The sequence below is a fragment of the Adiantum capillus-veneris genome, chromosome 7, assembly GCF_014529385.1.
Source record: "Adiantum capillus-veneris isolate H3 chromosome 7, ASM1452938v2, whole genome shotgun sequence".
In the NCBI taxonomy this organism is placed as follows: Eukaryota; Viridiplantae; Streptophyta; class Polypodiopsida; order Polypodiales; family Pteridaceae; genus Adiantum; species Adiantum capillus-veneris.
In genome coordinates, this window is record NC_140937.1 from 96,371,496 (window position 1) to 96,443,584 (window position 72,089).

A 72,089-nucleotide genomic window follows, 5' to 3' on the forward strand; every position below is an offset into this window, starting at 1 on the left:
TTAAATTCATGAGACATATACTCCCCCCCTCGATCGGAACGAAGGGTGCCCATAGTACATTTGGAGACATTTTCAGTCATAGCCATAAATTGTTTGAAGCACATAAAAACTTCGGACTTCGCTTTAAGCGGAAATACCCATGCATGCCTTGAGTAATCATCAATGAAAGTCACGAAGTACAGGTAATTGCCCAAGGACGTAGTTTGCATGGGCCCACAAACATCACTATGCACAAGCTGCAACCTGCATGTGGCCCGAACTGATCCATCCTTTGGAAACTTAGAACGTTGCATCTTACCCAAAATATAGCCTTCACAAACATGTTTGACAGGTGCTGCAAGAGGTGGCAAAGAAGCAACCATATCAGATTTCTGCAAACGCAGCAAACTCGCAAAATTCAGATGACCAAAACGTGCATGCCAAAGTTTTGTATCTGAGATAGCCCTTGAATTTGCAACAGCATTTGCAAAATTTTGTCCACACTTGTTATACAAAGTGAGCTTATACAAACCAAGGCACAAAAGGCCAGATGCAACAATTTCATCACCAACACTGAGATCATGAACTGTACATCTGTCATCCACAAATTTGACTACAAGTCCAAGTCTAGCAAGTGGGGATACAGACAAGAGATTCTTCTTGATCCCAGGTACATAAAGTGCATCAACAAGTGTGAAGGAACTGCCATTTGCAGCAGTAAGCACAATCTTTCCAACTCCCTGAACTGGATAAGAGGCATTGTTGGCACAAGTGACTGAATTCCCATGAGGGACAGACTCGAGAGAGGTAAACAATTCACGATGTGAGGTAATGTGCTTTGTAGCACCACTGTCGAAATACCAACATGTGAATCTGCAACAACTGACAAGCATGCATCATTGACAACAGGATTGTAAGTGCACTCTGCGCTAAAAGCCCATTCTGCATCAACATCAGCATTACAGTCTCCTTTCACAGAAGAATCAACAATGGTTGCATTTGTAGTGGAACCAGCATTTGCAGTGGAACCACCCTCTTTCTTCTTAGCCTCTTTGGCCTTCAACTTAGGACACGACTTGATCAAGTGATATTAGCTTTACAATAATGGCAACGCATCTTCTTTTTGCCCTTGTCACCATAATTTCCCGACGAAGTACTGCCAGTAGAAGCATTAGGAATAGAAGTTTTGTCACTCGCAGTAGAACCATAAGAAGTGGTTGCATTGCTGTTACCACCCTTTCTTTGAGAAGCAATAAAAGCCTGTTCAACTGCACGCTGCCTAGTCCTGTTTTTTATGGAAAGTGACTCTTGCAACAGCAATGTGCATAATGCATCAAACTTGACAACTTCTGGATTTCCTTGGGTCATAAGTCTCCAAGTACTACCAAATGTTTGGTAAGAATTTGGTAAAGCATCAAGAACAATCTGCACAAGGGAACTGTCTGAAATGACTTCTCCTGCAGAAATAAGTTGCTCATTGATATCCTTGACACTAGCAAGGAAAGTGTCCATATCATCTTCCTCATGCATAATCTTCGACTCCAGCTCTTTACGCAGCAAAGCAATTTTAGCCTCATTGCAACTTGCATAAAGACCTGCTATAATATCCCAAGCCTGTTTTGCAGATTTTGCTGAATGGATGTGAGGAATAATGGTGCGCTCACAGACAACGCAATCAATGCATGAGCCTGCGCATCCTTAACATCCCAACGAGCTTGTTCTGCCGTAGGCAAAACAACTCTAACAGCAGCAATCCTTGCAGCAAGACCTGCAACATCCTCAACATCGCCTACATCCTTAGAACCAGGACGTACATCAATGCCCTGCACAATGTTCCACACGTCCTTTGACACAAGAACATGTTGCATCATATAAGCCCACATAGGGTAATTGTCCCCATCCAACCTGTCCTCAGTAGAAAACATCTTGAACACATCTATGTTGTTGTTGTCATCCATGGTCAATGTTGCACCTGATGTGAAAATTGCCCGAAAATAGGAGAAATGGAGCGGAAACAACACGTGCTATATAGCACAAACCGTAGAAGACTATAAGGCACCTGTTACGCAAAAAACGGCATTGACAGAAATTCTGCACAAAATGACGAAATAGCCTGTGCAGTATTGCCTGTAGTGGAAACGGAGGCCGAAATGAGTCCGAATCGAAAATCTGAGCGGACTGAGCTCTATGAGCATATCCGAAATATTTGTCGACCTGCGAACGCTCGCCAAAGCTCACTGAAATCAGAGCAAGTGAGCAGGCGTGTACTGGAGCAGCTTTCGACTAAGCCCAGGAGGACGCAAGCTGCTCTGATACCAATTGTTGGAATTAGGGTTGCAAAGAAACGCACACAGCTTGGAGAAGACGAAGGAAGCTCAAGGCACACAATAGAGAGTGTATTACTTAGTGTGCAATGGAAAGATAGATAGCCCTAGAGTGATGGGCGTATATACAATGCACGGGGGGAAAAACCTCCTAAAGAGGGAAAAAATGCCTCGACGGTCCTAGTGTGTTTACACACAGCACTACCACATGTATATGGTAACAATTCTAGTATCCTGAAAGCATATCAAACTTCTAGAAGTATTCTTTAACAAAAGTTATGCTCTTCTTGTCTTTGTTAGAGGACTTGTTAACAAAGATCTCTTTCAATTTCGTAAGTATTTGGATATGTGGATTGCACTTACCTTGTTGATTTTCTCTTTTCAGGATATTATTATGAGCAGTGGGAAGCTCCCTGTAAGTACTTTACTTGATTCAACATATATTGTGTGAAGATATGCCTTGTCTCCACACAAATTTTGAAGATTCCTAGTTGTTTTTCCTATTTTTCGCAATTGAGGGCAGTTGCTTCCCTATCGAGGAGGATTGTTATTACTATTACTACTTTTGGAAATTTTATCAGTTTTACTTATGTTTATTCTCGAAAACCATTCAAAGAAAGCAATGTAAATAGAACTCACCTTTACGTACTATTCTTAGAGTTTCAGTGGAAAGCAACCTCGTCTATGTTTGGGTGCATGCATGAAGAGAGAAAGAGAATCCCAAAATTGTGTCGTCGTACGCGCCACACTTTTTTAGCAGGAATCAACTTCTCGACCCTTCATGAGGAAGATGAGCACTTTGAGAGCATCTTGTCCAGGAAACCTAATGGTTTACCACCCTTTGAAAGCCAAGTGAGCCATCAGAATATCCATCAAAGTAAAACTGCAAAAGGTACATTTTTGCCCTCTTTTATCCAAATTTCTCTCTTAATCATGGCTCTCTCTTATCTTTCATATATTTATAATATTGTAATTCATGCTCCATGAGATGAATAAAGAGGCAGAAGGCAAATACTCAATCATCTCGATTGAGGGGGGTGGTTGATACCCAGTATGGTGTCTTGTGTTTTGATTCTTGTTTATGTTGTTCTCTTTGTGTGTTGAGATTATTCAATCAATTGTTTTGTTGAATTTATTGTTATTTAATCAATCAAAGTTGTGCCGAAAGTGTTGGAAAAATTTCAAGAAGCCAACATAAGCAGAGAGCAAATGCAATGCTACCTACGAACCCCACAAAATTGCCAGCGAAATCAAATAACTGCGAAGTGTATACTTGTAAAAGCTTGTAGAACCTGTAACATGTAACATGTAACATGTATCCACAATGAGTATAAACAAACGTCACTCCTACAAGGGTGGATACACAAATACTAATGCGTGTCTAAAAGTGAAAAAAAACCCTGTCCACATATAAGAGTCAAACTAAATCACTATCAAAGTGGGAGTAAATTGACCATTATGATATCAAAGAGTAAACCACAAATAGATAGAAACTATCGCAAGAACCTATAAAAAAACCGACAAAATTTTTCCTGTAATTTGAGCAAAATCTCAAAAATCTCAGCCATAAAACCAACAACAAAAAGACGCATAAAAGCGACAATGAAGCCAACTCGGGTATGTGCATGAGACTCTATCTCTCATCCACAAGTTATCATATACCTGGACAAACCTAATCATATGGCTCTCCAAAATGCATGAAGAGAAGTAAGACAATTTGCTCAGTGAAACCAAAGCACATAATTTTTTCGAGACAAACCATTTCATGCACAAATCCACACAGGACATACATATGCTCACTCCCACACAAGTAGCTCTCCAAACTACTACACTCGTCCGAAAGATGTGTATTTGTGAATCTACAACCTATGAGTTGTGACTAGCTCACCTATATCCACAAATGTCAAGCATGACAAAACTTGCACGAATCCTATGCATACACCTCTGTGAAATGATCCAATCAATCATATATGAGCACAAATCATATGTTGTATAATCCACATCGAAAAGTGTGAGATGTGTATGAGTAACCATGGTAGCATTTGGACAAGTATCCTCCTTTCCCCTTTGAGAGAGAGGGCTTGAAAAATGCTTAAACAATTAATAAATAAATGAAATTCTCATTGGACCCCTTTAGAGGTCAACCAATAGGCTTTAGGCACTACATGAGGGCAACATGTGTAGGTGTTTGACATGTGTCTTTGTTGCCTCTTAGGTCTTGGGCTTGCCTTGAGTGAGTGAGTGTGTGTTCTCTCTATGATGGAGTGAATCTCTCTCACTTCTATCTAATGCAGATGTCGCAAGCGTAGTACAATCTAATGACAATGAGCTAACTCTAGCTCAGCATGTCAATCCACACACTTGCAAGAAGCTTTAAGGAAAACAAAGGCTAAGAAGAAGCTTCTTGGGAAGCTCTCACACTCCTAGACTGTGTGTCTCTCTCTTTCACATTCTCTTACTCTCCTATTGAGAGCCGATCTCTCTCTCTCTCTCTCTCTCTCTCTCTCTCTCTCTCGCATGTGTGTATGAGAGAGAGAGATACACACACACCTTCTGAGAGCTACACTCTCACGAGGCTTCCTTTTGTGCTACTCTAATGCATGCTTTGGTGCTTTTGGCTCTTCTTGTAAGGCTTCAAAAGTCCTTTGATTAAAAGCTACTACGTTGGAGTTTCTTGCGCTACACCAAGGTTTTGCCTTGCATTATTTTCCAAGGATTATGCAAAGTTGCGATTTCTATTTCCAACGCTGGCTCAACTTCACAAAAAAAAATGTTAATTTTTTGCATTTTGGTACTTTGTGATAGCAAGGCTTTGTTTTCTTCGCTACCATGTTCAAAACGTCAGACTTGAAGGTTGATCTCCCTTCAATTCAATTCACTGAGCTTCTCAATTTAAGTTCCTTACATTTTTAATTTGTCTCACTCTAAAACCCTAGGCTCCTCCTAAGCGAGCATTTCCATTGCCCGAGTGAAAAAAAGTGAGCAAAGTCGAATTTCAAGCAAAGATGACCAAAACTTTAATATTCGAAACAACCACACAAAGTATGGCTAAAACATCCGGAGGAAAGAGAGACTGTGTTATCGCTATAAAAATGTTAACAAGTAGTTTCATCACAAGATTGCTAGTGACCACAAGATTCCTACAATGAGCCCACACAAAAGATGCAAGATGAATTACTTTTAGAAGCTATATATTCTTGGTTTCTATAAACAATAGGATATTACAAGCATCAGTAGACAACATTGTCTTGATAGTGTTACATGAAATCATTAAAAGAACATGTATAGAAAACATAAGTCTGAGCTCAAAACCAAAGAATTTTTACTTAAAATGAAGGATCCATGTGCCTCATATATCACCCAAGTAAGATATGTTTGACTTAAAAATGATATAATCCCCTCTTATATACACAAAGTAATTCATTGATATTATACATAACAATATGAACGATATAAAATATAATCATTTTGACTATATCATTTTATTTAAAATGTCCCAAAATCTTAAAAGTAAATATCCATACATCTCATTATGAGTTTAGAGACGAAATTTTGACCTCAAAATGAAGTAAAAAGCTTAAAAAGGCTTTAAATTAATCTAAAATTTTATATTTGTTACAATTTGATAATTTTGAGCACACTGCTGCGTCTGGAACGTCCAAAACCTTAGAAATGATTGCCAATATTCCTCGTTTTGACACCCGGATACGAGGTTTTGGACCAAAAAAGGTCATGAAACTGCCCTGAAGGGTCTTGCAACGACCAAAGGGTCCCGTGCTGACGCGGGACCCATTTGGGCAGTTCTTTAATAAAATTTCACAATTTTGACCACATGGTTGCGTCCGAAATCTCCAAAAACCCTAGAAACGACTATCCATGTCATGGATAGTTGTTTTTATGGTTTTTTGGCGATTTCGGACGCAACCATGTGGCCAAAATTGTAAAATTCCATCAAGAAACTTCCCAAAATGGTCTCACGTCGATGCAAGACCCTTTATGGCAATTTCAAGTCCTTTTTTGGCTTGAAACCCCATCTTCGAGTGTCAGAATGAAGGATATGGGCAATCGTTTCTAGGGTTTTGGGACATTTTGGATGCAATGGTGTGCTCAAAATTGTCAAATTTTAACAACTATAAAAATTTAGATTAGCCCAAAGCTTTTTTGAATATATTTTTTGAATAATATAATGTATGGATATTTACTTTCAAGGTTTTCGGGACATCTCAATGCCATGATCTTTTCTAGGATTATGGACATTTTCAAACACAATGACATATCAAAATTATCAATATTTATCTCTCTCACATAGTATTATAATAATAAAACCTCTATGTTTTGACACAAAAGACCTTGCAAAGTTTTAGGCCACATCCACATTTTCTGTTAAGTGTTAGAACAAAGTGTATCCACATAATATAAAAGTGAGATCAAAATTGTACTTTTCTATTGTTAGTTTATATTTCACTAAAAATTGAAGTAAAATATTTTTAAAATTCACTTTATTGCAAATTGGATTCTATGTTGTAGTCTTTACGGTCTCTAAAGAGATGGCTTATAAGTCATTATGTAAGGAAATGTCTTCAATGTCAGCATGCACATTAGTTAGTACGAGTAGTCTCAACTCTCTCCAAAGCAAGCTTGATGATTGGGTTTCATGTCACGATCTCGCAACATCTCTTCAATGGCAATATGAGCATAAATTAAAATTGTGTTATATACACTATCTTCTTTTTGTAAGCAAGTAGATAAATCACGTTTCTTTAGTCAATATTTTCCTTGATTAGATGTATGGCTCGCTCGGTGTTTTGTTTGCTAAAAAAAGTTCCCTCAATGTTTAGTAAAACTCCTCCTAAGCCCGATGCATACGCTAGGGAAATCGGATGCCGTCACCTGTGTCAGCGAGCTCGAAGATCTTGCCACTCTCTTTGAAGTCTAATCCAAATCTCTCGCTCTCATATCTACTATTGTTGAGGCTCTGATACCAATAAAAGGGCAGCGACACAGGACAGTAGTGTCCGATACGTGTGTATGTGTTTCGTGAAGAAAAAAAGTCGTGTGGGTGGAGTAGAGGATAAGAGCACCTCACTCCTTATTCTTTAAATGTATTAAAGAATAAGGACAATTAGTGGGCGGTCGGACATTTGACGTCCAGCCTGAGGCAAGGCAGATGCCACCTTTACCCCAATAGATGGTGATGATCCTTACTTTGTCTTTGTCCTCAAAAGTAGAAATATATGCCTCAAGAAGGATGCAAAGTCTTTTCTTCTTGTTTGCCCATTTAAAGGCTGCAATTTTATGTTCATCTAACTCATTATGCTCAGTCAAATCTGAAAGCTAGGCCGTAGGAGACCCTACATTTTCCTTTGTTCAAAATAGACACACCACTAGCATTTTATTCTCACTCTTCCCTTGACTATCATGGGATAAGCCCATGGATGTTGTAACTTCCATGCTCACCTCCATCTTCTTAGCTTCTTGCTTTCGAAGTAGGTTCATAGCTTGCTATGTCTTGCTCTTTGTGATCTTCGTCACTATTATATTGTCCTTGTTCAGGGCCATCTCCAAATAGTTCTTCTACCAATTGAGTTTGTCACTCCTTTGACTCGTCCCCTTTCCTTTTAACTCTATCATTCATAACTTGAAAAAAACTTGAAAGATCGACTTGTTTCTTCTTTTTGTCTACATTTTGGCTTCCCATACCTATGGTATCTACATCACATGCCTAGAAATCTCATGGAATTACATTCAAGACACAAAAAACATATTCTTAGAGGTAGAAGAACAAACTTCTGAACAATATAGCATGTCAAAATGTCAATAAGTCTCCCTCTCTCTCTCTCTCTCTCTCTCTCCCCCCCCCCCCCCCCCCCCCCCCTCCATGCATGTACCGCATCATGTATCTACGTGTTGTGTATGTAGTACAATAAATATGTTGGAACCTGGCCTAGACCATGGACTCTAAAGTCTTAAGGCCGGAAGCCTGGAACTGCAAACCTAGAATACAAATCTTTGCAAACATGGGCCTTGGAGAAGGAGGTCATGCAATGAGAGGCAGGGCCGCAATGGTGGACAATTCATACTTAGTACTTAGGACCTCAACTTGCAGTCCAAAATCCATACATAAAAAAGAGCTAGAGGCTTGCAGGAGCTTTGCAATCAATAGACTCTAGAATCACAAGCCGCCTAGGGGAGGGGAGCTTGTAGCTCGTGGGAAAGCACTATGCGAGTTTGGAGGTGGTCAACGAGAGAGAAAATTGAGCTTCTTCTAGTGCCCACAACTCGTGAGCGTGCAAGTCTTGGAACCTCAGCCCTCGCCTATTAAAACTTCAAAGCTTAGAAGTTAGAAGTTAGACTCGACTCTCCGATTGTTGAAACTTCAAACTGGAAATGTTAGCGATTCAAGTTCGTAGGCCTACCCATTCGCCTATTAAAAATTTCTCTATATTGAACTATATGGCAAGTTGCAACTTACAAAGAGCATACCTTAACTTTTAAGGTGCATGCTTGAATAAAAAATTGAGCCTTCACAATTAGACTCTAGAATCCACATTCCAACTTCCAGGTTCCACAAAATTCCAAAAGTCCACAGTCCAAGCATTGTCATGATTAATCTCTTTAAGGCACTTTGAGAGGTTGTCCTTCCCTAGTGTGGCTTTGCCAAAATAAGCCCTTCCTTGGGGCATGGCCAATCGAGCAACCTGCTCATCCTTAAGAGGGCTCTATAAATTTTCCTAGTGTGTGCAAGGCTAGAAACAAAGGAAGGGTGGAAATTTTCGGTGTTGAGAGTCGTAGGGCTCGATCTAGACTATTGGCTTAAAACATGGAAAAACTTGGAAACCCCTTTTCAAATTGAAGCCTTGTGTGGAAACAACCAATGAGAATCAAGTAGTGTGAACATGTAGATCTCTAAGGATGGTGTGTCCTTCATGAATAGTAGCCACTGAGAATCAATCGTCTTTTGGTGATCGTCATGATTAAAAATATGACATTTATAGTTTGAGTAGGAGAGGGTGTAGACATATCTTCGAAATAAATACTTGTTTGGACCTTGACAATCCAAAGCACACCTCAAGTTTCAACCATCCCTTATAAAGTGCCCTTTCTTCTACTTTGGTCTTTTGGGATACGTCCAAAGGCCTCTAAGATGCATGGCAAACCACCCCTTCAAAATGCTTTGGCCTACATTTGCACATATCAAACCAACTCAAGGTCCTAACATTTGATTTTTGGCTTACACTGGGCCTTAGTACACTCTTCCAACTCTTGGGAGCACTTGTGGACCATTGGATTGAGTTTGTGAACAATTGAGGACCATTGGAGTAATGTTGACAAACAAGGCCACATCATACTTTTTAGTGGAGTGTTTAAGAGAGGCATTAGGAGACATTATCTCTCTTCATATTATTCAGTATTTAAGAGGGGCCTTGTCTAGGCAACTTTGACCATTCACTTTGCTTGGCAAATGGATAGTGTCCTTCGTAAATTCAAAATAACGAGACAAGGACTCTCTTATGCCATGCCCTCAAGTCTCTATTCCTCTCTCTCTCTCTCTCTCTAACACACACACACACACACACACCACACACGTGGATGTAATTTACCTCTTGGAGGAGATTAGATGTTAATCGACCTTTGGCGGGCCATTGTAAGCTCTCATCATGTTTGATTGAGATGTATCAAATGGACAAAAAAGTTCAATCCACATAATGCATCAAGTATGGAAAAAGCTTAAATCTAGATCCTAATTCAATGAAAAACCTACAACTACCAGCTCAATAGGTAAGAAAGCTTATGCTACCTCCATGAAAGACCAAAATTAGTAGACTTGTTGGTTTAAAAGCTTTTTCTTTTGCTTTAACCCTTAGTGGATTCAAGAGTTGAAGAACCGAATACATGTGTAATGCAACTAATTTGTAGGAATGTCTCAACAAGACGACAAAGAGGTAAGCTATGTAATTGTTGGTAGAACTTTCATTAGGGAGGATTTCTATTTTCTTTGGTTTGTTGAAACTTAGTGGATGCAAGAATTGAAGAACCTAACTCATTTGGGAAGGAGCAAATTTGGGATATGATGGTCATCGACAATGTGACGTAACCTAAAAACACTTGGAAGAGGTAAGCTATGGAGTCATGGACTGTGAACATTACAGAGTGGAAGAACGATTCATGATTCATGAAGTCTTTACTCCTCCAAGCTGAGTTATGTGACATGGCCTATGAAGAATGACATTGAACATTACAAAAAGTGGAAGAATGATTCATGAATCACGACCCCTCCAAGTTTGGAAAAGGTAGTGGTTTTTAGAAGACTCCAAACGAGCAGATGACTTCAGCAATTATATGTGTACACGGTACGGGAATGTTAGGTCCATAGAAAAGGATAGGGAACGCAAGCTTAATGACATGATCATGCACAGTGGTCCCTTTTGTAGGCCGCAATGCGCATGTGCAAAGTGCCGGGGAAGGCTGCAAGGCGAGAGTTCCATTTGAACAGCTAGTGAGCCCACCGTGCCCATGGTGTACGTGCCCCACTGGAGAGCAGGCGACCGACTCCCGCCCACCGCAGGATCTGGATTCCTTTGCCCTCCCCTATACATTCTCCCTTCGTCCCCTTCCCAGCTCGCTCTTCCTCCTTGCCGTCCTCCTACCCGGCGTGTTTTGCGTGGTTGCCTCTCCCTCTTCCTCCTCCTCCTCCTCTCCTAGTACGTCCCCGTTCAATCTTCCCGTAAGAGGAGGGAGAGAGAGAGAGAGAGTGAGAGAAGAGAGGGTGTGAGGCACACATAGCTCTACCACTTCGGCAGCAACGAGAACCAGGGCCAGTAAATCAGCGTTCGTCCCTCGTCTTTTTCTGCACAATCTCTCTTCCTGTTTGCAATTGGGCGATCCACCAGGTTAAGTGCAGCTGTGCGTGTACATTCTTCTCTCTTGGGCGCTATTGTACTACAGGCAAGCTTCTGATTCTTCAACGAATCTGGCACATTTTCCTGATCAGTGATCGATCTCACGGAAACTGCAGCACAGATTGGACAAGACTCCCTTTGCCCTTCTTTACCGAGTTACAGAGTTCCGTTTGCCTCTATTACGACTTGCAAGTAGCAAGGAAAGCATTGATATTTTGGAGTCCGTTTACTAGTTTCCAAACCCCTGCTTATCAGGGCTTGTAAAGAAACTACATTTTGACATTGCGACCTAGCGCAGTCAATTATCTGCATTGTTCATTGTGCCGTTCACTAGATCGTCCCTTGGTTGCAGGCCATCTAAATTCTAAATTCTTCTTGTCATCCTGAATGCATATAACAAGCAGCCTGCAATGCACCAGAAGTATTGTGCTCCCAGCAAGTATCCTGTCCTTTCATTTCATTCAGATCCTGCCATTCTTTCCGGGTTATCCGCCCTTAAGACTTTCTTCTTTTCATACGAGGCCTGGAAGTATCCTTGTAATTGATATAAAATGAGTAAGACCATGGAAAGATCAGAAAATCTTCGGACAAGGGTCGGCAAATATGAACTTGGCCGTGTGCTCGGTGAAGGAACCTTTGCAAAGGTTAAGTTCGGGAGGAACATTGAAACTGGGCAAAGTGTGGCCATCAAGATCCTCGACAAAGAGAAGATTTTCAAGGACAAGCTAGTGGATCAGGTGAGAGGTCCTTGGTGTTTGTTATGTAATCGCTGTTTTGGAAATGTTGCTTTTGGCAAGTTCTTTGCATGACCAAACCTTATTCCTCACATAGAATTAGAAATCTCATGGCGGTTTGATCTGATGACATGCCAAGTCAAGCTCCTTTCTGGCTACGTGGGCCACTACTGAGATTTCATTGCTTGTATTATCACTGTGCCGCCTTTCATTTGACTACTACGTTAGCACCTTTGCCTGCAGATATTGTTGTGTTACTTGACTTGTTTGGTTTGTGCATGCTGCTGCATGTAATGAATATCACATGTTGAGCAAAGCAAGGTGATTATTTGATCTCGAATTCAAGATTTTTAGCTGACATTTTAATTTCTGTCTACTTGAAGATTAAGCGTGAAATTTCGACGATGAAACTAGTGAAGCATCCAAATGTTGTACAGTTATACGAGGTACTTCGTTTATTTTGAGTTCATCAGTATTTTCTGGCATTTAATTTTGCCTTAGCTTATAAATCCATTGCCGATAGGCGAACTGCTTAAGTTGGAGTCGCAGGAACACACATTCATTTCCCTTTTTCCCCATTCCGTTTGTTTTAACTGCATGAGGTGGTAAGATGTTTGGCTGATTGCTTTCTTGATTGTTATCTGTGCAGATAATGGCAAGCAAGTCAAAAATTTATTTTGTTCTTGAGTATGTTTCCGGAGGGGAGTTGTTCAACAGAATTGTAAGTTTTGTGTAGTAGCGTTTCTGTTGTAGCTATTGTTCGGCTATCGATGTTTTTTGAGTTCATTATCGATGCTTCCACAGGCAGAAAAAAGAAGGTTAAAAGAGGATGAAGCTCGGAAATATTTTCAACAGTTGATAAATGCTGTAGATTTCTGCCACAGCCATGGCGTGTACCATAGGGATTTGAAGGTGGGGTGTTGCCAGTTTCTTTTCTTTGAAATCTCATTTCAACTAATTTTTTGTTGTCCTTATGACAGCCAGAAAACCTTCTGCTTGATGCTCAACTCAATCTTAAAGTTTCAGATTTTGGGCTAAGTGCGCTTCCTCAACAGTTGAGGGTGAGTAAAACAGTCCTCTACCATCAGGCTGTGCGTACAAAGTGTGCTATGTTTTTGGGAGTTATCAAGATGTTGGGTACTTTTGAGTGAGAGACCACCTCATTGAGTATGGTTAGTGTTGGAAGAGTTTACTACTCGAGGGTAACTTTTAACTTTACCTTACAGGAAGATGGACTTTTACATACTACTTGTGGAACTCCAAACTACGTTGCCCCAGAGGTGCAAAATTTTGTACCTGAAATATGCACTAGTTCTAGATTGTGAGCAATTTGACATTTAATGTCTGTTATGGTGCACTTTTTCATTGCATCGTGCAGGTCATTGTTCACAAGGGCTATGATGGTGCCAAAGCAGATCTATGGTCATGTGGAGTCATTTTGTTTGTTCTGATGGCAGGGTACCTGCCCTTCGACGATTCTAATCTTATGAACTTGTACAGGAAGGTTGGCCATATTGACTCATTGTTGGCTCAACTTGTGTTTTTGCTGCGTCTTCACTGCAAAGATTTGCAGTGACTTGGATTTCATGTGTATGATGTTTGTGTGACTATTGGTCACACAAACTCCATAGAATTGCAGAACCCAATTATACACTTGTGCACGTGTATGCACAAACATATAGATGCACACCTCATGCACGCGCGCGCGCACACACACACACACACACACACACCCCCCCCCCCCCCCCCCCCCCCCCCCCCCCCCCCACCCCTAGAGTCTCATGATTCAATTTTGATTATATCTTACTTCCTTGGACTGCAGATACACAGGGCAGATTTGAGGTTTCCTCCATGGTTTTCTTCTGGTGCACGCAAGCTAATAACTCGCATTTTGAATCCAAACCCTAAACTTGTGAGTCGTTTTTTCTCTTTTGATTCATTTAATCAAGCACAGTTGTTTTTATTATCATAGTGATATTTATGATCATGTTCTTTCTCTTACGACTATGAATTTAGCCACTTTTGGGTGTGTATTTTGAAGCATATTTTATTCTCAATGTTAGCCCTTTTTTGTTGTGATTGGCATTAATTACGTGCTCCTGTTTATCATTACCACCTCGAGGATGTTGGCGTGGTGCGTGCATGGAGAAGAGAGGGAGAGAAAGGAGAGCAAATAAGTGTGGGTGCTTGCAATCACCGCAGTAGGGTGTAGAGCTCACTTATTTTCTTGTTGAGATAATGAAAGCATAATTAGAACTTATTGTGTAGAGATTTGTTCCGGCCTTTGGCCATAGTGGCGGGCCAAAGGCACAAGTGGCCTTCAATGCCAACAACCTCCGACTCTAAGGCCGATGTACCTTCAAGCAAGTGTATAGAGGTTTGTTCGGGCCTCCGGCCATAGTGGTTGGCCAAAGGCATAGGTGGCCTTTAATTTCAACAACCTCCGACGTTAAGGTCAATGTGCCTTTAAGCAAGGTATGGACATACAATAAGGTATGTAGAGTTGAATCTCTACCCAATGCCCATAAGCACTCATTAGCATGCTAACTTCTTGTAGGGTACACCTTTGGTGAGTAAATGGGTTCTTGTGTGTGCGAATCTCGACAAGCTAGCTATACTTGTCCTCAAGCACCTCGCAAATGAAGTGATACCTCACAGCAATGTGCTTCCATCTTGGCATGGAACACTCGATTTTGTGCTAGCCTGATGTTCCCCCAAGGCACTATTTTGCAAGCTCTTTGTGACAAAGTTGGACACTCCAAGCGAGAAATCAATAGCAACACACGATCAAAAACTTCAAAATCACTGAACTTTGTGTGTGAGAGAGAGAGAGAGAGAGAGAGAGAGAGAGAGAGAGAGAGAGAGAGAGAGAGAGAGAGAGAGAGAGAGAGAGAGAGAGAGAGAGAGAGAGAGAGAGAGAGAGAGAGAGAAATGAAATGAAATGAAATGTTATATTAACGTCTTCAAAAGGCCATAGTGACCTATGAGACCAGAAAGTGACAATGTGGTGGATCTGATACAAAGTCAGAGTAACAAAATAACCTAACAACAGTACAAAACAAAGATATATACTATGGGATCCTAGATTGGTCGATGTGAGCTAAGCAAAAAACTAAGCAAAAATGGGCGGCTTGTTGGGATAGCTGAATCACAAAAGATCTAGCATCGGTCGTTGGCGAATCTCATCAATTTCCTCCATGGTTAGTAGTCTGACCTGGCGTCGTGCATGCCTGGCCAGCGTGCTCCGAATCTTTTGATGTAGCCTCCGTCGATGCTGTGTAGTCCTTCGCAGTCGTGGGCGCCAGGATTTCCCTAGTTCAATCGCTCGGTCGATCAGTGTGCCTCTGGTGTGAGACGAGGGGGAGCTCTGCTGTGGGAGTGGCTCTTGCGGTGCTGTGGGAGTGGCTCTTGCGGCTGTCCTGTGTCTGCTCTGAAGGAGTCTGTGATCCGTCTTTGAGACTGGCTAGCCTCGCCATTCATCAGGCTCTCTCTGTGTCTGCGCAGCTCGATTAAGAACAAACCAAGGCATCTCTGATCTTCGTATCCCATTACTCTTGAGAGTGGTCCAAAACCCTCTCTGAACAGGCAATGGAAGAGAGAGAGAGAGAGAGAGAGAGAGAGAGAGAGAGAGAGAGAGAGCACGAGAGAGTTCCGCGCCCAGTTGCATTGGCCCCAAAGATTGGTGCCCCTTTCGGTATTTCTTTATTTATTGATCTCAACAAGGTACGGCTCCTTAGGGACCTCTCCTCTCAGACTCTGTCCATATGCTTCGCAGAGTGAGGCCCCAAGGGCTCTTATAAACAGTAAAAGGGTGCCCAAAAGTAGAGCCCCAAAAGCAGTACTTGAAAAACTTCAAGTTCTAAAAGCATCCTAGGCCCAAAAGCTAGCGCTCAAGGCAACCATCGCAAATCATGCAAATCCGTACAGTGACACGTCAGTAGTGAGCGGAAAACGCGGGTTGTCCGTACAGTGTTGCCACGTCAACATCTTTGCACAATTTTCTTGTCCTTTTGTCCCTTGGGCCCCTTCGGATGGGGTACAAGCTTCAAACTCTTAAATTTTAGGCCCCTCAAAAGGTTATGCAAATTGATAAAACTTTATTTACATCCTTCTCTAGGGGCTGGACCTCCTATTGTCCGGAGTCCGTCTAGATGGTCATGCCACGTCATCACTTTGTGACACTCTTAGCCTTGCTTTTTAACAAACAAAAGCTCATAGCTATTAGGATTATTAAAAGCCCCAAAGAGTCATATGCTTAAAACCGCCTAATGTCACGTCATTAGCTTGCAAATCATGGCACGTTTATCGAGCAAGTGCGACCAAAGTTTGATTTGCTTTTTTGGTGGTAGACTCGGTTGGCCCTGTCTCTGTCTCTCTCTCTCTCTCCTTTCTTTCCTAGTCTAGAGTCATGCCACATCATCCAAGTTGTGACATATTTGTTAAAGTTTTGGCATCTCAAGTGAACTGCCCAATGTGATCCCATTATTTAGGTTGGCTTTTAGGTATTTATTTTACTTATTTGTCAACGTCTTGGGCAAGGTTGATTGGTTCAGAAGACTCTCTCTCTCTCTCTCTCTCGTGCTCACTACCCTTGGTCTTTACGCTTCCGCATCGTCGACTTTGACATTGTATCAGAGCAAGTATAACCGGCCTGTACACAATAAAGGGCGGTACGAAATCTACAACCTGTTAATTACACACAGAGTACTGATGGAAAAGAGAGAGAGACTCAACACTTGTGTCCAGCAACTAGAATGTCACTGAGCACACGAAACCGACACCATGTAGGCCCCAAAGACTGGTGCCCCTTTCGGTATTTCTTTATTCAATTTAAGGTAGACGATTTGAGCGCTTAGTACAAGCTTTCACAAAGCTGTCCAAACCTGGCAAGGGCTGAAAACGCAGGTTTCCTACCTGATTTTGGAAGCCTAATGGCGCAAAAACCCCTGTACCTGTCCAGGGTGGATTCCCTCCCTATCTGGAAGCTTTTTGGTGTGCTGTCACAGAAATTAACCGTGCTATAATTCTTTGTTTTTCATTGCCGGGTGCCCAAAAGCTTGTACACGCATCCCAAGGCTCTCACGAGGCTCCCCTGGTGTTCCCTTGCAGTTTAGGTGCGAAACCCTAAACCTGCAGAAAAACACAGCAGGCTGTAACTCCCAAAAGTCCTCGTGCCCTAAATACCCCTGACAATGGCAACATCCCGTCCAGGTGCTGCTAGAACTGCCTCCGCTTGTGGCCTCATTCTGTCGGGAGTAATTTGGGTGAAATGAAGTTGGCCTTGGCTCCCCCGTCAAAGAAGATGAGGGCTTCCTGATCTCGTACTTTGCCCCATGCGCGGCAAAGTTCTGTGCTTTTGTCCATTTTTGATTCGGGTCGGTCCCCATACAGTTTGGTACCAATCTTGCTTTCATCTTTCTTTTTATGCCACGTTCTTCAGTTGCTCTGGAACTCTTTGGCCTATCTTCTGATTGTCCTCGCTGTGCCTTTTTGGGGCACCTTGCATAATATATCCTTGTTCTCCGCAGTCAAAGTACTTTCCCTCCTTGAGATAGTATGTTTTGTGTTCCTCGGTCAATCGGGGTCGTGCATCCTTCTTTTTTGAAACTTCCTCTTTTTTCTATTATTTGAATTCTGTCTGGTCCTTGGTGTCGAAACTTGATCTGTGTGGTAAATCAGGTTACCCGAATGCATAGGAAATCCCCGCTTAGCATGCCCCATCAATTGTTGTATGGACTCGGACTTGTGCTCAAGGCAGTAATCTCGGAACTCTTTGGGAAGTCCACAACAAAACCGCTCATTTGCTGCTTATAAGTGACCTTCTTGAAAGAAGTGGCCGGTAGAAAAGCATCCCAAAATCTCTCACAATAAGCATCCAAAGTGTCAGCCTTGGTTATCCGAAGATGGTTCCAACCGGTCATCACATCTCGTTCGTACTCCTGAGTCAGCCAAGAATAAATAAAGAGCCGTTTGAATTTTAACCACTTGGTAGGGGCTTCTTTCCATAAAAGAAGAGTGGACCACCATGTTCGTGCATTTCCTTTTAAGAATGATGCTGTCCTCCTGATTTTGAAGTGCTTTGAGTAGCGCCCTCCAGAGAATGCTATGTCAAGCTGCTGAATAAAGGCGAAAGCCTTGGGAGCGTCTCGGAATCTTGAAAAGGATTCAAACTTAATCAACTGTCCACCTTCCTTAAGTTCCTTGGTCTTTTTGCCCCTTGTCCTCGAGAAAATCATATTGATTGGCTTTGTAAAAGTGTTTCTTCTTTGAATAAAACATGTGGTCATTGCAGTCCGAACTCTTAGAGGAGGATGAATCCTCAATAGAGCTATCAGAAAGAGGTCGGGATCTGCTCTTCGTTGCCCTCTTCTTGTTCTTTCCAAAACTTTGATTCTTTCTTCGTTTCTTTCCCTTTCTGTCCTCTTCGCTCGAATAGGAAGAGGAAGAGCTGTTTGAACTGTCAGAAGAGGATGAATTGGACAGTCCTTCGAAGCGTACATGCTTCTTCTCTTTTCTTGTACTTGCAAAAGAAGATTGACGGCCCAAATAACCGGGGTAGTTAGTCCCTTGTTGCGTTTCTTTGATGGTTTCTTCGCCCCCAAAAGTTGGTTGACTCGTCTTTCGACAACGTCGCCCAGTTCTTCTTCAGTAAACATCCTTGGGGTAGGAGGTTTCTTGAGGACTCGTTTTATTGGTGAGTCGATGGCTTTCTGCCAATGCGCATTGCGTGTGCACTTCGTCAATCGCATGCCGGGTCAAAAATTTCACATACTGTGGATCTTTTGCAAACTGGAGCATCTGCTTTGCGCACTCATCAACCTGTTGTTGATGTTGCATCTCCATTAGCTGATACTCCGTAGGCCAAGGTAGCCCGTATTCGTGATCTGCTAATCCATTCGGATTTTCCGTGCTGCCTCCCGTTCCCGAGGTGGCAGGAGGAGTCGTCTGATTCTTGCTAGAATCCACGTGTGTCGTGAGGAAAGGGATCGGATTTCCCCATAGAAGAGAAATCGACTGAGCTCTGATACCACTGTAACAAACTTGGACACCCCAAGTGGCACGTGACACATCCAACCCTATGTGTCTGTGGACAAGCTACAGCATGATCAGGGTTCAGTCCGTTTAGTCAGTCTAGATTAGCAGTGATCTGGCACTTTTGTGAGTCTATTCGTAGACTGTGCATGCCTAGTCACTTAGCATAGATGCATATCCTCCGGTTGCACCCAACATGATCATCAGTATTCCCTTCAGAGTCCATCAGATTCAGTCAGGGGAATTTTCCAGTGCATTTAGCCTATTTTCCTATTTTTGTTTATTTTCACTTATTATTTTTAAGTGACTTTAAGTAGGTAGTGCAATTTTGCTAAGTTAATATATAAGCAAACCCAAGTTAGCACTTTCTGGCAGAAGAGGTAGCAGGAGCTTCCTGCTCAACAGGCAACTTCTCAGCAGTTCCCCCTCAGCACCCTAGCATTTTTTGGATCGCCACCCTCTAGCCATCCTTGGCGTTTTCCCCCACAGATCATCGCCATCAAGCACCCCTTTCCTGACGTTTTTCCCTAGGACCAGCAACCCGACACCCCTCACAAGCCCTAGCGTTTTTCAGCCAAAAACGCTGCAGCTCATTGGCGTTTTTCAGCACATAGCAACAAAAACGCAGATTTTCAGCAGGAACAGAAACGCAGATTTCAGCAGATAGAAACGCAACAGATTCAGCCTAAGTGGTTGCAGCAGTTCCCCCATTTTCAGCCCATGAAAACGCAGCCAAAACAGTCATTTTCAGCCACCGAAACAGTCCCGAAATTCAGCAGTTAGAAGATCTCAGATTTCAGCCATCAAGTCGTCGTCGTCATCACTGTCGTCGTCATCGGCATAGTCCCAAGTTGCATTAGTCCCTTGCATACGCATTGTACCACTTTGTGCAATCAATAAGTAGACCACTCTCGCCGACGAGAGTGGGGCCTTCGGAGGAGGGTTTTACAACCTCTCGGGTGTCGTATCTCTTTTCTCTCCTTCTCTTAGTCTCATTCACTTGCACGCACAATATCCACCCACTTTGTTCGTGATCATAGCACTCTCCATAAAGACAGAAGGCTCTCTCCTTCCCTAAGAACTAAAAGGAACTTTGAGCAAATAAAGATCACTAATCTTGAGAAAATACAACATTCATTCCGCTGCACCTTACATTGGTATTAGAGCTTTGGCAGTGTTCTGTATCACTGAAGGAAAGAACCACAAGAACCACAAGAAATTTTTTTGGCTTGTTGAGATCGCACGAACCCAAGTTTAATTTTTTTGCTTGTTGAGATCGCACGAACCCAAGTTTACTTGGGCGTGTCGATTTTTAATCGTGTTTTGTTGAAGAGTGACAGGAATCCTAAGAAAGAAGGGCTTGTCCAACCTCCCCTCGTGTCTCTTTTCACTCATTGAGAGCAGACCGTGCACTTAGCGGCCGGCCAATCGACGCGAGGTGGGAAAAAGCAACCTTGGTGTGAGCGCAAGGCCGGAAAGGGGTGCGCGCGCAGAAAGGAGTAGAACTCGGGTGAAGAGAAGATCCTTCTCAAACGCGGTTTGCAAGCGAAAGAAAACCTCAAGAACCTCAAGAACCAAGACCCTCAAGAACCCAAGTTTCTCGTGAACTTAAGAACCCAAGACCACAAGAACCCACAAGAACTCACGACTTCAGAATGGTCATCACTCAAAGCGGAATGGATACTTTGCTTGGAGGTGATGAGCATGAGAGAGGCGAAGAAGAATTTTCCCCACCAGGAGGTTTTTCTAACCCTTCCCCATCTACGACAAGGATTGCACTAACTCCTATGGAGACTTTCGACAAGAGGATGATGGACAGGAAGTTAGAAAGCGAAGAAAGAATCGCAGCCATCGAGCGGAAGTACCAAGAAAGAATGGCAACCATAGCGCGTGAGAGCGAGCAAGCACGGTTGGAAACCAAAGCAAGAGAAGCAGAATTTGATCGCGAGAAACACAACAAAGAGTTTTGGCGACTCTATTCTCAAGTTCAGGCACAGATGCAAGAGATTTGGGGAAAGGAGACTCTCTCAGTCTCTTCTTCTCCAAAGCATGACACACAGGATTTGCATGATTGTGTGAAGCATGATGATGATTTGATTGACAATGATTTGCATGATGATTTGAATGACAATGATAAGTATGATGATTTGGATGCCAATGATTTGCATAATGATTTGGATGACAATGACAAGCATGATGATTTGCATGATCAAGATGTGATTTCTCACAAGCATGAGGAGTGGCATGAAGATGACGTGATTGTTCACAAGGATGATGTATTAGTGGATGCTTTTTCTAGCGAAGCTAACCTTGTTGTAGATTCGATCAATTACAAAGAACCGATCTTGGCTTTCGAGTCGAGGTCCAAAGAACCCCCACAGGACGATTCGATCATTCAAGAAGAACCGATCTTGGCTCTCGAGCCTAGGTCCACAGAACCCTCACAGGAAGTATTATCTGTTCGCATGATTGATACGCACGCATTGTTTGAATGTTTCATTCGTGACGGTTTCCTGTATTTTAGTCAACATCGTTATGTGATCCCTTTTCCTAGGCATGATATATTGTATGTTGAGCACGTTTCTCTCATGGATGAGCACGAATGTATGCAGATTTTTCATGAAAAGCTGAAAGGTATGTATTCAAGGAAGTCACATTCCCTGTCTCTTCCTTGGCATGACACAGTGGTAGAAAGAGCACATGATAGTATGAGCACCAAGCATGGGTATTTCCATTGTGAATTGCCACAGTTGATTGCTCTAGATCAAAAGAGGAAGATTCGATCTCATTGTTTGCGTATATGTGGTGAACGGGTTGTCACTCCGTCTCTATGTTCACCTACATTGCATACACAATCTTTAGAGAAGACAAGATTTTTTCCCTTCACTTCACATGGAATGGGTATGTTCATGGTTTTGTGTTGGAAATGGTTTCTGGAATTTTCAGCCATGGAGATTCTTGAAGACAAAAGAAGCAGGTCTCTAGACGAAGTTGAAGCATCGAAGGAGCCATAGAAGACTTTGTGTCGCTTTCGGCGCGGCCCAAAGAAGCAAGCGTTGCAGACCTTTATGAAGTTCAAGTACCGCAGGACCCACACATCGGAGTGGGCCGGCGAAGAGTCCCTTCCAGGATTCCGGATATTGTTGGCGATCTCCCTCGACGCCATACAATTTGGTACCAGTACCTCACTTTGAAAAGGAGGGGATGTCATGTGACACATCCAACCCTATGTGTCCGTGGACAAGCTACAGCATGATCAGGGTTCAGTCCGTTCAATCAGTCTAGATTAGCAGCGATCTGGCACTTTTGTGAGTCTATTCGTAGACCGTGCATGCCTAGTCACTTAGCATAGATGCATATCCTCCGGTTGCACCCAACATGATCATCAGTATTCCCTTCAGAGTCCATCAGATTCAGTCAGGGAAATTTTCTAGTGCATTTAGCCTATTTTCCTATTTTTGTTTATTTTCACTTATTATTTTTAAGTGACTTTCCAACAAAAGTAGGTAGGGCAATTTTGCTAAGTTAATATATAAGCAAACCCAAGTTAGCACTTTTTGGCAGAAGAGGCAGCAGGAGGTTCCCGCTCAACAGGCAACTTCTCAGCAGTACCCCCTCAGCACCCTAGCTTTTTCTGGATCGCCACCCTCTAGCCATCCTTGGCGTTTTCCCCCACAGACCATCGCCATCAAGCACCCCTTTCTTGGCGTTTTTCCCTAGGACCGGCAACCCGACACCCCTCACAAGTCATCAGCTACGCAAGTGAGGGTCCAGCTATATTTTTAATTCCTTTATGTCTTTTGGGCCCCATCAGACGGGGTCCTATAAGTTGGTAGGATTTCTTCTTCTGTTGTTGCTTGTTCTTCTTAGGGTTTAGGCCCCTCAGTCGTGATATGAAGGTTGGTTCTGCTCTTCACTGACTTGACCCGTCAGCAGTTTGTGACATCCGTGCCCAGAGAGATTGGCCCCAGAGACTGGCGCCCCTTTTGGTATTTCTTTTTGTATTAATGCTTGAGCAAAGTACATTTGCCCTTGGATCTCCTCTGCTCACCGCCTCGTCAGCACAGATTGAGCCAGAGAGAGCCCTAGGAACTTACTTAAAGGCCCTTGGCCTTGGGGAAAAGCAGTACATGAAAATCCTTCAACTCAAAAGCACTTGGCTCCCAAAAGCAGTCAGCGCAAAAAACGGGATTCCGTAGAGCGTACCACAGCACACCCAACGCAATATGCGGAAATCTGTACGGCCAGCCACGTCAGCACCTCACCGTGAATTGCGGAAATTCTGTACAGTCAGCCGCGTGTATCTTTTTATGCCCTAGTGTCCGTAGGGCCTGTCGGCATATGCCCTATAAGTTGGGGACACTTATGGACATGCCACATCATCAGTTTTGTGACACAATGCTCCACCACATGTGGGCAAACGCTAAGCATTAGGAAGAGTCATGAGGGAGAGAGAGCTCCTCTTTAAGAACTCATGCGTCACTTTTTGGTGGTTGATAACAAAAAAAGTCAAATGATTAGCCTCGCCAATTTGATCGTAATCAATGTCCAAAACTTTTAAGAAAGATAGGTGGAATGAAATTCTTAGTTGCTCTTTGGTTGAAGAAAAGTGCTTTGGTGCCTTGAATTTTTCCATAAGCTCGGGATAATTCTTTGGATGCATCTAGTATGGTGAGTGCACAAATGTCTGGAACCACTCCCACCATTGTTTTTGCCTTTTTGGCGGGAGCTTTCTCCGAAACTTTTTTATCTGCTTTGTGTCCTACCGGAAAACATTCAAAAGTCTTGCCTTCTTGCTAAAGAGAGTCTCGTTGTCTCCTAGTGAGTCATGGTTGTAGAGGTTGTCTTTTGAGGTTTATCTAGAAGTGGGTCGATGTCGAGTATTATTTTTATCCACAGGATTGTGGAGTTTGTCAGGTGCAAAGACAAGACTCCCCTTCATTAGTTTATATACAATAGTTGCATGGTACAAAAGCTCTTGCATACACAGAATAAAAACGTGTTTTATATGTTAGGATACAATAAGGCCGTGCTCCTGCCTGTATATGCTTATACATAGAGACGAAGGGCCCTTACACCCAGCAGTTTTAGGCTCTCTTAATTCTCGAGTTCAGACAAATTACTTGACATTAGGAAGGTGTATCTTGATATGTATACCGATCGGTTGGTTTTCCCCTCAGTTTTGTGCTTCCTAGAGATCTTGAGGGGTTTTTCCACCATTAGTTGTATCTTGTCATGTGGCTCATGATATATTTTTTAATTGGCAAAGTCTGCCCCTTTGTTATATTAGTAATATCGAAGCCCTATATATATATATATATAGATAGATAGATAGATAGATAGATAGATAGATAGATAGATAGATAGAGAGAGAGAGAGAGAGAGAGAGAGAGAGAGAGAGAGAGAGAGAGAGAGAGAGAGAGAGAGAGAGAGAGAGAGAGATTTTTTAATCTAGAGAATGACGATTCCTCAAATAAAGCAAGACCCTTGGTTCAAGAAAGGCTACACATTACCTAAGTTTGTCGAGGAGAAAAGCAATAGCTTGGAGGACGTCAATGCAGTCTTTGATGAAACAAGCGTATGTCTTAGCCAGGAACAATATTTCCAGTGCATGACTGCAGAATGTCAGCATTAACAATGATTGTGATTTTGATGTCGAAATTGTAGGAGGAGCATCTTGTAGCAAAGATACAGGAGCAGAAGGCATCCAAACCAGCTTTTTTTAATGCATTCGAGCTGATTTCTTTATCAAAGGGCCTCAATCTCTCTGGTTTGTTTGAGAAGAACCAGGTACTTTAACCTGTGATGGGAAATGATTTATGCCGCTTAACTTAAGTCATGCTTATGCCTTGTTAATTTGGAATTCTCTGCAGGAAGTGAAGCAGGAATTGCACTTCACATCAAAGCATCCAGCTCCTGAGATCATCTCGAAAATGGAGGAGACAGCAAAGCCTCTTGGTTTCAATGTACAGAGACAAGACTACAAGGTGGCATTCACTTTGCAATACTGATTTGATTTGGCAAAACCAGCAGTCAAATAATGTTGGCCTTTATTGAAATTGTTTTCTGGATTGGTGGGTTTGGTATCAGATGAGGTTGCATGGTGCTGAGACTGGACGCAAAGGGCACCTATCTGTAGCTACTGAGGTGAGTTAAGCTGAAGATATGATGGGCGCTTTAAATTCAAATGTTTTATAGCTGATGCACTTAATTTGTGTCTTGCTGTGTGTATATGAATAATGTGGGGTGATCCGGTAGCTTCGGGAGGTGCTGTGTTGGGATTGCGAGTGGAGATGCCTCTCTCCTCCCCTCATCTTGTCCTTTCGTATGTCTTGCCTTTTTTAGGTTGGAGCTGCTTTTTGCTACAACCCTGTTGGTTGATGCTGGGTCTCACTTCGTTGACTGAGTCTCTCAGTTTGTGTTGCTGCCGGTGAATCTTTAGGCAAAGCTATGAGGTCACAGGTGTTTTGGTCTTCTTCGACAGCCTTTTTGGTGGTTCAAAATCTGATGATATGCTGAAGATGTGATCGTGAGGTTGTGATCTGGGCGGGTTGGATTGACCTTTGGTCACAGAAAGGAGGAGGCTGATGTATATGCTGAAGATGTGATCTGGGCAGGTTGGATTGACCTTTTGGTCACAGAAAGGAGGAGGCTGATGGTGTGGACATTGCTGCATGTTGAAGGTGTGCTGCTGAGGTTGGGATCTAGGGCTTGACAGACTGACCTTTTGGTCCTATAGTGGAGGAGGCCGATGTTGTGGACTGTGTTGCATGGTTTTTGTTGTTAGGGCTTGAAGGTGTTGAGGTACTTGCTTCTAATAGCTAGCTGAAGGACCACACAAGGGACACTTTACTTCACTTGAGAGAACTAAACTGAACTGAAAGAAATAGAGAGACACAAGAGAGAGAGAGAGAGAGAAGAGACGACACTGAATGTCGGGTCCCAAACCCTCAAGGGCCCCCTTGCTCTGTTTCCAGAGCAAGTACTTTCTTTATTCTTGCACAATGCTGATACACTGTCTAAATGCTGAGATGCTGATGCTAATCGGTACTGATGCTGGATATTGGTACTGATGCTACTGTTCAACACTGATGGGTATTGCTGGGGACCATGTCGACGACAATGATGTCAATGACGAGGTACTGGGGGCCTATGTCGATGATGAGGTACTGATGGGTCTGTCGACGACGATGAAGACGACGATGAGGTACAGATGGTTCTATGTTGACGATGACGGGGTATCGTTGGATCTGTGTCAACGACGATGATGTCGATGACGAGGTATTGATGAGGTCTATGTCGACGACGGTTCTGTGTCGACGATGATGGCGGTGACGACGACGATGACGAGGTTCTGTGGATCCTTATGCCGAGCCAAGGCACAAGGGGTGCTAGGTGCCTGGGGTATTGTGTCGACAACGGTGAAAACGACGACGACGCTAAGGGTGAATGCCCAAATCTGTTAGCGATGTCGATGGCTAAGGTCTACAACCATGATGAGGCTAGGGCTGAAGTCTATTGTCGCTTCTAAGCTGAGAACGTTGGCTGTCTTGGCTGAAAACGCTGATCATGCTGGGCTGAAAATGCTGATTGTCACAAAATGACGTGGCAACCTTGCTGGATAGAGACACACACACACATACACACACACACACACATAGTGACCCTGCGGGAGAAATGCCGTGTGGTAGCAATACGGACCCCCACAAAACGCGTTTGGCAAGCTCACGTGGCAAACTGTACGAAATCCCGCTTTTTGCGTTGGCTGATTCGTGGCAGCTTGCACGGATTTCCACAATTTGCGTTGGTGCTTTTGCTTGCAGATTTTGGGACCGGTTGTTTTTTGGGACTCTTTGCTTTTGAGTTAGAAGGTTTTGGACCGGGTTTGCTTTTGAGTTCAACTGCTTTTGTCATCCCTTGTAAGAATAAAAGGAGCCCAAGTCCCTCACTCTTCAGAGCATCTGGACGCGGAGTGTGAGAGCCGAGGATCCACGGGAGTTGTACTTTGATCAAGCATTAATATAAAAGAAATACCGAAAGGGGCACTAGTCTTTGGGGCCAATATCTCCGGGCAAATTAAACTGTGATTTTAAAGTTGTGAAGTATTTTAAGTGATTCTTTAGTGTGTCATGTTCGATTCCCGACTTGGGGTGCCCAAGCTTGCGATAGTGGTATAAAAGCATCAGGCTTGTGCTTTTCTCAAAGCATACCGATCCTATCACTTGGGCACTTTGAAAATTGTTTTTGAAGAATCTGAGTCCCGACCCCGGACTTATTAGCCACTCCTACCCTTACTTTATCGCGCATCGGGCTTGCACCCCATCTTCATCTTTTTGGCTTACAGGGCATAAGCCAAAAGATCCAAATTACACATGGGATCAAACGATGAATCTTGTAAGAATCAGACGAATCCTCCCGATACTTTTGAAATGGGAGGGGGCATAGAAAATTCGAATGGATTAGCAGATCACGAATACGGACCACCTCGGCCTATGCAGCATCAATTAATGGAGATGCAACGTCAACAGCAAGTTGACGAGTGCGCAAAGCAAATGCTCAAGTTTGCAAAGGATCCACAATATGCAAATTTTTTGACCCGGCACCAGATTGACGAGGTGCACACTTACTGGCAGAAAGCTATCGATACCCCAATCAAGTTAGCCCTCAAGCAACCTCTTGTTCCACGGATGTTTATTGAAGATGAACTCGAGGATGTTCCAACTATTGGGGTCAAAAGAGAAGCAACGGAAGAAACGTAACAAGGGAACTGACTTCTCCGGTTATTTGGGCCAAAAATCCTCTTTTGAAAACGCGAGAAAACAGAAGAAGCGCGTACGCTTCGAAGGATTGCCCAGTTCGTCCTCATCTTCTTCTGACAGCTCGGACAACTCATCTTTTGACTTGAGTGATGAGGACAAAAACGACAAGAAATGACGGAAAGATCGTATGTTTTATGCAAAAAGGAAGCATTTTTACAGAGCCAATTAGTATGATTTTCTCGACGATAAGGGAAAAAAGGCCAAAGAATTCAAAGAGAGAGGAGAGGCAGTAAAGTTTGAGTACTTTTCCGGGTTTCGAGATGCTCCCAGGGCTTTAGCCTTTATCCAACAGTTTGATATAGCATTTTCTGGAGGCCACTATACAGAGCACTCCAAGATCAGACGGGCAACATCCTTTCTCAAAGGCAATGCACGGACATGGTGGTCCACTCTTTTGTTAAGGAAACAAGCACCGACAAAGTGGTTGAAATGCAAGAAACTCTTTATTTCTTCATGGCTCGCACAAGAATACGAACGAGATGTGATTACTGATTGGAACCATGTTCGGATGGTCAAGACAGAATCTTTGGATTCTTACTGTGAGAGATTTTGAGATACTTTTCTACCTGCTTCATCCTTTAAGAAGGTTAGTTTTAAGGAGCAGATTGAGCGGTTTTGTTGTGGACTTCCCAAAGAAATTTGAGACTACTGTCTTGAAAGGAAGTCCGAGTCCATACAACAGTTGATGGGACATGCGAAGCGGGGATTTGCTATACATTCGGGTAACTTTACTTTCCCATCATATGAACGTGCAACGAGTCATAACAGAACAAACGACAGAGAGACGAGCTCCAGTGATAGAAGACCAGAGAGATGAAATATAGAGAGATGAATATTTCAAAGCTGGAAAGTGTTTTGAATGTGGAGAACAAGGACATATCGCTACACAGTGCCCCAAAAAGGCACAAGAATCAGGATGACTGACAAATTGAAAGGACAGTAGGACAAGGCCATACTCGTTCCAGAACAAATTTTAATATAGAAAATAATGGATGAACTAGCATTGTTTTGCTTTATGAATTCATGAAATGAAAGATGATTTTGAATTTTGATTAAAACTAATGTTTTATGAAAGAACCTGCTATTTGTGAATAGGTAACAGGATTCAAAATGAGACGATGATGATTTTGGACCAGCGATAGCTTCCGAATGAACCTGATAATTGAATCACGACCGATTCAATGGAACTGTCGTGCGCGCATCAAGAGTTCCTGCGGGATGAGATGACCACACAACTGGAACTCAATGATTGGACCACTTTGTTCAGTATGAACTTATTGATGGATTGGGATCCCCGGAAATGATTACTTGCACACGACAGTGCTTGAGGCGATTGATTACTTGCACACGACAGTGCTTGAGTGGAAAATCTCTATAGACATGCTCACAATAAGGATTAGTTAATTCGACATCAATGAGGTCCGAGACGGATCTAGATGCGATTACTAAATACGTTGTTGGCAGTCATGGTCTGAGATTTGGGATGAATTTTTCTGTGATTGATTTGATATGTCATGTGATGACATGTGATGTGATCTGAGGTGACTGTCGTCTTTATACAAGTGCTGGATTTGTGTCGTCTAGTGTGTCGGTACTTAGAGTTAGTGACTACTGAATTGGTTTATGGCTTATGTCTGATTTTGCAGGCGTAATCGAGGGTGATTACAATTCTTTCAAGAGGGGGGTATGTCACAAAATAATGATGTGGCAACCCTGCCTGGACACACACACACACACACACACACACACACACACACACACACACACACACACACACACAGTCGGTGACCCTGCGGCAGAAATGCCATGTGGCAACATTATGGACCCTTGCAAAACACGCTGGCAGGCTGTACGGAATCCCGCTTTTTGTGTTGACTGACGATGTGGCAGCCTGTACGGATTTCCGCGATTTGCGTTGGTGCTTTTGCTGGCAGATTTTAGGAACAATTGCTTTTTGGGGCTCTTTGCTTTTGAGTTAGAATCTTTTGGACCAATTTGCTTTTGAGTTTAACTGCTTTTGGGGCTCTGCTTTTGGCATCCCTTGTAAGAATAAAAGGAGCCCAAGGCCCTCACTCTTCAGAGCATCTAGACGCAGAGTCTGAGAGCCGAGGACGTGCGGGGGTTGTACTTTGATCAAGCATTAATATAAAAGAAATACCAAAAGGGGCTCCAGTTTTTGGGGCCAATACCTCTGGGCATGGAACTACGGCGGGCCGTGTCGACCAAATTGAACTGTGATTTTAAAGTTGTGAAGTATTTTAAGTGATTCGTTGTGTCCAATTCCCAACTTGGGGTGCCCAAGCCTGTGACACTGATCATCAAGGCTGAAAACGCTGATGGAGAGGAGGCTGGAAACGCTGGCTGATTTGGTCCTGCAAACGTTGATCTGTAGGTCCTTTCTCTTCTGCCTTCAACTAGCGCCCAATGGGTTTCTTTTATAGGTCCTATAGCCATTTGCCCTACCTACATTCCAACAAGGGTAAATGAAAAGTCACTTATTAATATAACGCCTGCTAAGAGGTGGTTCATGCGCAATAAATGCCCAAGTGCTAAAATGCGGTCCTGTGCAAGAGAGGGTATGCAACTTTTACCGGCATGGACATGCACGTCCTGCTAGAGTCTCACAAAAGGTACCAGACTTAGTCCTAAGCTAATGACTCATGCTAGACTATAGCAGAAGCATGCCCATGTAGGGCAAGTGAAGTGCGCACTTGACATCCCCCCCTGTTAAAGATGAGGCACGACTGTTGAACGTCTATCTTTGGATTCTTTCTGTACTTCTGATCCTGACTGCTCTGATGCTTGTGGATGCATAATCAATGAAGATTCTTCCGAACGGGTGGATAGTGCGGATGTAGGTCTGGTGCGATGTAAACACCGACCACACGAGCTACTAGGTAGGCTTACTAGTGTCGCAGAATACCAGCCTTGGTGTTGACTCTGCCTTGCAAGTACGACCACTCAAATAGTCATGTCGTGAAAACATTGCGGATAGTCATGTCGTGAAAACATTGCGGATGAAGGTGAAAGGTAAGGGTGCTCGGAGGTAATTTCAAGGGTTTCTTGTCGACGGAAGTGGATGGATGCTACATGCGAATGCAAATGCAAATGTAGAAGAGGGTTAGGGATCCTATCTCCAACTCCTTCTATATCCACATACGAGGCAAGTAGACCCTGGTACTCAAAGTCTGGTTTTCGTGCATCCGATGTCGATCTTCCTTCAAAGACATGGCAATGACAACGAGAGCTAATAAGTCCATGATCGAGACTGGAAGATTATTTTAGGAAAAAAAACTTGAAGAGGTTCTTGGGGTTCTTGGTTCTGCTTGGGTTCTTGATGGTTCTTGGGTTCTTGGTGGTTCTTCCCTTGAGTTCGCGAAGCTGAAGCACACACAGAGCTTTGATACCAATGTCAGGTGCTGCGAAAGTGTTTAAGGATTTAGCTCGAATCTAGTACTCCACCCAAACACAAGGGACACTTTATTTCACTTGAAAGAATCGAACTGAAAGAAAGAGAGAGACACGAGAGAGAGAGAAAAGAGACGACACTGAATGTCGGATCCCAAATCCTCAAGGGTCCCCTTGCTCTGTTGCCGGAGCAAGTACTTTCTTTATTCTTGCACAATGCTGATACAATGTCTAATTGTTGAGATGTTGATGCTAATGGGCACTAGTGCTACTGATGCTGGGTAGTGGTACTGATGCTACTGGTGCTCGATACTATTGGGTATTGTAGGGTGCTGAGGTATTGCGAGGTAGTAGGTGCTGAGGTACTGCGGGTGTCACAAGACGGGCACCACGTGCCAATAGAAAAGAGCAGACTGAACAAACTTTTAGCACTTCAATAACAACTGAACTGAGAGAGAGGACGACACGCGACACGGAGTGGCGGAATTCCACCTCAGAGAGTATTGGCCCCAAACCTTGGCGCCCCTTTCGGTATTTCTTTATATTGCATTAACACAGTACAAGCCGGTACCCTAGACTCTGCACCTTCTCCAGGAAGCATGCCAGAGAATGAGCCCATGGCCTCATTTAAAGGCCCTAGGCCCAAAAGCAATTTACATGAAAAGCCTTCAAACTCAAAAGCGTATGGTCCAAAAGCAATGCCCAAAAATTTGGCATCGCTTTTTGCGGAAATCCGTACACCTGCCACGTCAGCACTGTCAGCGCGTTTTGTGGCAATCTGCCACGTCAGCGCGTCAACAATCAACGGAAAATCCGGGCTGTGCGTGTGTGGGTCCTACGGAAATCCTTACAGTTTTGCCACGTCAGTAGTCAACGGAAAATCCGGTGTGTGTGTGTGTGTGGGTGTTGCTTTATTTATATGCCTTTGTGTCACTTGGGTCCTATCGGACGGAGTCCCATAAGTTGGTAGGACTTCTTCTTCTGTTGCTTGTTCTTCTTAGGGTTTAGGCCCCTCGACCGTGATCTGAAGGTTGGCTCTGTTCTTCACTGACTTGACACGTCAGCAGTTTGTGACATCCCCCCTTCTTGAAAGAAAGTAATCGTCCGCAATTACAGCATATCTGCAAAACAACTCTAGTTAGCTCAAAAATTTCCGAGGGTCATTCCGAGGGACAATCAATTTGCTCTTTTTGTTAAGGAGTTGGCTTCTCCTTTCGGCACTTTTGATCAAGGAGTTGGCTTCTCCTTTCGGCTCTTTCGATCAAGTAGTTGGCTTCTCCTTTCGTCTAGATCGAAACTCTTGATATTTTGGCGTAGTAAAATTAGCCATCACACCCAGACCGCAGTGATCTTCCACAGGTGTCTTGATGCACTAAAATTACATACGCAGGCAATCTCATCCAATTGGGAATATTCAGTGGTTGGCACATCACAATGCAACACGAATGCTCATATATGCATGTTACATACACAACAAACAGTGCCGCTGAGCACTCCCCCGAGACAAACGGTCTGTGCTGCGAAGCTACTCAACGACTACCTCGTCACTCCCCCTGCAAATAACCTAAAAAGGTCCAGGCCATGAGCTGTACAACCAACGCTCCCCTCCTCAGACCGCAACCTGCATCGCTTGGAGGTTCAAGCATACAACCAAACTCTCCCCAGACATCCCATCTGCGTCGTTCCAAGGTTCAAACAATACCAAAACATCATTTCTCACTACTCCACCCAGGAGTAAAATCAGCATCATTGAAACCAGTATTAAAACCAGAGTCAAACAATTCAAATCGGCACCAAGACAGGTTTAAAACTGATAGCATCCATTTCAAACAAATTTCAAACAATACTTTCTCAAACAATGTTAAAAAGTATCTAATTGTAAAACAATTAGAGAGCTCATTCAGGGCTTTGTTCGGACAACCGAACTTTGAGGATGGCTGGCTTGCCCTTGTGTGTCACGGTGATGGTTCGGTTCCGAACCTGGAGAGTCGCATCATTCTTGTCGTGCCAAGGCATGCCCAAGAGAACGTCGCAATTGCCCAACTTCATAATGTGGAAATCAGCTTTTCCATGGTAATCTTGGATAGTCACTGGAAGAGCACCAACGAGCGGTACCACTTTCTGAGTTTGCCTCGTGGCTAGCTCAGCTTCAATTTCTCCACCCTCAACATCATAATCAAAGTGCATCTGCTTCAAGAATTCTGGATGGATGAAGTTCTCCGTAGCTCCGGTGTTAAAGAAAATAACGGCTTTGAAGCCATTGACTTTGCCATATACTCGACACAATTCATTTCTACTCTCAAGGCGTATGCCATAGATATAAGGGACTAGTCCAATAGCGGGTCTAGCTCTCTTGGCTGGCGGTTGCCCTGAGGATCGTTCTTTTGTGGGAGTAGAAGGTTGCTCTGAAGACGCCGAGGTTGTCTTAGGACATGTAGTAAATGTATGTCCTGTTTGAAAACATCCAAAGCATCGGCCTTCTTGTAAAAGGGTTTCTCGTTGACATTGTGTCAGACGAGGCCTTTGAGGTTGGGTGTCACGAGGCTCTCGAGCATTTGTTCGTTGTTGTCGAGAGTTGTGGTTAGTGGTCGGAGGTTCTTCAATGGTAAGCTCCAACTTTCCCTTCATGAGCTTGTAGCCGACTGCGACATGGTCCATAAGCTCTTGCATGGTAGAGACTTGCTTGGAGAGACAATATTCTTGCAATGGGGATGGTAGTCCAATGGTGTAGTGCTCGCACTGGTCCTCCAAGGAAATGAACTTAAAGAAGGACACCGGAAGGTACACGTCCAGAAACCTTTGGTTATAGTCGTCCATGGTTTCGGTGGCAAGCATTTTCAAGTTGCCCCACTCTGCCAAAAAACGGACTTCAACATAGAAGTCATGTAACTACGTGAAAAAACTGTCTTGAAAGCTTGCTAGGTCCTTGGAAGATGCGGTTGTGTCGCAATTGAACTCCACCATTGCATAGCATTATCTTTAAGAAATCCCGTTGCTCGAGAAATCTTGGATTCTTCTGTATAGTTCCCCACAGCATAGACGTTGTCGAATTGCTGCCATGCTTTCTTGCGATCTTTCACCCCGGAAAAAGTGAAAAATTTGACTGTCGTGCCGCCATCTTTGAAATCTTTGGGTTGGCTAGGTGCATATCCTGGGTATGGATAATAAGGGTATCCATATGGGCTCCAACCATTGTAGCCTGGTGGCGGTGGTGGGGGCAACGGTGGTGGCAAAGGCGGTTGCATTGGATCAGGGTGAGATGGCTGCACCATATTCTTGAAGACTCCCCCGATTGGAATAGACGACTGTGAAGGTTGCTGGTTGGAAGCCCTCGTACTTTCTGGTCCCGGAGGAGGAGGTACCGCCCGAGGCATCGGAGGGGGTAACATGTAATTCAAATATTGTTGAAACTTTGCAGCATTGGAAGATTCTGCTGAGGATGCCATGAAAGAATGTCGTGAAGCTCGTCGAGAAGAAACTGCAAATATTCTGTTGAATCCAGAACTCCATGTCTTGGGGTTCTTTATGGCTTATGCCCTGTAAGATAGAGCGATGAAGATCGGGAGCGCGCCTGATGCGCGATGAAGTAAGGGTGGGAGTGCCTAATAAGTTCGGGGTTGGGAACCGAAGATACTTCGAATAAAATTCCAGAAGTCTCTGGTTTGCTCTGTCTGCTCTTTTGTAGGACCGGTATGCTTTCAAAAAAGCACACGTCAGCAATTTGTGACAGCGGGGTACTGCTCGGTTTTATGTCGACGACGATGATGTCGATGATGATGATGTGGACGACGAGATACTGATGGGTCTATGTCGACGACAAGGTACCGATGATTCTATGTCGACGACGACGACGGGGTACTGCTGGATTTGTGTCGACGACGAGGTACTAATGAGGTTTATGTCAACGATGATGATGACCTTATGCTGAGCCAAGGCACAAGGGGTACTAGGTGCTGGGGTATTGTGTTGACGACGACGACGACAACAATGCTAAGGCTGAATGTCGGAATCTACTAGTGATGTCGATGGCTAAGATCTGTAACCATGACGAGGCTAGGGCTGAAGTCCGCTGGCGCTTCTAAGCTGAGAACGCTAGCTGTCTTGGCTGAAAACATTGATGGAGAGGAGGTTGGAAACGCTGGCTGATCTTGTCGTGCAAACGTCGATCTGTAGGTCCCTCCTTTGCTGCCTCTTCTGCCTTCAACTAGCGTCCAATGGGTTTCTTTTATAGGTCCTTTAGCCATTTGCCCTACCTACATGCCAACAAGGGTAAATAAAAAATCACTTATTAATAAAATGCTTGCTAAGAGGTGGTTCACGTGCAGTAAATGCCTAAGTGCTAAAATGCGGTCCTATGCAAGAGAGGTATGCAACTGTCTTCGTAGAAGCTCACACACTCTGCAATGCCACTGTCAAACTCTGAACCTATGTCCAAAAGGACTCATCGAGCACCAATAGGTGTATGTATTTAGTGGGCTCCGTCTGTAAGTGGTGCATCAATCTCCACTTCGGGTCCATGATTGTCTGAAGAAGTGGATCCCTCAATTTGAAGAGTCTTTGTAAGACTAAATACATATAAACAAACCTGGTCTTTGAAGGCCGAACCATGTCGAGTGTACTGTGGCTCTTGAAGATAGCTAAAGCCTTATGTTTTTTGCGGAAAAAGGTCGTTATCTTAGTGGCATCTGTAACAATAGGCAATACCCAAGGCAACTTGCCTATATCCTCCATGAGTAAGTCAAGACAATGTGCATCACATGGAGTCCAAGAAATCCGAGGGTAAGCTCCCTCGACCAGCTCACCCATAAGCTTACAATTTGAGGCATGTCAGTCACAACTTGTACCACATTCTCCGGCCCAATCACCTCAATAGCTTTCTTGATGTGCCCAAAGATTAACTCACTTGTGATGCAATCTCTGGCCTTCCCTACATCCACAACGCGCAAGAAGTATGTGCCAAGACAAGACAACAGAAGAATATTAATGATGTGCCGCCTATGAACATCACTCCAGCCATTTGATATGATGGTGCACCCAAACTGCTCCCAACCTTCCTTGACCGGGACCAATGCCTTATCTATCAAAGCCTTCTACTCATCAAGCATTGTAGTGCGCATCTTGCTATACTTCACCCCTGACCATGAATCTGTGTGGCCAACATCAGCTATAGCCTTGACCATCCTCTTCCACTGCTCAGTCCTCAAAACATTGAAGGAGATGTTGCATTGACTAAGAGTGCGAGCAATCTCCATCTGAGCAACCTTTTGACGCTCCTTCATCCAAGAAAGAGAGTTCACAGGCGAAGGCAAGTTGCTTTGCCTAGGTGCATGCATATCGCCTTCATCCTCCTCCTGCACAACTCGAGCCCTCTTTCTACTTGAACCAGTGAACTACGGACGATGAACCACCAAATTCCCCAACAAGAGCATCATGAAGAGCATCCTGTGTGTGTTGTCCACCTATATTTGTTTTGGTGATGGTACTTCCAGATAATTCTCTGCAATCAGTTGTCCCCTGTGGTACCTTTTTGCAGCCTTCACAATTATTGGTCGTGCCAATGCCTGTCAAGTGCTTGTCGACACGAGAAATTGTACTCGTAAGCTGAAAATTGTAGTACTTGCATTGCCATCGTCGAGTGCAGGAACCTGCCTAGCCTGGAGTGTTGATAATGTGGATGACCTTAGTGTGCTCCTTCTAGTACGGGTTGCATGTCTTAGGCATGATGATTCTGCACACACACACACACACACACACACAGAGAGAGAGAGAGAGAGAGAGAGAGAGAGAGAGAGAGAGAGAGAGAGAGAGAGAGAGAGAGAGAGAGAGAGAGAGAGAGAGAGAGAGAGAGAGAGAGAGAGAGAGAGAGAGAGAGAGAGAGAGAGAGAGAGAATTTATGCGTGCAGGGAGTTCCGCAACTTGCTATTTCTCTGCAGTCTCTGGTGTTGAAACGCCTAAAGGTGTTCGGCTAAAAATTGCTCGCCCATATGAAGCAAAAACCCTCAGCCACATAATTTTCCCAAATTTTTTTATAAAAAAAACAGCACCGTACAAATAAATCTGTACGGTATGGAACGGATCCGTACGTATGTGTGGAAACAACCTTGTGGTGGATGCCAGCGACAAGGATCCATGGCAGATGAGAAGGCGTGTAGAGAAAGAGGGAACGAGAGAGAAGACTTCGACACCAAGCAAAATAACGCTTGTTATATTTTATTCAAAGCCTTACAATATATATAGAGGCACATATTAGCCATGCAAACTCCACTAAACTGCATGCATTAAGAGCATGTTCCAACGCGGGTACCAATGGGCTTGGAAACCTAGCAATCCCCCCCTCAAGCCCAAACTAGACTGACCATTCTCATGACACTTCGAGGGTTTGGTGTACTCGTCAACCGTGAGTTCTAGGTTCTCTCACAACCAAGGGTTTTGGTATACTCATAACCTAGTGCTATGATAATGAACCCCCCCTCAAACATAGATAGGTTGTAGGTCAAAAAATAGCTAGCAATATATGGAGTTTTTGGTCTACTTTCAAACCTTGGGTTTTAGGTTTACCCAATAACCTCATGAGAAGTGGTTTACAAATGGGTTGAGAACTAAACAGATTTTGGGAGGTCTTGCCACTTATATGTGGTAGTGTCTATAACCCGTACAAATTTTGACACGGCAATCACTGACAATTGATAACCTAAAACAAGGCTTTTGACAAAAAATATATGATGGTTGTGTTGACAAAAGACAAACCATAATAAACCTCTTGACACTGAACAGGGAAAAAATAGTTTTTGTACTGTGCATGTTTTGATTGACCAGCTCGTTGTAGCAAATCTTTGATTGGGGTGTTTTTATAGACGAGGTCACCTTTTTCCAAAGCAACATGTGCCACAATCTCGAGGAAACTGTTTGTGTTTGGATCTTTTGAGAAATATTACATCCGCTGATTGAGCACTTGTAAGAATTCACTATTAATGAAGTGAATTCTTACAAGTGCTCAATCAGCGGATGTAATATTTCTCAAAAGATCCAAACACAAACAGTTTCTTATTAATGTCCCCAAAGAGTTGGTCTAACGGTAAGGCTTTGTCCTCTCAACCTACGGGTTGTGGGTTCAAATCCCCTGTTGGGTCACACTCTAGAGGGACACCTTGTGCTCACCTGGTGTTCACGTTGCTAGGGCTCTTGCCCTTGGACACTCGAGTGCATCCTCCTCCTGGGGTGGGTCACCCGAGGAGGAGGTTCCTAGCTGGTTGCTACGAGTTCTCTCCGTCGTTCCCAGCATGTGGTGCATCAATTAGGTGGCCATGGTGATGCCTACGCGTGGCTCTTGCCCGATGGTACGCGGCCCTTGCCCGACCATGTAACATGGCTAATATTTGGAAGGGATAAGCACCTCCCTCCGTGGGCCCTCTGGTGTGTCGAAAAAAAAAAAAGAATTCACTATTAATTGCATAAGCAATGTGAGGTGCAGCAGAAGAGAATAAGGATTTGCTCAGATCTAGTACTCCACACATATACACAAGGGATACTTTACTTCACTTGAGAGACTGAACTGAACTGAAAGAAAGAGAGACAAGAGAGAGAAAAGAGACGACACAGGGGTGTAGGGGACCAACCTTCAAGGGCCCCCTTGCTCTATTGCCATAGCAAGTACTTTCTTTATTCTTGCACAAACGCTACCACAATGACTAAGTGCGGAGATGCTGATGCTAAGGGGTACTGATGCTGTGGTACTTGATGACGACTATGTCTGTCACAAAGTGATGACGTGGCTATGGACAACAGAAACCCTAATTTCTGCCAAAAACCCTAAAAATTCTTGCAAACCCTAATTTTTGCGAAAAACCCTAATTCCGGAAATCGCAGAGGCGATTTTAAAAAAATAAATAAATTTAATGAGCGACGCAAATCCTAGCTTTTTGCTACGCAAGGATTTTGGATGAGAGAAAGAGTTGAATTGCTTTATTTTAACTCTCATTGAGAGAGAGAGAGAATTTGCTTTTGCTTTCAAGCTTTTGGGGCTCTGCTTTTGGGCACCCCTTGTAACCTTTAAATTAGTGGTGAGGGCTTCACTTCTGGATGCAGAGTATGAGAGTGAAACCCGAGCCACTCTCTTGTACTTTGAACTGATTAATACAAAAAGAAATACTGAAAGGGGCGCCAGTCTTTGGGTCCAATATCTCTAGGCACGGAACTCCGCCGGGCCAGTGCAAATCTATTGTGATCTGTGAATTGTTTTGAAGTGGTTATTTGGTGCTGTCGCGATTGATTCTTGACTTGGAGTCTCCAAGTTTGTTACAATGTCGACGACGACGATCACGACTGTGACGATGATGTCGTCGTCAAGTTCGGGCTCTGCGATGACGATGATGAAGGTGTAGTCGTCAAGATAGGGATCTGCGATGCGATGACGAAGATGTCGTCAAGATAGGGATTGCGATGACGATGATGGTGTCGCCGATGATGGTGTCAAGGCTTAAAACTGAAAAGGCTAGATGCTCTGCTACGGATTTGCTACTGTGGCGGTATTGCGGGGCTGATCTGCAACCGTGGAGTCATGCAAAGGCTGAGAATGCAAAACGCTGGCTTATCTGGGCTGAAATTGAAAAAACGCTAGGCTGATCTACTGTTGGTTGGTCAATGCGGCGAGGAACTGCAACGGGAGTTGCGGTCCGGCGAAGAAAAGGGCTGAAAACTGAAACGCTGGTGGCTGTGGGCTGAATTGCTGATGCTGAAAACGCTGGGCTGAATTGCTGAGAAAACGTTGGGGAGCTTGAGGGTGACTGCAGGTCTGCTACGGTGCCTGCCCTTTTTGTGTCCCTGCTTCTTCTGCTTCTACTGAGTGCCTAATGGGTTTCAATTATAGGAATTATATGCTGGGTAGGGCAAGCTTCTCAACAAACTTACAAAAAGAAATCCAAAAGTCGCTTTTAATAAAATGACTTATAAGAGGTGTTTCGCGCGGTAAAATGCCTGCATGATGAAATGACTGTTCTTGTGCAAGAGAGGGTATGCAACTGTGATAGGCCTGGGCATGCACGGGTTCTTGATGGTTCTTGGTTCTTCTCGGGTTCTTCTTTAGGTTCTTCCCTTGAGTTCGCGAAGCCGAAGCGCACACAAAGCTCTGATACCAATGTGAGGTGCAGCGAAGAGAATAAGGATTTGCTCGGATCTAGTACTCCGCACACAAACACAAGGAATACTTTGCTTCACTTGAGAGAATGAACTGAACTGAAAGAAAGAGAGACAAGAGAGAGAGAAAAGAGACGACATGGGGATGTCGGGTCCCAACCCTCAAGGGCCCCCTTGCTCTATTGCCATAACAAGTACTTCCTTTATTCTTGGCACTTGCACAAATGCTACTACAATGACTAAGTGCGGAGATGCTGATGCTAAGGGGTATTGATGGTGTGGTACTTGATGACGACTATGTTGACGACGACGATGACAACTGTGACGATGACAACGATGATGTCGTCGTCATGTTCGGGATTTGCGATGACGATGACGATGACGATGACGAAGGTGTCGTCGTCAAGATAGGGATCTGGGATGACGATGACGATGACGAAGATGTCGTCGTCAAGATAGGGATTGCGATGACGATGTCGACGACGACGATGCAAACTCCACTAAACTGGTGGTATGTATCTGTAGGCTTGGAAACCCGAGTGCGAGCACGTGGAGTTGGGAGGAGACAACTGTGTTTCCTCCTTGGGTTGATGCGTGCTAGCGTCGCCATGTGATGCCATGGAGTGTAGATAGAGGTAATTTGTATGTAGGAGTTATGCGCTTAGGAAAGATGCCCTAGGCACACAACAAATAAAGAAATGATAAAATATAAGCGTTGTAGAGAAAGTTTTGGAGCACGCGAGAGAGCTTGCGGTGACTTGAGAATATCATGCTCTCACTTGTCGGCGCACTTGAACAGAGGGGTCGGAGAAGCCAACTACCCTTGGAACCTAACCTCTTGAAGGGTGGAAAGAGGCCTCTCAGGAAATTGCCCAAGAAATCTTTGCAGATAACCAAGTGGGTTCAATTTCTAGGTTTCACAACCTTGGCCGGTCAAATGAGTGAATCGTTTTGATAAATGACACATTAACACGATGTGGCTAGACATTTGGTATTTTTTTGTTAAAGAAAAAAAAATACACTCTTTTTTTTGTATGGGTTTGAATTGAAACACTTATGTGTGACCTTGGAAATTGATGTCCGCGTGATCTTTGCGATGATGAGCTTCGTTTGCTGTTTCAAGCTTGGACACTCCAAGCAAGAAATCAATAGCAACACATGAATAGATTCTGCAAACTCATTGAACTTGACGCGCGCGCGAGAGAGAGAGAGAGAGAGAGAGAGAGAGAGAGAGAGAGAGAGAGAGAGAGAGAGAGAGAGAGAGAGAGAGAGAGAGAGAGAGAGAGAGAGAGAGAGAGAGAGAGAGAGAGAGAGAGAGAGAGAGAGAGAGAGAGAGAGAGAGAGAGAGAGAGAGAGAGAGAGAGAGAGAGAGAGAGAGAGAGAGAGAGAGAGAGAGAGAGAGAGAGAGATGATGATGATGTATTATTTACGTCCTCGGGGGGCCAAAATGACCCATGGGACCACAAAAGGTCTACAAGATGCTCCCCTCATGTGAGAGGGGGTAGTGGGCTAGTAGCCTTCTTGTGCGTGAGTGTTGTGTGATGATCCAATATTTTGGCAAAGTAGATGCCTAAAGCTACCGGGGAGGGGTGTATCCGAGAGAGAAGCTCCTCAAAGGTGACATTCCCTTGAAAGAGCTGTGGCAATTCAACACGGATGTGTGCGTATGCTGGGCACTCAACGGTGACATGAGCCTCGCTTTCCACTTTGTTCAACTTGCATTGTGGGCATGTCCTCCTATTTTCCTTAATATTCAGCCACCCTCCCGTTTCAATCTTGAGCATGTGTGATCGCGTCCGCATCAAAGTAATGGCTCGTCTTGCCCGGTGCGACATGGGTGTCTTTATATGCATTTGAGTGTCCCACGTCTTGTAGGTCTCCCAATATTGTGTATTGATGTGCTTGCCGTAGTACTCAAATTTGGACCTATGTACTGCTGTCTTCCATCTGGTGTGTAGGGCTTCAAGTATGCTTATGTCAAAATTCAGCCCATGTTCATGTTTGGTGTGTTCCTCTATATGCATGTCCACATGGTCTCCCACATTCCATCTAGAGAACCATTTCCGTATGCCCTCTACAAGACTAGATGTGAGAAACTTACTCTTGTAATTCTTTTGCGGCTTACATCCGGTTTGCCATGCCTTGTGGGGTAGACGGCTCTCTGGCATCATCTTAACTTTCATGAGGTATCTGTGTACTCTCTATAAGGCTTGCATTTCCAAAGGTCTCTTGCCTGTCTCCAAAAGCATCACTGAGTATGGGGTGGTAGTTTTGATCCCCAGGTGTCTACATAGGAATTTCTTCTGTATCTTTTCAATGTCGTTCCAAGTGCTAGCGGGGATACTCTCCCCCCATACCTCTACACCGTAAAGTATTGTTTGGACCACACATGCATCAAATGCCATAGACTTAATTTCCCATCGCTTTGTGACACTCTGCTTGCACATGTTCTCAAATTCATAGTATTTTGCATGTCCTGCATCAATTCTGTTTTGCACGCAACTCCCCCATGCATGGTTTGAGGGAACATAGATGCCCAAGTACTTGAAACTCTCAACCGCTTCGAGTGTTTGCCCGTCATACGTGATGATGGGCTGATTCTCATTTCTACATGTGTGGACTGACATAATCTTTGTTTTGGCTACATTGACTGACAGGCCCGTTGCATTGCAAAATGCATGTACTGCATCCAGAAGTTTCTACATCATCGGCATATATGAGGAGAAGAAGCGTGAAAGTGCCAATACTAGGGTGATCTCCCCCCTCTCTCATAGCCTCGTTGATGAAGTCATCAAGCTCGTCTATGCATAGTCCGAAAAGCGTAGGTGACAAAGGGCATCCTTGTTTAACTCCAATGGTGCTCCTGAATTCTTGTGAGAAACCTGTTTTTGTCTTGAGTTTGCATCTGACCTCTTGGTATAGGCGCCCTACGTCTGCCCTGATATGCATAGGAACTCCTAGAGTTTCCATACGTGACCATAGACCTTGACGGGGTACTGTGTCAAACGCTTTTAATGGAGTCCACAAAACAGCAGTACAGAGTTTTGCCTTTTAGCCTGGCTTCTTCCATCAAGACCCGGAGTGTCATCAGGTGGTCTACCGTGCTATGACGGGCTCTAAATCCTGCTTGTCCAATGGCGCGTTTCCCGTTATTTTTAGCCCATGTGCTAAGATCTTTCTCGATAATGCTTCCAAAAAGTTTTGCCATACATGAGCTCACCATGATGGTGCGATAATTAGTAAGCAAATTGCACTCACCTCCTTTAAAGAGCGCTTTCACCCAGTTCTCTTGCCAGTCTTGAGGTAGGTATTGGCTGATTGCTTGATTCATCATATGGTGTATCCATTTCTTAGCCTCACTACCTGACTATTTCAGCATTTCAGAGTTAAGATGTAATGTGTCAGCTGCTTTCCCATTCGCCAGGCTTTTGAGGCCTTTAATGACTGCCTGGAAGGTGATGGGCTTTGGATATTCAGCCTGAGGCCCTGTGTATATCACCTCTTGAGCCCCCGGCGGGGCATACAGAGTTTGTACATAAGCATGGCTGAAATCTCCCATCACGTCCCCTTTCTTCCCCTTCATGTTACACCAAGATTTCTTTGGCTCTTTCTTGAACCTGCTTAAGTCTAGTTGTTCTTTTGAGAGTTCATACATGCGTCTCTTTTTCCTCGTGAGTGTATTGTATTCTCTAGCAGCACATTCCCATTCATTTGAGTGTTGTGATAGGCCTCTCATCTTACGTTTGGCCTCCTTGCATTCTGCATCAAACCAAGGATTATGAGGTAAACCCTTCCTAATATGTTTGCCACTTTGATATTTGCCCATAATGGTTCTTGCCGCTTCCTCCATTGCATGTCGGAAGATCTTCCACGTCTCTTCAATGTCACAAGGCATGTTCCGGTCAAACGGTAAGCTATTTAAGAGACTAGCATAGCCCTCTTTTTTCGTGAGTTGCATCTTGTATGACCAGTTTGGTGTATTCATTATGTTGACAATAGTCATACTTGGCATGTGTAGGCATATATGGCAAGTGTATGATCCAGAGTGTATGAACTTATCCGCACCATTCATGGCTACAAGCTGCATTGAGTTCATCATACTTATCATAGCTGACCCCTGTGCATTCATGATGTTATCACTTGAACATCTGTCCCACATAGGACCAAGCATAAGTTCTCCATTCTTATCCGCAGGGTGCAGTGAATGGTCCGTCAATTGTACCTGTGTGTTGGCAATCCGGGCATTCAGATCCCCAAGAATGACAACTGCTCCCTCACGTGCATACATTGCAATGTCTGTACATAGGTCAGCAAAGGGATCCTTTTAAGGTAGCTAGTTTGTGTTATAAAAAGGTGACTCTCGATGCGGGATATAACATCTTGCAATAAAGATCAATCCTTTTGATGAGCAAACCTTAACCCATATATAGCGTTTGTGCTCGTCAACCTTGCATACATCAACCATCTTTTGAAGCTCTTCCTTATATATTACAGCTACACCTCCTTGTCCTCGCATTTTGGTATCAGTCCACCATACTGAGTGCTTGATGTACCCACTAGTGTTTGGCAACCTGCATGTGTTTTGTTCCCATGTTTCCAATAGAAAGAGTATGTCAGCTTGTGGTAGAATATCTACCAAACCTTCTCCCTTATGCCATGGGAAACCTCTACAATTCCAACTCGTAACGTGTATTGTCGTGATGCCATGGGTCGCGTGCCTCTATGCATCCTTAGATGGTGATGTTGGTTTTTTCTGATGCACCTATATCACTGTGCAGCCATCTCATCCTTCCGGAACTCTTGATGCACTTACACTAGTATCCAGTTGAAGGGTGCAGCAGAAGTGAATGTTGATATTGCTCAAAATGAGTGCTTTGAACTGTGCTCAAGGGTTCCTTTTACTTATGGAAGGGAGAGCCTTCCGTTCCTTTTAGAGAGAGAGTGCAATAATCACAAACAAAGTGAATGCTACTGTGAATGAAGGTGCTGAGAGAGAGAGAGAGAGAGAGAGAGAGAGAGAGAGAGAGAGAGAGAGAGAGAGAGAGAGAGAAGAATACAACACCAGACGGTTCTCAAACCCTCCTTCAAGGGCCCCACTCTCTATGGCGAGAGAGGTCTATGCTATAGATTGCACAAATCTGGTACAATGGTCCAAATGCGATTGTAACGGAATTGGACTTGTAACATGGAAAGTAGCAGAATTAAAATAACTACAGTGATCATTTTTTAAGAGAATTCTTCAAGAGCATAAAGAGAAGACTTGATGATAGATAGCAACATATTCATTATACCTAATTAGCTTGGCATGAACAATACTTTGCAAGAGAGAGAATTAGAGAAGTTGACAACAGTTGAGGACCGGATTTACTTGGAGCCGGTTCCCCCTCCAGAGTCCATAAGGCTTTTGTATTATAGATTCTCCTATAATGAGAGACTTGGTACAATACAAGCTTTGTGTTCCTTAAGACCTAATTGCTGCAATGAAGATGAAAAGCTTCATGCATCGAAATTATGTCCTTAATCAACTTAATGAATGCATTAACTTGTCTCCGGCCTCGGTCCCAAGACCTCAAACACCTTTAAAGGTGGAGAGAGCTAGCAGGGAATGAGGGTAGGGAAGAGGAAGAAGAAGTAACATATGAGAAAGAAGTACCTTCATCACCATAGATTACTCTTGTAGCTTAGCTTAGCATAGTAATATAGATGGTAGAGAAGATTAGCGTGCCATTGAAGCTTGGCTCTTAGTTGGATTTGCATTCTATAGCCAAGAGTTGTTGGTGTAGGCCCTCAACTTCTCAAGCTTGGAGAAGGAGATGGAGTTCTTTGCTTCACATCATCAAAGCGTGTGTGTGTGTGTGTGTGTGTGTGAGAATGAGAATAAGGATGCCCAAATCAATCCCCCTCTCATGCTTGGTCAACCTCTCTCTCTCTCTCTCTCTCTCTCTCTCTCATTATCATAGAAAGAGCTTAATTATTTATTTAAATGCATCTAAATTCTCATTGGACCCCTTTAAAGCCTATTCAATAGGATTCAAGCACATCATGAAGGCAAAATGGGGAGGATTTTGACATGTGTCTTTTATGTTTCTTAAGAGATTATGTTTGAATTGAACACTTCAAGCACCTTAGTCATTTAAGCATGACAATCTTTTATGCCTCTTGAGAGATCATGTTTGAATTGAACACTTCAAGCACCTTAGTCATTTAAGCATCACAAGCATCTTAAGCTTGGGCAAGTTTCCTACAAACACCCCAAGCACCTTAGTCGGCAAGCACCTCAAGCTTGGGTAGAGTTCCCACCTCAAGGTCAGCCTCAGCTTACTTAAGGTCCTAGGTTTTAAGGACTTTTAGCACTAACCTTTGGAGGTCTTTAATGAAGCTAACCCTAAGGTCTTCTTAACTCAAGTATATGCACATGTCTATATTCTACCTCTTGTTCCCATTCATCTCCCCCATAGTAAATGATCAGTTCAACATGAGAAAGTCTTTTTGGAATACGTAGATATTAGATTTTATGACATGCGATGGACTTGCCGACGGTGTCAACGACAATGACGACGACGACGAGGACGGACTGAAAACTGAAAACGCTAGGGCTAATCTGCTGAATTTCTAAAAACGTTGACTTTCTGCTGAAAACTGACACTGTGTCGGTGAGGACGGCAATGGTGACGACGTAACAACGATGCATTAAAAACGGAGATGGATGCTGAAAACTGTAGACAGCGGGCTGAATCCGAAAACACTCGCTAATCCGACGATCCGGTGAGGATTTGTTGCGGGTAGGTTGGATCTGCGAAGCTAAGGGTTTGATCTGCAATGGCTTAGGACCTAAAACTGGAAACGCTACTTGATCTGGCTGATCTGCAACTAAAAATGCTAGATTAGCTGGAAGAACCCAAAACGCTAGGTCTTCTGTCGTCTTTCTTAGGAGAGAACACTGCAAGCGTGAGCTTCTTGTGTCTCTTCTGTCTGTAATGACCTCCCCCCCCCCTCCCTCCCTCCCTCCCTCCCTCCCCCCCGCGCTTATATACCTGAACCAGGCTGGGTCGAGCAGTCTCCCCAACAACCCACGACCTCATAAAACGGCATAATAATTAAATAAATAAAATAAAATGCGTGGAAAATGTTCTGCCCCAAAACTAACGGGAATTTGGACATGCTGCTTGGACAATGCAAATGTTGGGTGGTACTGGGTTGTGCAATCAGAGAATATGCAACTACTCTAAGTGCCTAGACATGCACGGTCTGCGCACAGGCTCACAAAGGTGCCAGCACACTTCCTAGGCTAACCTGAACCCTAGACCTGAGATAGCTTGTCCACATGTACATAGGGTTAGATGTGCACGTGACATCATTGACCCACACTGCTTGTGGGTTCCTCGATTCTTTACCAATCTCCTAAAATTTCTTGAGCAGATTTTTCATCAGGCATCAACTTAGGTTTTCTTGACTTTTAGCTTTTTCTTTTCCCTTAGGTTCATTGTGAGAATTTTGTGCTTGAGAAATAGAGGAAGATTGATTAGGAGAATTACCGTTGTTCTTACCGTTCTTACCATTCTGCGGGTTCTGAGAATTGTGAGAGGTACTGTGAGAAGACTTCTTCTCCTTAGGCTTACCTGTGTTGTGCTTCATCTCTTGTGCGAGAGAAATCGCTACCGCCTCGTTGAGATCTATGGGGTCGAGGACTTCGACATCAAACTTGATATACTCGTCCAATTTGAAAAGGAATGCCTCTTTGCGCTCTCCATCTGATTTGCGTAATTGGGCGTTGAGCTGCAAAACACGGTTAGAAAAAGACATAACTGACATATCATTTTGCTTGAGATTGCGCCAATCTTCTTTCAACCGCGCTAAGTATTGAGGTGGCATAAACCGCGCCTTGAGCTTGTCTTGGAAGTCGGCCCAATTGAAAGAAAGGGGCACGCCTTCCTCGGCTTCCTCTAGGTGCGGGGCCAACTGTCTTACCACGCTCGATACCAATTAATGGCATCATTTGCAAGATACATGGCTGTTGTCAAAACTTTGCTTTTCCCTGTTTTCTTAGTTGTCGCAAAGTAAGCATTAAATTGATGTAACCAAGAATGAATAACATTAGCATCCATCTTACCATCATACTTACTGAACGTCAACTTCCCAGTGACTGGGTTGTTGAAACCCGAATCTCTATCTGTGCTACCTGTTGAAGTGCCAACCGTAGGACCAACTCTTGCATGCGTTGGTCTCTCTGCGCCTCACGCTGTAACTCCATAGCCGCTCGCTTTTCTTCAGCCGCCAAGGGCGCTTGCTCGCGCTGGCGCTCACGCTCCATGGTTGCATGTCTTTCTTCTAAGGCGACACGTTGCACCTCCTGTTGTAGCATCATCTCCATCATTGACTTGACCAAAGCCTCCATAGGATTTGGTGCAATCTGTGGCGTAGATGGGGATGGGGGAGGATCGGGGAACAATCCTCCTGGTATAGAAACTTCTTCTCCAACTCCACTCTCATCGCCTTCACGCAAAGTATCCATTCCGCTTCAGGTGATGACCATACATTGAGATCTTGGGTACTGAGGTTTTTGAGGGATTTGGGTTCTTGAGGTTCTTGGGTTCTGGAGTTTCTTGAGTTCTTGAGGTTCTTGGGTTCTTAGCTTGCAATCAGTGTTTGAGAAGGCTTTTCTCTTACCCGAGCTCGACTCTTCCCTGCGGGTGCACGCTTTGGCGGCCTTGCGCTCACACCAAAGTTGCTTTTTCCACCTCGTGTTGATTGGTCGTCCGCTAAGTGCACGGTCTACTCTCAATGAGTTAAAAGTGGAACAAGGGGAGGCTGGACATGCCCTTCTTTCTTGGGTTACCAGTCACTCTTCTAAAACACGATTTGGAATCGACACACCCAAGTGGACTTGGGTTATGTGCGACCGCAACAAGCAAAAACTTTTCTCTGGTTCTTTCCTTGAGTGATATAGAACACTGCCAAAGAGCTCTGATACCAATGTAAGGTGCAGTGGAAGTGAATGTTGATATTTTTCAAGATGAGTGCTTCGAATTGTGCTCAAGGGTTCCTTTTACTTACGAAAGGGAGAGCCTTCCGTTCCTTTTAGAGAGAGACAGAGAGTGCAATGATCACAAACATTGTGAATGCTACTGTGAATGAAGGTACTGAGAATGAGAGAGAGAGATAGAAAAGAATACGACACCAGACGGTCCTCAAACCCTCCTCCAAGGGCCCCCCTCTCTATGGCGAGAGAGGTCTATGCTATAGATTGCACAAATCTGGTACAATGGTCTAGATGCAATGGACTTGCCGACGATGTCGACGACAATGATGAAGACGACGAGGATGGGTTGAAAACTAAAAACGCTAGGGCTTATCTGCTGAATTTTTTAAAACGCTGACTTTCTGTTGAAAACTGACACTGTGTTCGCGAGGATGGCAATGGCGACGACGCGACGACGATGCGCTGAAAACGCGGATGCTGAAATCTGTGGACAGCAGGCTAAATCTGAAAACGCTCGCTAATCTGACAATACGGCGAGGACTTGCTGCGGGTAGGTGAGATCTGCGAAGCTAAGGGTTTGATCTGCAATGGCTAAGGGCTGAAAACTGGAAACGCTACCTGATCTGGCGTTGGAAACGTCAAAATGTTAGGAGGAATTGCTAGTGGAAAACGCTGGGGCTAATCTACAACTGAAAACGCTAGATTATCTGGAAGAACCCAAAACGCTAGCTGTCCTACTGGCTGAAAACACTAGGTCTTCTGCCGTCTTGCTGAGGAGAGAACACTGCAAGCCTGAGCTTCTTCTATCTCTTCTACTGCAACCCCCCCCCCCCCCCCCCCCTCTGCTTATATACCTGAACCAGGCTGGGCCGAGCAGTCTCCCCAACAGCCCAGGACCTCGTAAACTGGCATAATAATTAAATAAATAAAATAAAATTCCTGAAAAATGTTATGTCCCAAAACTGACCGGAATTTGGACATGTTGCTTGGACAATGCATATGCTAGGTGGTACTGGGTTGTGCAACTAAAGGATATGCAACTACCCTTGACCAAATTATCCGATGGCCCTAGCTTACCTTTCTGTTCTGTCCTTGTGCCCTGAGACTTGTTGGTAGCCTTGCTGGCCTCCCTTGTCCTTGGCACCACAATTTAGATCTTTGAAACTCTCTGACCTACGAGTTTATTCCCTTTACGTTCTTTTCTTGTGTCCTAGGACCGGTTGGTAGCTTTGCTGGCCTCCTCTGTGCACTGACACTTCAATCTCAATTTTTTGAATTCTCGGACGAACCTTCAGCTGATCCCCTGCTTCGTGGGAACTCTCAGATGCGCTATCATTTGATTCCCTTTCTTCTTCGGAATCCTGTGATGAACTCGCACTTGGTTCCTTTGGTTCGTTGGAACCCACGGATGTACTATCATCTCATTGCCTTACTTCCCCGGAATCCTTTGATGAACTTTTATTTGATTCCCGCGATTCATTCTCTTCACTGGAAGACTCTTGCCCTAAAGAGGTGGACATTAGCCTGTCCTTAGGATAAGTCAATGAGCCAAAATGCATCCCAAAACCTTGCTTAGCATGTCTCATAGGTGCAGACAATACTGTCGAATCTCTTTTGGCATAGCTTAGCATGTCCATGGCTGTAATTGCAGGTTTTTGACCCGATTTCGCTAGCATAACGGCGCAAAAATCCGTGTAGGTCAAAAGTACACGTCAAGGACACTTTCCATTGCGGTATGGAAGCTTTTTAGTGAGCTGCAGGTCAATTTCAGCATGCTGTAATTTTCTGTTTGGCCACTAATAGGTGCCTACTGCCCTGTACACGCATCCCAAGGCCTTTCCAAGGCTCCCCTGGCAATTCCCTACAGTTTGGGTACAAAACCCTAAACCTGCAGAAAAACACAGCAGGCTGTAATTCTTTGTTTTGGACCGTTTCGAGCGGAGCGAGCACGCCTACGCTTGTCTCAAGTGCTCCCGCACGCAATGGGACAATTCCCTTGTAAATCGGACAAGTTTTCATGCGAGAAAACTCTTTGTTTTTGTATTCCTTCACGATGGAATTGTGCGTACCTGAAGGGGATTAGCAATTAGCTAATCCGGATCCTGTACAGAAGGCTTTTGCCTTGGCAAACGCACATAAAACCCCTATAACTGAACATGGTAATCTGAGAAGCCCAACTAGAGGGGCATTACCATATGTGCAAAGGGGAGAGAGAGATGCGCGAGAGCAAATCGTTGCGCTACATAGAGCAAGGGAGAAGGCAAGCTTTTCATTAAAGCTGTGAGCACCTGCACCCACTACTCACACACACTGTAGCACTTATCGAGTCAAATTAGCCCCCTCTCTCAATTTGGGCGCCCCCTCTTCATGCAGATTTGGTAGATGCATGTGGAGCCGCCATGTGTTCCCTATGCCTCTTTTGAGTTAATTTCCTAGTACCCACCAACTTAAGTGTCGCGAGGGGCCTAAATGACTTTGAACTGAGCCTAGACACCCTTTTATTGCTCGGATTCCAGTGCCTATTGGCCGGACCAGCTCATGGTGACCTGCCCTTCCTGACTGCAGGTGAAACTCTCGGCCGTTGGCCATTTCACACTGGCCACGCAATGTCCGGCCATTTGCATCTTCAAAAAGAGGGTCCCAAAAATTAAACAAAATTCATCGGAAAGAAACCAACAACTCAAGTTAACAATTGCCATGACCTCGTGACATACCGCCCTCTTAAAATCGCAAACATCCTCGATTGCATGCCATATATACATGCCATATATGATTTAGTGTGGTAAGCACCCTTTTATCATCGCATGTATCTGCAAAAAAGACTGTCGAAACATGTGTACAAATGATTTAATGAGACCTTCATACTTTTGTCAAATTGTACATTGCTATTGCATTGAATCCATGAGTACATTTGATGATTAAGCTGTATCATTACCCCTCCTTTGCAGACATTGGGTTGGGGCATATGTAGGCTGTAACCCAAAGGCCTCAAGGTAAAGCTGCAATACATTTGGTGACTTTAACAGTTCATGCACTTCCATCCACTTTGCATCCATAGGTGGATAGTTCTTGAACTTCACCAAATAGCATCTTGCAACCAGTCCCTTAACTTTTACGTGTGCTAAAGGCTCTTGCCTTTGCAAACGAGCATAATTCCACAATATTGTGACGTACCACCCACAACCAAGTAAGCTCAAATTTAAAGATGATTTACCAATGCGTCATAGAATCCAAGCATCGTCTCAGAGAATCGGCGAGCAGCGTGCCACCTGGCAAACCCACGTCACTCCTTCAGGAGATCTAGTGGCCAATCCACCACCGTAAGACCTCTCCCTATCTCATCTTGGTTCATACTTGCAAACCCTAAAAACGTCGCAGAAAATCAACCCTAATTTGACCACATTTTGGCAGGGCGAACATGCGGAATTTCCTGTCTGTCCTGTGAAGAGGAACCCTCTTACCTGGTGTCATCCGTCTTGTCAGCCATAGTGTAATTCCAAGTTCCTGTACTCTGTGTCTTCACCAAACGAACCGAGGCTCACTTCTTGAGGAAAAAGTGATTCTATCCCGGCAATGAAACCATGAAACCGGCCCGTGGGGCGGTAGGCTTTGGCTTTCACCCGATAACTTTACTTTAGTTTTAAGACACAAAGGAACTTCACGAATAAGCTTATGATTGGAACTCAACACTTCAAGACAAACCACGCTTGGCAACTAGAGCGCTACCAAGCAGACAACAACACCCTGTTGGCCCCAAAGACTGGCGCCCCTTAGTATACTTGAGAAAAACCTGTAAACTTCTACAAGCTGTCCCACTTTTATTGGCTGAAATTCCTCTCCTCCAACCCGATTTCAGCAACATAACCACAGTAGCAGTCTCCACGGACAAAATCCCAAGCAAACATTGACTTTTCACGCACTTTAGAGCACTTTGCAAAACTTGGCGAGAGATTGCAGCTTGCTGAATTCTTTGTTTTGCGCTCCGATCCGCGTGTTGATCACTTTTCTGGGTAACCCTCGAGCTCTCGCACCTGTAGGGTCACTTGCCCCTTGAATTAGACGAGATTCCTCGCGGGAAATCTCTCTAAATTGTCTTGTACAAGCACCCAATGCTTTCCCGAGGCTCCCCTGACAAATAAACGATCCGAACGCTTACACCTAACTCCCACCGAGCGGTCCAAACCTGGAATTGCTGGTTTTTGACCCGATTTCGCTAGCATAACGATGCAAAAATCCCTGTAGGTCAAAAGTACACGTCAAGGACACTTTCCCTTGCGGTATGGAAGCTTTCTAGGGAGCTGCAGGTCAATTTCAGCATGCTGTAATTTTTTGTTTTGCCACTAATAGGTGCCTACTGCCCTGTACACGCATCCCAAGGCCTTTCCAAGGCTCCCTTGGCAATTCCTTGCAGTTTAGGTGCAAAACCCTAAACCTGCAGAAAAACACAGCAGGCTGTAATTCTCTGTTTTGGACCGTTTCGAGCGGAGCGAGCACGCCCACGCGTGTCTCAGGTGCTCCCGCACGCAATGGGACAGTCCCCTATAAATCGGACAAGTTTTCACTCGAGAAAACTCTCCGTTTTCGCATTCCTTCACGATGGAACGTACGTGAAGGGTATTAGCAATTAGCTAATCCGGTTCCTGTACAGAAAGCTTTTGCCTTGGCAAACGCACATAAAACCCCCATAATTGTACATGGTCATCTGAGAAGCCCAACTAGAGGGGCATTACCATATGTGCAAAGGGGGGGGAGAGATGCGTGAGAGCAAATCGTCGCGTTACATAGAGCAAGGGAGAAGGCAAGCTTTTCATTAAAGCTGTGAGCACCTGCACCCACTACTCACACACACTGTAGCACTTATCAAGTCAAATCAGCCCCCTCGAGCTTGGGAGCTTGTAGCCAGCAAGCCAATCTCTACCTCAAAGGTCAAAGGGCTGGTGTCTGCACCGGAACGGATGTGTGGGTAGAGTAAGATTTTGAAAAAGAAAAGATTTGCAATTCTTTGGATTGATGACATTTTAGAGAAGTTGCAAGGGCACGATTTTTTTAGCTGCATAGTTCTTAAGAGTGGCTACCATCAAATTCGTATCGCTCCGGAGGGTGTGCATAAGACTTCATTTCGTTCAACTTTTGGGTTGTAGGAATGTCTAATCATGCCTTTTGGTTTGACGAATGCACGTGCAACGTTCAATCGAAGTATGGATAGGATCTCCCTCCTTAGCAGGAGGTCCATAGGCGTATTCTTTGATGACATCCTCGTCTATTTTCAAATCGAGGAAGATCATTAAAAGCATCTTCAAATGTCTTTGAAGAATTGTGAAAATATAAACAGAGAGAATGAACAACGAGTTCTTCTTTCTCCTTTGGAAGTCTTTCTTAAGTCACTGCTCTAGACCGGAGTCCCTATCCTTGAGGGGATTTAGCACCCCTCATATGTCTATTTATAAAGACTAGGTGAAAATCTCTTACCAAAGCTGCAGTTGCTTTGAGTCCAAACTACACTGCTGGGCTGCATCGAACTTCTTCCGGCGTATCCTGCCCGCATATGTGCACATACCAAAGGTTTCTTTTGCTGCAAATGGTTGTGTAGAAGGCTTCAATGGGCTGGAAATTCCTAGGACAGCCGCTCTCCTCTTCAAAGATGTCAAAACTCAGCCCTTCTTTGCAACAAATTCTCCTCTGCAAAGATAGAGTCATGAGAGAGGGCTAATCTGAGTGTGCTCTATGCGAGGAAGAGTGCACACAAGTTTCCTCTTGTGTGTGATCAAGAGGTTCTTCAAGCTTGTAGGAGAAAGAGAGAGAGTGCTTGAGTGAGAGAGTCGAGTTTGCAGAATCATTGAGAGAGCCTGGAGAAAAGAGGTGGGTTATGTGTCGCGGTTTTCTCCTCAAGCATGCTTTTATGTGAGAAAGCAAGGTGTTCATGTTTGATGTTGGCTTGTATGTAGCTGATCATTTTGCAATTACCTTTTTTTCAAGGTGTTTGAAGTGGCTCCTTCCTTATACATGGTAGAGGTCAAGAAAGCTGGTGGAGACACTTTGGAGTACCATAATGTAAGCTGCTCTCATTTTATAAACAGGTCTGGGATTATTTTTTGTAAATGAGTTCGTTTTGACAAACTCGCTCCAAATTGCCTTTGTTACCTGCAGTTTTATCAAAACTTTTCAAGAGGATTGGAGGACATAGTGTGGAAAAATGAAATGGAAGTGGAGAATGACCTCACTACATAGATCTATTTAGTTTTCCATTTTTTGCACTACATGTGGCATCTGAGACAGATTGTAAAGCACATTGGCCACTTGCTTCCTTGTGACCAACAATCTTTTTCTTTCACTCGGGTGGACCGACATTAGTACATTGGTCTACCATAAGCATACCATATTGTCCAAATAAATGTGACTAATTAAATGAATCTCTCTCTCTCTCTCTCTCTCTCTCTCTCCTTTTTCCCCCGCACGCTTAAAGTGGAAGGAATCGTTGTGGAGCATGCCCGTATATTTGATTGCGTAAGTTTGATGGTCATTTGTAGCCTTGGAAACTTAGAGCATCCTCCTACCAAGGGGTTTGAATAGCACAAAGACCTTGAATAGCAAGACCCAAATTTGCTTCATTGCGCACAGTGCCTGCCCCTTGAGGTGTTCCCATTTGGTGCATTCATAATGTGCACTCTTAGAATCTTTCTTATGCTCAGGTAGCACTATCATGTCACAAGTTAGTACATGCTTCTTAAATTGACCTCCGCTTTTATCTCAGTGCTATCTTATCGGCCTAATTTGTAGCGTCGGCCTTGAGCCATTGTATGCACCAGGGATCGGTGTAGCTTTGCCTTCTTCTTTTTGTTGTGAGTGTCAGGTTTATGTTGCCAAGAATGCCAACCTACAAAGGAGATTGGTAGCTTGATCATTGATATGGATGTGAAAGGTGGTTGATTGTCCTGTTTGCTAGGAGGTTGATAAGTAATAAATGGATGGTTGATTGTTCCATTTGCTAGGATATAAGTAACCCCTGAAATGGTTTTGTTTTGTTTTGTTTTGAGAGAGAGAGAGAGAGAGAGAGAGAGAGAGAGAGAGACCCACTTGATCTATAGAAGCACCACCATTAAATGACCATGCACCCTCTAAGAAAACAAGCTTGTAAGTTTACTTCTGTATTGTGCAAGATAGAAAGGTAGTACATGAGAGAGAGGTAGTTATAATGGCATGGGAGATAGGAAGAGTGGTCTAAATCTTTCTTGTATGCATACATGTGAAGACTCTAAACTTTTCTATTTTGTGTTTAATATGAACTAAAGTTGGATTATAAAACATTCAAGCTTCGAATGAGATAAATCCAATTCACGCCCTTCTTTTCGTGTTTGAAGGGAGGTGAGCTAGAAAATATAATAAGAGAACAATCTGAACTCTTCAAGCGGTGCGTTGTAGCATGTGGCTTATACACTTCAACCAATCACTACAAGATGTTTCCATGTAAATGTTGTGTGTGATAGAAATGAGATTAGCACTCAATTCTCAATTGTTTCAATTTTCTTATCCCCAAGGAGATGTGTGGCTTATACACTTCAACCGATCACTACAAGATGTTTCCATGTAAATGTTGTGTGTTATAGAAATGAGACTAGCACTCAATTCTCAATTGTTTCAATTTTTTTATCGCCTAGGAGACATGACACAAGCATCTATCCAAAATTGTCTAAGAATAAAGCATGAATGTGCATGTTAAATCAATGATTTTTGCTTGTTCCAATGTGTATAAAGACAATATAAAAAAATAGCCAAAAAAATTATACGAGACTTCTAGACCCAATAGGCTATGTTTGTTTTACTTGGTAGACATAAATAAGTAAATTGGACATTGTGTGGGGGTAGTAAAACCAACGTTGATTGTGTTATACAAGCTAAAAAGGGAGAAAAAGGTCCATCTACTCTTAATGCACCTGAGAGGGTTGCACATAGGTGTGTGTATGTGTGTGCATGGACACTTTACAGAGATATTGACACCTCCTTTCTGCCATTCTCTTGCCTTCCTAAGCTTCTCCATTATTGTGTGGGTGAAATCATACAATGTACTCTGGCTTGATCCATCTCCAGCCTCCCAAGAAGCATGTAGCAAGTTGAGAAGGTTTGCATGTGTATTTTTTTCCATCTTCTTCCATAGCTATGCTTATGGTTACTTAATACAATCATAGAAATGTAATAGAGTGCATGGATAACAAGAGGGTTTGGAAAAGACTAATACATGAAAAATGCATCATAATAATAAATTTTCGCTATCGTTGTATGTTTTATTAAAGTTAAAACAATGAATATTTCTTGACATAAGCCTTACATGGTTATTTTATATGTGACATTTGCATGATTTTGTAAAGATCAAATTTGGGATTTTTGTTATCCCGGGTCAAGTTTGTGAATTTGCACCCATTTTGAGAAAACTTCTACACTAGTGTTTGCTATAGGCAAATTTCATGACAAACAAATTATTTTCTTTTCTTTTAAAGAGATGTTATCAAAATGACTAGTGCTCATGTAAGATGCATAATTTGAATATTATGTACAAAATCAACAATTCAAAGTTTTTGGGGAGAAGCCTTGCTCATGCTCTCCTAATTAGAACCTTCTCTAAGCATGTTATGTGGTGGATGCATATGTGGATTAATGGAGCACATGTGAGAATGTGGAGCCAACCTCTCATACATGTGAAGAGTCAAGGGTCAAGCCCATGTGTCATTCCTTGATTCTCTCTAGCTTAAATCCAAGGGGAGGTAGATGCCACTCTCTTGGCTATATAAGAGACTCGGTGTAAGCTTCTTCTAAGCTTATTAATCAAGTCGTTTTGCATCATCTCTCTTGCTTGAGTGCAGTTTTTGATTAGTCTTTCTAATTGTGTAATTAAGCCATGAACGCGTCTCTTAAGTATCCACACTAAATCTAACCCAACCAATACCCTGGCTTGTTGGCCTTACACAAGTTTGTCGCTTGCCCCAAGCTTACCCTTTAGGAAATCTTGGAAACGTGCCATAAGCTACAATGCAAGTGCTCGACTCACACACAAGAAGCAACTTTTGGCAGTACATGTGCAATCATGACTTTAAAAGAAAGTTTGCAATTTTTGAAAAACATGAAAGATCATTTTTGTTTAGAGGCTCACACACAAATGTGCAAACCCCTTTCCTGCAAAACAGTTGAGAGGCGAGGATGCTACTAAGGCTCACAAGAAAGAAGTCAAACTTTTGGCAGTACACGTGCAATCATGACTTTAAAAGAAAATTTGCAATTTTTGAAAAACACGAAAAATCAAATTGTTTTAGAGGCTCACATGAAAATGTGCACAACCCCTTTCCTCCAAAAATTGAGAGGCGAGGATGCCACTAAGGCTCACATGAAAGAACTCAGACTTGGGAAGGCCTCAAGACAAAATTCTTGAGCTATCAGAGGCATGTTAAAAATGGACAAAATACAAGTATTGGCGATGGCAGAAGGAGATTTATCTTGCTAGTACACTCTACTTCCAAGGAGATAAGATTTCTTTTGGCTTCAACCTCGACCAACAAGGATTGAAAATTCAAAAGCTCTATCATGGGCAAAGGTGGAATTCATATGGCTCCTAAGAGTCAATCACCCTATGTTGTTGTGCCACTCTCATTGTGATCCTTAGTGGATATTGTATTGTCATGTTGAGTGGATAACCTTGTTATCTAGCTTAGTTTGACGAGAGGCAGCATTGTTGTCTTGGGTGTTGTCTAGTTGTCTTTTTGTGAGCATCCACAAGTCTTCTAGGGGAGGGTTGTTGGGGAGAAGCCTTGCTCACGCTCTCCTAGTGAGAACCTTCTCTAGGCACATTCTGTGGTGGATGATGTGTGGATGTATGGAGCATATGTGAGAACGCATCCTTTCGTCTATGTGAAGAGTCAACCTCTCATACATGTGAAGAGTCAAGGGTCAAGCCCATGTGTCATTCCTTGATTCCCTCTAGCTTAAATCAAGGGGAGGTAGATGCCACTCTATTATCTATATTGAAGACTCATTATAAGCTTCTTTTAAGCTAATTAATCAAGTTTTTTTGCACCATCTCTCTTGCTTAAGTGTACTTTGTGATTATTCTCTCTAATTGAGTATACAGCTTCTAATCTTATGGAATAGTTAAAATGACCACAAGACGTGATTCACATGGCCACGCTATTAGATGATGTCTTGTTGTCAATGAGATAGATATGAAAAGAACCTACATGCCTAAACTCATTGATAGCTATTGGTTCCTAATATTGATGTTACGATCTCATGGAGGGAGGTGAAGTTTCCTCTCTCACTTACATTGAGTTAAAGATGTAAATGTGTGCTCATAACAAAGGGATTTCATTTTGTTCAAAGGGGAGTAGATGAATGGTTGGTCTGATTGATCCTTAAATGAATGGGGACTCCGGTAGAATATTACATACACTAATGTAGTTATAAAGCTTTTTTTTTGTTGATCTACTTTCTTTTCATTCAAATTAATCCAAAAAACTACATGCTAAATTTACACTCATGTTTTTATCATACATGTGTCAAATTGGTTTCTTTCCCTCTTTTTCTTTCGTTTTATTATTTCTAGGATAGCACTAGTTCTTGGGTATTCTTGAGTCAATCTAGTCAAGACTAGCAATATTGTTCCGGGCATGGAGACCGCCATCCAGTGAGCTTTCCCTCAAGCTATGGGAGGTGAAAAATCTTTACATTTCCTTATTGGTGATCATAAATATTTAATTTTTAACAATTTCTCACATTTTTTGTTTTCATGAAAAATATTTTGTGCTTTGCTATGCTTTTTGGTTTGAAATAAATCCTTGTTACTTGGTGGAGCCATGTAACAATACTAGTACTTTTGTTTTGAAATAAACCCTTGTTACTTAGTGGAGCCAAGTGAAATACTAGTATTTTTTGTTCAAGATTTGTTTTACAGTTTGGTCATTTTGACCTGGAGAGTAGTTTTCTTAATAGCTACTTCAATGTTTTAATGGTTATCGATTCCATTTTTTTGGACAGTTAAAATTTTACTAACCAATACCTAAACACAATTAAAATGAAGTAGTGTAAACAGAAGTCCACTTTACTAACTTTTATTTTTGTTCAAGATTTGTTTTACAATCTGGTCATTTTGACCATGGGACTGGTTTTTTTACAAGCTATTGCAATGTTTCTATGGTTATCAATTCTATTATTGTTGGACAATTATTTTTAAGGCAAGACCCCGCGAGGAATCTTCTAAAAACGCTTTGCATCCAGAGCAAGTGTCTATGCCAAGTCCTCTAACAAGAGTCTTATTACCAGTTGGGATATTCCCCCACAATACCTTCCAAGTGAATATCTTCATTGAGCTTGGCCATTTTTCCTCCCAGATGTTTCTTACACTCTTCAACCACTTCTGTTCTCATCATTTAACATTTCAAAATTTGATGAGTAAAGTGGACCAATCCACTTTATAAAGCAGCTTGTTATATGTTCCCAATGTTTTTGGAAGTTCAAAAATTCTATCTTTGGGCCAATGCCAAGCTTTCCAATCGAGCTCTGTCCTAGCGTTAGGCATTGGGCTAATGCATAGAAATTATGATAGTCTATTGAACAATAGACTTTCATTTAGATTCAAACATGGTGCACCACTTGCCGGTCCACAACCTTCAAACAAAAGTTGCCATTGTCCTATAACTATGCCAACTTGGTGATCCCTTTGTTATTCACCTTCCTAGCAACTTCCTTCAAAAGGTATTCAAGGATCCTCCTTCAAGATTGGAGAGCCAAGGAGACCAATATAAGATGGTGCATCTGAAGTATCTGAAGCTCTTTTTCTTTTCTAGTGACAAAGTCACTTCGTTGCACTTTCTTAGTAGCTCCACCGTACAGCCGCTTAGCTTCAAGAAATTCCAGCTTGGAGCTAGGATTTCATCATGCACTTTTTTCACTTTAGCCTCCTTCCACGTGCCTCCTTGAAAGAAAATCTCTACTTTGTCAAACCATGACCGCCCAATCCGCCTTTGATTTGTTAAGGAGACTACTATCGTTGTATGCATGGCTTCCGCATGTATCACTAGGTCTAGGATGCTAATGCAATCTTGGTCCTTGGGTTTCACCACACATTTTCATTTCCCATTGCCATGGAGCCGTGTCTTTTTTCATAGGAACCATTTGATTGGTTTCAAAAATTCTTTCTAGTTGCATTTGGCCATTTTCAAAATTAGCAAGACAAAGGATATTTTCATTTTGTTTAGGAACCAATTGAATCTTTGGCTATCTGAGATGTCCACCTCTTGTGGTGCACTAAGGTGTCTAAAAACTTTTGGATTTTGGAATAAGCTCCCTCAACCATGGGGTCAAACGAGTCGTTTTCAATGAGTGAAATAAATCTTGAGTTACACTCAGAGCCTGATGCACTTGCAAACATTTGAACAATCTCAAGTGGTCTTCTTAGCATCTTGGAGATTGACATTTATAAAGTGGCCCATAGTTAACACTATTTGTGTATCTTATGTCGAAAAGTGTTTGCTTCCACTCATTAGAGTCCTTATTGTTTCCAAAAGAAATAATCCATTCCATGTTTTCCAGTATTATCTCTTCATTTGGTCGTTGCAAGAATTTTTTTGAAAACTGAAAGGTTTGTTGATTTCCAAATTTGTTTTAGATATCACAAGAGAACACTCTAAGTGCTAACCAAGGTGGCTCGATTTTTTATAACTTTTCCTCCTAAAATCAGATCATGCGGATCTTTCAAGTTTAAGATAGCACAAGAGAACACTCTAAGTGCTAACCACGGTGGTCGTGTTTTTGGTAACTTTTCCTCCTAGAACCAGATCATTCTTGAAAAAGCAAATCTTTTGAGCTTGCACATTTTACCTGCTAGACCTCCCGCGGTTGAGTAGTCTTTGAAAAGGTGAAGGGGATCTTTAATTGCCATTTTACACCCCAAGCAAAGGTCTATGCCTATGCCTCTAACTTTTACCTTGATCCTAGTTGGTATTGACCGCCAAATCACCTTCCATATGAAGAACTTCACTATGTTGGGCCATGGAGGATCCCATATGTTACGAAGAACTTCACTATGTTGGGCCATGGAGGATCCCATATGTTACCTGCGATAACCACCCATATTGACTCAGGCCACAATAACCTCCGTTGTTTGTTAAGTGGATAAATATACAAATACACTTTGTACATAAGTTTGATGTATGTTCCCCTTGTTTGTGGTAGATCAAAGTTTCTGTTTTTGTGCCAATGCTAGACTTTCTAGTCAAATTATGCCTCACTGATAGGTGCTAGAACATTACTCAAACCTTCAACCACTCTTCTAATCAAAGGGCTTTTGTTTTTGTTGATGTTGTACTGAGTAGTCAACTTATCACAACTTTGCAGCTACTTAGGCTACTACTATCCCATAACTAAGTAAGATTTATTTAATCCTTTGTTATTGATTTTTTTGACAATTTCTCTATGAGAGCTTTAGTGAACCACCTGCAACCTTGGAGAACCACGGGGACCAGTGGATGATGGTGTTCTTGAAATATCTGGTTGTCTCTCCCCATTCTTATGCTTCTGAGGCTTTGGTGCATGTATGTATAAGCTTGCTCGTGTTGCCACCTATCTTCGTGCTTGCTCAAAGAGGTGGGATTAGTTTGTCATGAGTGCCTATCTCTTTCCATGGGCCCCTTCACCTTGTCAATCATATCCCATGACATAATGGCCCAAGCCTAATCTTTGTTTGCAGTTGAGACCACAAACTTGGCACACTAGGCCTTTGCAGGTATTGTCTAGTTGACTATCCCAATCCCACCCTACTCCTTGGGCCTAGCAACCCACTTCCATTTTTCCCACTGCCACGAAACTATATTTTTGGAATTGTTTTTCCAGAAGAAACATTTCACAAGCTTTAGGAACTCTTTCCAATTGCATTCATTCATTTCAAGATTGGCAAGAAGAAGGATAATTAAGGGATCATGGATGCATTGACAACCTTCACTTTGTTGTGAAAGGGAAGAAGCACATCCTCCCATCTTCTCATCTTGATACTAATTTTGACCATTATACACTTAAGATTTTGTTTGCTAGAGGTTACAACCCCAAGTGGGGCCCCAAGGTGATGAAACACTATCCCTAACAAACAATTTCACCAAACCAATTAGACGGGATAAATGAACCATTCTCTGAGAGGGATATCAACCTCAACTTCTCGATGCTGCATCAGAGCAGAGGATATGAAAAAAAATTGCACTATCTCAAGAGCCTTTGTTTGGCATTGGAGTGGCTGTATACATTGAGAATGGATAACGGCTACTTTGCCCATTTGATTTTCACACCTACGATTCTCTTGAAAGCATAATTCATGATCACTCAAGGTTAGAGGTCTTTCTCTACAAAGGTAAGAATGCCATTGAAGCCATCCCTTCCTTCTCCATAAAATACCAGCTTCTTTCCCAAAGCTTGTTTCCTACTACTAGGGGGCATCCAAGTGATGTTCTTGGATGGTGGTGTCATTTAACAAGCAGTGAAAAGCGAGCAAGGTAAAAAAACCGAGCAAAAAATATTGAAGATTTAACAAGAATTTCATTGAATTTTGAAAAAAGATCTATGCTTCTACCCCTGTATACAAAAAACCAGCAAAAATGAATGAATATTTAACAAAAGTTTCATTAAATTTTATCAAAAGATCTACGCTACAATCCTTTTATAATACAGCTTGGAAATTTTGGTTTTAGTATAGAGACTATGGTGTGTTTTGGTCCACCAAGACATAACTTTTATCAAACAAAAAAAAGGCAAAGTCATAAAAAGATGAGGAGCTTTTGGATTCCTTCTACAATGAAAAGAGCACTCACAACACCTGCTAGAAGTTAAGTATCTTGTGACATCAAGAACAACATTACAAAATTCCAACTTCAAAACTTGTTGGAGTCACTAATAAGAACAACTTATGTAGGAGTGGGGAGGAGTCTGTGATGCAGAATGGAACCCTGGTGCATTAGAGAAAAATATCATAGCAAATAGGAAGTTATGCCAGATGATATGACAGCTTGCATAAGAGTGGGTGCCAATTAAGAAGTCTCCAAGCACTACTAATCCCACATTACTAGAATATGAGCATGCTCTGATTGATTTCCAATTAAGACAACCAAAGATCCTAGAATGCTAGTCACAAGGTTTTCCACCTTATAGATGATTCTCACCATGGTAATGTGAGAGGTGCTTGTGATATGACTTGGCTAATGTGACCTTGGCAAAGGCCTTATTGTTGAAGGCCAACGTCTTACAAACATGATCACATCACGACCACCTAGCACTAGCACAAACAGGATGACCATAAAAAGCTCACCCCTAATTAATATGTCATAATGAAAAGCTTACGCATCATTTGTACATTGCTAAACATTCATAATACTCATTGGTTATAGCTAGAAAATGTTAAAGTACTAGAGTACTAGCTTGCATAAATAATAAGTATATAGTTTGAATCTCTCTTTGAATCTGTTTCCATAGTTTAAGTACATACAATGATAGAGAAAACAAGGTGTGAGCTCAAACAATTGAGGTATTAATATTAATATTTATATTTATATGGATTTTTAGTTTGCAAGTACAAATATTAATTAGCCTAGCTCCATGCTTTTGATTACACAAAAGTATGATTATCCTCATAAGACAATGATTTGGGTGCAATTTTGCAACTTACTATGGCACACACACTCACATGAAAAATAACAAAGCAAATAAGAATCTTGGTAGATCACTCATAGTGCTCGAAGTGAATAGTTTATGAAATCTTGGAAAACCTACTAATGGAAAATTTTATAGGTGAATCAACATGATATTTTGAAGGTTTTTACACACAATTTATCTTAATTGTGTAGATTTTTGCACAATTATCGGTGAATCGACTAGATATTTAAAGGTTTTTACACGCAGTTTCTCTTAATTGTGTAGATTTTCTCGCCTTCAAACTTTTAGAGGTAACTTTAAAAATTTGTAGGTGGAATTGCACTAAAAGTAGGTTTTTTCAAGCATTGGCACAAAGAGAAACCATAGGCATATATTTTAGAAGCACAATTGTAAGTTATCATGCATGCGTGCACACATGAGAGAGAGAGAGAGAGAGAGAGAGAGAGAGAGAGAGAGAGAGAGAGAGAGAGAGAGAGAGGAGTGATGCACATATATCCAAACCAAGAAGAAATGAGATTGATGCAACAATGAATGCTAGTTAGTGATTATGGCTTACAATCGTGCACTATGGTTAGCAACCCATCATTGGGAGACGGCATTGTTGATTCTCTACTTTGTATATGTTAATATTTTCCTCCACCATGCATTGTGTTTTGTGCTTTGTCATCAATGTGCTAAAAGCCTTCAGCTCCATCAAGGCTATCACTAGTCTAACGCTTGCAAAAGCAAGGCATTTAGAGTATGGCTTAACTTCCATATTGTCCCTTGGCCATGATCATGTTTGGCGACCAGTTGATCTTGTATAATCTCTCATCATGCCCTTGCAACTTGCATTTCATGGTATTTCAATAGTAACAATTAGGGGGGCCAACACAATAGGTAGAATTTTAATTCAATTACCCCCGAAATTGCTTGTGATGAATTATGTTGGTAAATCCATGAAATGATTGCAAGGCCACTAGTAGCAAAGTTTTTCCCCAAGCTAGTAAAATATTCAAATTTTAAAGGGAGATTTGTTTTCTTTTCTCTACTATGCATGTTCTTCTTGCAAGGTACATGGAGAGAGAGATACAATTCAGCCAAGCAAGAGGGTATATAGAGAAAGAGTTTCCACTTTTGATGAAGGATGTCCCTTAATTCAGAGTTTAAAAGCCTAATGTGGAAACCTAGGCAATGAGAGCAATCATGATCAGAAGCACAAAACAGAAGCAGGTGAGGCAACTGGACCTTCATGGGCTATAAACAACATTACCATCCCCTTTCAAATTATAGATTATAAGAGTGTTATAGCAAGGTGGGTGGGGGTAAACTCTTTGGAGAATACCTTAAATGTTATTGGCCATGACTATGTCAATGACTAGCCGAGGGTGTATAATCACTCATTGAGTCCTTGCCACATGCGTTTCTAAAGGCTATTTGAACGGTAACAGCTAGATGCTATTGTTCTTAGCAAGTCAAAGCGTTTCATCCGACAAATTATGCTCTTCACCAAGCCTTGGTGGCTTGCATTTGGAAACGTGGCATCACTAAGAATCTATTGATTGTAGATAGTCCAAAAGTTTAATCAAACAAATCAATGTCTTCAACAAGCCCCGATGGCTTGCATTTTCACATGCTATGTGGGTAGTAGCGATTGGATGTTATTCTTCGAAGCTATTCGAAGAGTTTCACCTAGCAGATGTGGTCTAACCAAGCCTTAGTGGCTTGCGTTTCCAAACGCAAACTAATTATGGTTGGTGGTGATGACCACCTCTTAACTTCACTAGCTTACAGCATTTCCAAATGCAAACTGATTCTGGGTGGTGACGGTGATGACCTTGTACCTTATCTTCACCAACCCCTGGTCAGTTGCGTTTCCAAACGCAAACTGATTCTTTGTGGTGACGATTGATTGCTTTTTTATCTTCACCAACCCCTGGTCACTTGTGTTTCCAAACACAAATTGATTCTGCGTGGTGACGGTGATATCGCTTCTTATCTTCACTAATCTGATCACTTGAGTCTCCAAACGCAAACTGATTTCTGCGTGGTAACGGCTTCTTATCTTCACCAACCCCTGATCACTTGCGTTTCCAAACACAAACTAAAGCTGCCTTGTGACGATGATTACCTCTATCTTCACCAACCCCTCGTCACTTGCGTTTCCAAAATGCAAACTGATTCTGCATGGTGACAATGATTGCCGTAGCTTTAATTGTATCCAATGCAAGGCGCGCGAGGATCCTTGATCCAAAATTCCTGCACCTGGGTCAGCTCTCGGCATCTTTACGATGATTGGACTAGCCATGGTGGATCATCTACCCATGCAGGTGACTTTCAAATGTTTGGGATGATTGATAGACACTCTCACAATGGGTTCAGGTCCCCTACAATATAATTTGGCTCGGCACTCGTAGCTCAAGTACCCATTCAAGGTCGAAATGCTGACCTTGAGTGGCCGCACCTTCTCGATCCTTCCTGTCATACCTGCAAATGGGTGGTACACCTCTTGTACTTTACGGCCTGCACCCATGGTGAAGAAGGTACAACATGGCATCCTGCGACATAGGTTGGTGTAGTTTAAAACAGGCCAACATGCAGGCCCTCCCGACACATGCACCAGTCGGCTAAGTACATCCTCCAATTAGCTCCAGTAGGCATCCGGTTATTGCACAGTGAGGCGGCTGAGGTTTAGGTTGAATGCAGAGAAGATATCTTGGAGAAGGTGAAATTTTAGGACAGTGCGAGGTACGGGAAAGAATTAGGGGGCGATGGCAGTCGGTGTGGACAAGCAGATACTGGTGGAGAGGTGCTCTAATTAAGGCAATGGGTGGGAGTTTGGATTTGAATCTGGTGGCTTGCAGGAGCTAGGCCGCCTGGAACATCAGCTGCAAGGGAGCAGTATGGCTCACTGATCTACAGCCAGCTAGAAGGTGTGACCCCAAGGGTGTAAAGAAACTCTAAAAGATTTGCAGGGCTTTGATTTCCACGTTCGACAGGGTTGTGAGGGTGTGCAGCTTTTGAATCAGCCACAAACAATCGACAAGCTAGAACCAGAGCGGTCAGAGCAGCCCCGCACCCTGATCGCCGAGTCAGGTGTTTGAAAAGAAACAAGGTTTAGTGTAATCCCCCTACAAATTTTGAGGTTTTACCTATAAATTTTAAATTTGAAGGTGAGAAAACCTACAAAATCTCAAGAAATTTAGTGTAAAAGCCTTCAAAATTAATCAGTTCACATCTAAATTTTCTCAAAGGTAGGTTTGCCAAGTTTTTGGGGAAAAAAACATTTGAGCACCGTCGACACCGACCATCTTCACCTTAATGTATGCCAACAACCACCCTAAAAAGAATGGGTCGTTAGTACGTCCCAACTCTTCATCCTATATAGGTTTGTAAGGATACGTTCTATTAAAAGCATGTTGGTAAGACTGGGTGCATCTGATAGCGTAAACTCAAATTAGACAAGGATTTCTAGGTTGGTATGAGTAGCTAATACTCAAGAAATGGATTGCTCCAAATTAATGGTTGGTTAGCAAAGCTGCACATTAGTGGATAGCTTATATTTGTTGGACAATGGGCCAACTACTAAGGCTTAAGTATTAAGCCCATTGTCACAAGGGGAGCAATACTAGCTGCTACCAACGCTAGAAGTGTGTGCTCAATGGGAAACATACATGTTCAGCTACATCACGACAATTACCCTATGTGGGATTATATGATGAAACATGTCCTTGTGTCAAAGGGTGTCTGGAATATTGTGCAGGGCATTGATGTACCTCATGGTTTTGAGGATGTAGGCGATATTGAGGATGTTGCAAGTTTTGGTGGAAGGATTGTTGCTGCCATAGTTGTTTTGCCTACGGCTAAGCAAGCTCATTGGGATGCAAAAGATGCACATGCTCATGCATTGATTGCGTTGTCTGTGAAGCGCACTATTACTCCTCACATTTGCTCATTGAAATCTACGTTGGTCTTTATGAAAGTTGCAATGAGGCAAAAATTTCATTGCTGTCTAAAGAGATGGAGTCAAAGATTATGCATGAGGAAGATGATATGAAAACTTTCCTTGCTGGTGTTAAGGATATCAATGAGCAACTTATTTTTGCAGGCAAAGTCATTTTTGATAGTTCCCTTGTGCAGATTGTTCTTTATGCTTTGCCAGATTCTTACCAGAATTTTGCTAGTACTTGGAGACTCATGACCCAAGGAAATCCAGAAGTTGTCAAGTTTGGTGCATTATGCACATTGCTATTGCAAGAGTCTCTTTCCAGAAAAAACAAGACTAGACAGCGTGCAGTTGAACAAGCCTTTACTGCTGCTCAAAGAAAAGGTGGTAACAACAATGTAACCACTTCTCATGGTTCTTCTGCGAGCGGTAAATCACTTGTTCCTAATACATCTGCTGGCAGCAATTCGTCTGGGAATTCTCGTGATAAGGGCAAAAAGAAGATGCATGGCCATTATTGTAAAGCTAATGATCACTTTATCAAGCAGTGTCCAAAATTGAAGGCAAAAGAGGCTAAGAAGAAAGAGGTTGGTTCCACTACAAGGTTCCAACTACAAATGCAACTATTGTTGAGTCTTCTGTGAAAGGAGATTGTGATGCAAAATGGGCTTTTATTGCAGAATGCACTTATGACCCTTTTGTGTGTGCTAGTCTCGGGCGACCAAGGCAAACTCGACCGGCAACTCTACAACACCGAGGCTCCAAAGGCTTCCGTTGGCTGCATGCATAGGAAGGCCCGCTTAACCCTTGCATGAAGGAGGGTTGAACCCACCCCATGAGGGTAAGAGGCCAACACTTTACCATCAAGCTATTGACCCTTGTTGTACACAACAAGAAGGAAAGATAGCATACTTGTGTTGAAAGGAAAACTAAAAGGAAAGGGAAAGCTTCAAACTTCAAGGAAGTAGCTTCACCCTTCCTTTTCACTTCTTGGAGGAAGGCAAGTTTTCCTCCAAAAATTCTTTTTTCCTCAAAGAGGTAGCTTCAAAGTGAGCAAACTCCTTTACAAAAATGACGAGTTTTTGTGAAGAGGCAACAAAGGTGTTCTTACAATGAACGACACGTGAAGCGCTCCAATTCTTGCAAGGCGAGGTTTGCATGCGATGCAAATCGCGGAGCAGACAAAACACAAAGACTTCAATTTCACAAGGTACAAGTTGATGTTTTTTTTTTCTCGCTTTGCATGTGTGTGTGTTTATCGTGGCTAGTGAGGATATCCCATCTACACATATGTTTGATTTTGAGCACGTAGATCAAAATCAGAGCACCACAGGTGTTGCCGACACTAATACTCGCACGACTCAAGGAGTCCAAGAGACAAGTGCTGCAGAAGATGCAGAAGGTAGCAATGCATTACTTAAGAATATCACCATTCCTGAGTTTCACGGGGAAGGGCGTGATCGTAACAAGGATGCGGTCAATACGTTCTTACACAAATAGAGTGATATTCATAGATTGAGACACACCCCGGATATAAAGACAACAGTGGAAACAAGTCTATCTCTTAAAGGCAAGGCCTATAAGTGGTGGATGACATTTCCAATAGATGCTCGTCCTCCATCTTGGGCTGCATTTCAAGCTTCTTTCTCCAAAGAGTTTTTGGACTTCAATGAAAAAGATAAGAATTAGTTAGCATGGGATGCATGTCCCATGTCTGGCCTCTCTCACACACAGTACCTTTCAAAGTATCGGGAAATCATATTAAAACTAGAAGGTCTAGATGAATTCCAAAAGATACGGGGGTTTAATAGGGGTCTTGATAAAGACTATCATCTTTATGTCAAGACCCAACATCCAAAAACTTTGGAAGAAGCCATTAGTCACACCCAAAGATATGATGATGACCAAGAGAGGAAAGGAAATGTTCCGTACTCTAAGAATAATTTTTCTAAGAGCAATGTGGCTAAGAACCAATGACGAGGTAGATCTCCCACACGTTCCAAGAGGAATAAGACACTATCTACCTCTCCACGCCAACAAGAGGCTAAGAAGCCTAAGCAATCACGAGATACTCCACATTGGTCTCTCAACACTGCTGATTTTGAGTGTGCAAAGAAACACAATTTGTGTTTTAGATGTCTTTCGGACCAACATAACAAGAAAGATCGTCCTCTTTTGCGAGGCAAAGAAAAGGCCATGCACACGGTGCAATGCCTCACATTAGATTCATCTCCTAAATATTGTGCTGTAGAGGTTCTTCATATGGAAGAAAAGCACAAGTGTTGTGTGTCTGCTTCAATGTGGCAGACCACCTTTGGCCCCCATGATTTGATTCGTATGCATGGCACTATTAACGGACAACGTGTTTTAGTGAATGATGGTGCAACTCATAACTTCTTGAACTATAAGCTAGTCAAGAAATTGAAGCTTACACAAACTCCCTGCTCTCACAAGTATGTGGTGGAGCAGATGTCTGGGAATGCTAAAGAAGTATGGGACACGGTAGTTCAAGGGGTTGAGTTGATTGTTCAAGATCATACAATGACCCTTGACTTCCAAGTTATGAACATGAACCGTGTTGATGTAGTTTTAGGACAGGAGTGGCTGCATGGTTTAGGAAACACATTGCACACTAGTTATGAACACAACTCCTTATCCTTTATGGCCAATGGTAAACATGTGCTTTTACTCGGTGAGAAAAATATACCATCTACACCTCTTATATGTACAACCGAGCTTCCTATTTTGCAGAAAGTAGATTTAATAGATGAAGTCTTTTTGTGTTACTGCTTGCCCCCAAGTCTTGTGAATTCTCAAGAGCAAAGTGCGGTGAGTTCTAGTAATGGTATGCAAAGTGCAATGAACTCTAATGATAAAAAAAGTATTAACAAATCTAACGAGCAAAGTGCTCTCAATTTTAATTCTATAGAGCAACATGCAACCATTGTAATACAAACATTACAGGAATTACAAGATTCTCCATCCCATCATACTTTCTCCTTTTGCACGGCAAAAGCTGACTCACTTACTCACGAAGTATAGTGATGTGTTCTCAAGCGATTTACCACCGCGTTTACCCCCTACACGTGATGTGCAGCATGGCATAGATGTCTTGTCACGCACTAAACCGGTTGGTTTACTGTATGAGTGCTAAAGAAGCCAAGGGGGTTGAGATTCAGTTGGC

At 43.0% G+C, this 72,089-nt stretch overlaps 1 protein-coding gene across 2 annotated transcripts; it reads left to right on the plus strand.

Annotated features, from left to right (window-relative positions):
* Positions 1-11,324: 11,324 nt before the first annotated feature.
* Positions 11,325-55,718, plus strand: LOC147454265 (CBL-interacting protein kinase 32-like). Of its 2 annotated transcripts, XM_086516296.1 has the most exons (14): positions 11,325-11,940; positions 12,321-12,383; positions 12,587-12,658; positions 12,742-12,849; positions 12,918-12,998; positions 13,164-13,217; positions 13,316-13,441; positions 13,760-13,849; positions 24,425-24,547; positions 24,637-24,759; positions 24,843-24,956; positions 25,060-25,116; positions 55,285-55,359; positions 55,456-55,718. In XM_086516296.1, exons 1-14 carry the CDS (start codon positions 11,755-11,757, stop codon positions 55,534-55,536), a joined length of 1,353 nt encoding a protein of 450 aa, XP_086372422.1. In that variant the 5' UTR covers positions 11,325-11,754; the 3' UTR covers positions 55,537-55,718. The 2 variants fall into 2 exon arrangements, with proteins under 2 accessions (XP_086372422.1, XP_086372423.1); XM_086516297.1 differs by lacking the exon at positions 24,425-24,547.
* The last annotated feature ends 16,371 nt before the right edge of the window (positions 55,719-72,089 follow it).

Bases quoted from the DNA above. Each gene is read 5' to 3' on its own strand.
- LOC147454265 (XM_086516296.1), top strand. From the start codon at position 11,755: ATGAGTAAGACCATGGAAAGATCAGAAAATCTTCGGACAAGGGTCGGC. The intron at 13,850-24,424 runs GTGAGTCGTTTT...TTTTTAATCTAG, and splicing joins TGAATCCAAACCCTAAACTT to AGAATGACGATTCCTCAAAT. The intron at 24,548-24,636 runs GTATGTCTTAGC...TCGAAATTGTAG, and splicing joins CAGTCTTTGATGAAACAAGC to GAGGAGCATCTTGTAGCAAA.